This window comes from Triplophysa rosa, unplaced genomic scaffold (genome assembly GCF_024868665.1).
Source record: "Triplophysa rosa unplaced genomic scaffold, Trosa_1v2 scaffold174_ERROPOS168977, whole genome shotgun sequence".
Lineage (NCBI taxonomy): Eukaryota > Metazoa > Chordata > Actinopteri > Cypriniformes > Nemacheilidae > Triplophysa > Triplophysa rosa.
The window spans coordinates 83,196-155,284 of record NW_026634180.1 but is presented as its reverse complement, the minus strand read 5'-3'; the positions used below and the strand labels follow the sequence as shown (position 1 = coordinate 155,284).

Here is a 72,089-nt window from a genome sequence, read left to right as displayed (position 1 = left end):
AGGGGCGGTGCAGTGCACTGCAGCCCAATGCTCACGGCGTCCTGGGAAAGCATGGCTGACATCTCAACGTCAGCCTCTTCCTGGGCTCGACCCCCCCGAAGGAGGGCGCTCCAAGGAATCATCGGGGTTGGATGCCAGTAGGTCACCCTCCGATTCTGCGAGGGACATCTCATCGTCATCACGAATCGTTTCCGACTGCGTGGCTGAGGAACAAGACGGTGTGGGACCGCCTCTTGGGGAATGGTCAGACGAACGAGATGGGGTGCGAGCGGTCCACAAGCGCTTGGCTGACAGATTTACACTCACAATAATCCCCATATCACCCTTACACTCGCCGTATCAGACGGCATGGCCGTAGCCTCTGCTGTCATGGAACGGGAAGCAGACAAGGTGGTGGCTGGCTCCCGAAAGAACACAGCCACCCGTGACTGCAATGTCTGGATCACCATCCGCCCGCAGTGCGGGCAGGACGTATCCACGAAGGCTGCCTCAGCGTGCTGTAGACCCAAACACTTGAAGCAGACATCGTGTCCGTGCCCCTCCTCGATGAGAGTATCACACCCACGAGAACAGCGGGACATGCCAAGCTGGAGAAATGTAGAAGTCTCGAACACCTCTGGAACCGTCGAGACGCCCAGGGAAAGTCGCTACAGGAAAGGACAGTCCGCTGCACCACGTCGTAAGATTCCAGCAGTAATTCAGCGTAGTCTCAAAGTTGATCATACAAACGAAGGCTCCGAAGAACAAAAGGTGAATGAATGCAGCACGCCGTCTCCCTTTTATACCCGGATATCCGGGGGCGGAGTCTGGCATGCAAATTTCATTCGCCAATTTCATTGGCCTTTTCTAAACTAGTCAGAAGTTGATAGGTTCTCAAGACGAACCCCCATCTGTCGGTTCGACACAACATCGAAAGGGACCGACAGAAAAGGAACCAAAAGTATAACACAATTTAAAATTGATTAGAAAAAAAAGCTAATCTAAACAAATAAGTTTTAAGACGTGATTTAAAAGTAATCAGACAATCATATCTGATAGATTGTGGAAGCGAATTCCAAAGATTAGGAGCATCATAACTGAATGCCCTAGACCCCATAGTGGCTAAAGAACAGAAGGTACAACGAGGGAAACAGATGAAGAAGATGTGAAATTATGCTTCGGGGTGTAGATATAGAGCAAATCACGAAGATATGGTGGCGCAGAGTTATGTAGAGCTTTAAAAGTGAGAAGTAGAATCTTGTAGTCTACTCTGTATTTAACAGGAAGCCAGTGAAGATGGTGAAGAACAGGAGTGATATGATAGATAATGTCATGAAAACTCAAGAGTTGTCACAGCGGTGGTGGTCAGAACCAAAGTGCAGACAGAGATGAAGGGATAACACAAAAAGACTTTAATAAAACAAAAACCCTCGATGGGGGAAACAGCCACAAATAACAAAAGACTTTTGCAAATGACAAAGAAAAACTTCCCGCAATGGGGCAAACAGAACTAAGGCAAAACTAACACTCACTTTAGGGTCAGATATCAGGACAAGGCAAGACGAGGACGCGAACACGAGGCTACACAAATGCAGGCACATATGCACAAACAATCACCGAGCACAGGTCAATGAAACATGAGGATCTTTTATGGGGAAACAAACAAAGGATAATTAACACAGGACAGGTGAGGGTAATGAAACACGGCCGGGAAACAATACAGGAAACGAGAGGAGCGGGGCCAATGACAAGACATGAGAAGGCACATGGAATATCAAAAGATAAACACCCCATGGCTTCTCACACTAAACATAAGGGATATGTCACGATCCTGCCCCAAGACTAGAAAATCACGAACAAGAAGGCAGGACCATGACAAGAGTCAAAAGCATGGTAAATGGTTTTATTTTGACACAATATCACAGTGGAGAATCACAAATGAGGAAAAAGACGCCTAGCGGCTCAAAACAGGGCACACACTCTGCAGAGTAAGAACTGGACTATAGTTAGATATGAATAGGGCTAAAAGGCTTGAGCGCTCGGCCACTAGGACTGGGAGGAAAAGTGGCAGAATCCACAGAAATATGAAAAGCACCGTTGCGTGCCGCCCACTCGCCGCAGACAATCCATAGGAAGGGCCAGAGAGTTTTCTGGGCAAGATTCCGAAAGGGGTCACTACAGAAAGATAATCCACAACTGGTAGTCAAAATATCCACTGGGCAGAGCCCGAGAGTCCATGGGGTGAAAACTCCCACGCAAGAATTGATAGGTAATCCACAACTGATAGTCCAATAATCCACTGGCAGAGTCTGAGAGTCCACAGGGGAAATCTCCAATGCAAGAACAGAAGGGTAATCCACAACTGATAGTCCAATAATCCACTATACCATGTGAAAGAGTCACGAGGCTGGGTTCAGCAGAACCTCTCTACAGTCCTCCCGACTGCAAAGGAAATCCACAGGACGAACGTCCTCTTAACCAACCGGAGAAATGTACTTGGGAATCCGTAAGAACGACTGGGAAGATTCTCTTGGATAAAATCCAATAGATCGACAGGATCATACACTTGATCGACAAGAATATGTACTCGGATGAAATCAACTAGACCGACAGGAACATGTACTCAGATGAATCCACTAGACCAACAGGAGAGGTAAACAGGGGCGAGCAGTCCGTCGGGAGGTAGCGTCTACATGGTAGATGGGGAAATCTCTCCAGCTCCGTCAACCAGACCAGATGAGAGACCAGTACCACAGAAGCGAGGTAGACGCTGCAGACAGATAAGAGGTAGACACCATGTGGTAAACACAGCTCTGGAGCCTAGACGAAAAAGGGTGATTAACACAATGCCCAAGAACTAGATGATATGACTGGTAGGTCGTGAGAAATAACACTGATGATCAGACAAGGGACGGCGGAACCAGCGGATATAAGAAGGGAAAAGAATCAAGAGAAACCAGGAGAGGAAAGGGAAAAACCAAAGCCAACCCAGGTGAGAAGAGTGAAACAATAATGAGGTAATTAGCGTAAACACATGAGGGCGATCACGGAGACACCGAGCACGCGGTGAGCTGTCAAACCGCACCACGTGCTTGCTTGACAGGAAACAAAACAAACAAGTGCTTGGACCCGAGACCCAACAGGACCCCCCTCCAGTGGTGCCACTGGGCGTCCTAGAAGGGTGCTCACCTCATCGCTGGTGGAAGTCCGAGATCAAAGACAGATCCAGAATGTCCCGGGATGGTACCCAACATCTCTCCTCGGCACCATAGCCCTCCCAGTCCACAAGATACTGAAAACCTCTGCCACCGCGACGAACATCCAGTAATCTCCTCACCGTGTAGGTAGGAAAGCCATCCACTAGACGTGGGGGAGGGGGAATGGGGCGGATGCATGAACTAACATGAACTTACAATGAACAGTATACTTTTACAGTCATTATTATTATTTATTTGTATTTGTTAGCTAATAAATTTTTTTATGTTAGTTCATTTTACAGTAACTAATATAAATTAACTATCAATTTCATTTAATAATGTATTAGTACATTTTGAACATAATATTAGCTAATATTCGTAAGTGCTATATAAATATTGTTAATGTTAACAATTGTGGCAGGTGGAGGAACGACACGTACAACTAAACTTAGTTTCACACGCCCCGGAGGGGAATTTATTAAAGTTAGGCCCATGGCCGTATGGGGAAAATCGAAGATCCGTGTCTCCGTGTCCCAGGTCTGGGTGGTGAGGCGGAGTGAGGTGTCCCTTGTTCCCTTCGTGTCCCGTGTGTCCGATATATCCCAGGTGTCCCTTGTGCCCTGGGTGCTCTTCGTGCACTTCGTGGTCCTCGTGGCCAATGGCCGGTGGAAGCGTGATTCCGTGCTCGCTGCCGGTCATCACTAGTCTGAACCTGTGTGAGGAGAGGGGAGACAACCATTAGAGACTTCCTATGAGGGAGTCGTAGCTCACCGTGCTTTTGGATCGTGACGACCGTTTTTATTAGCTAACAAATACAAATAAATAATAATAATGACTGTAAAAGTATACTGTTCATTGTAAGTTCATGTTAGTTCATGCATCCGCCCCATTCCCCCTCCCCCACGTCTAGTGGATGGCTTTCCTACCTACACGGTGAGGAGATTACTGGATGTTCGTCGCGGTGGCAGAGGTTTTCAGTATCTTGTGGACTGAAGGGGTTAACAAACGGGATATTTATTTAAACAAAGAAACACAAAACAAAGACCCACGATGGGGTATAAACCATAAAAACAGGACAATAGGCGAAACAGGACATAGACTAATTAACACTAAACTAGAACAACACTAGACAAGAACTACACTAGACTTAAACTGGGGTAACTCACATAAGACGTGGTGTTTTCAAAGACAAAGCGCATGAACAGCAGACAAGAAAACAGTGAATACACAATGAACGTGCACAGGACAATGAACACGAGGGCATTTTATAGGGAAACACAAACGAGGGATAATGACACAGGGCAGGTGAGAAACATTAGACACAGCAGGGAAGCAATACTGGAAACGAGAGGGGTGGGGCCACTGACGAGACACGAGAAAACACATGGAGTGTCAAAAGATAAACACCCCATGGCTTTCTCACACAAAACATAAGGCTTTGCCACGACTCTGCCTCAAGACCAAGAAATCCATGACAAGATAAAGCAGAGTCGTGACAAACAATCTCATAGACCAATAATGCAACGCATGGAACAGAGAACATGAGGGCCTTAAATGGTGAGGCAATGAAGGGGTTGGGGTGATATAACAAAAATAGAATCAATGGGAGGGGGGAAGGGGAATCAGGGGCCCAGATTTGGGGAAACTAGGCGTGGGTGGGACCGGGGAAAGAGACTTAGAAGGGGCTGGGGTTCTCTTCTTGGAGCAGGGAGGTGTGGGAGGGGCAGGAAGATAATGGTCTGATGGGTGGGGTAGAATGATGAAAGAGTCCTTGGGGGACACCTGGTGCCATTCCGCAGGCAGGACCAGGCTGGATGTTAGCAGGACCGGACTTGATGCCGGCTGGACCGGACTGGATGCCTGCTGCCGTGGACCCGAACTGGGTGCCTGCGGCGGCGGACACGGACTGGATGCCTGCTGCGGCGTAAACGGATTGCATGCCTGCTGCGGTGGACACAGATTGCATGCCTGCTGCGGCGGACCCGGACTGGATGCCTGCTGCGGCAAACCCGGACTGAGGGGAATGAAACACTAACGGGAAACTAACAGGGAGATTACATGGGCAGGTGAGGGGCATGAAACACTAACAGGGAGATTACACGGGCAGGTGAGGGGCATGAACCACAAATGAAACAAAGGAGAAACAAAGCTAAGAGATGCTTGATCCCACCCACAGCTTCTTCAGGCTGCTGCCATCAGGGAGGAGACTGCAGAGTCTCCAGGCCAGGACCAGCAGATTTAAGGAGAGCTTCATCCACCAGGCAGTCAGGAAGCTAAACTTCCTCCCGACCCTGCCCCCCTCTCTTGCCCCATGCACCACTGAACTCTGACCTCATCCGAAGGTCCTTCCACTCCCCACCCCCCACAACATACACTGACCCGCACTAGTCACTTTATGCAGCCTTGGACTGCTCACTACCTCATTCAACATCGGTCTGCCCCTCTTCAACTTCCTCTTCTGACAGGTTAAACAAAGCCTGCTATCTTTGTCACTTTAAACAGACTAATAAGCTCTTTGCACTACCTTATCCTGCAGACCTACCATTTGCACTGTTATATATTTCACTGGTTTGCATTCTATCTGCCATTACTTATCTTCTTTTTCTTTTAAATATCCCTGCTTGTAATAGTTGTATTTGAAATATATGTATAATCTGTATTTATCTGTATTTTTATATATATATATATATTTATTCGGTATAGTGTTATTTGTATGCACCATGGGTCTGAGAGTAACACAAATTACAATCCTCTATATGTACAGTGAGGGAAATAATTATTTGATCCCCTGCTGATTTTGTAAGTTTGCCTGCTTACAAAGAAATGAAGGGTCTATAATTTTATGGTGGGTTTATTTTAACTGATAGAGACAGAATATTTAAAAAAAATCAGGGGGAAAATGTTATATAAAGGTTATAAATTGATTTGCATTTCAGTCAGTGAAATATGTATTTGATCCCCTACCAACAAGCAAGAATTCTGGCTCCACAGATTGGTTATGTGCCTATATGGACTGCAGATTAGTCCTTTCACTTTAAGAAAGTACTCCTAAAACAGCTTGTTATGTACATAAAAGATGCCTGCCAACAGAATCTGTATCTTCCATTTCAACCTCTCCACCAAAATGGTCCAGACCAAATAGGTTTTAAAGGATGTCAGGGACAAGATTGTAGACCTGCTAAGGTCTGCTAACAACCAGACTGCTAAGAAATAAATTATATATATATATTTTTCCAATAATACATTTATTATGGTAAAAAACGTCTCGGTTACGTTTTTAACCTCGGTTCCCTGATGGAGGGAACGAGACGTTGTGTCGAACCGACAGATGGGGTTCGTCTCTGAGAACCAATCGCTTCCGCTCTGCTCTTCGCATTATACATGCTACCTCTAGGAGATATAATAAAGCGACACGGAGTTAGCTTTCACTGTTATGCTGATGATACTCAACTTTATATTTCCTCGAAGCCTCATGAAACACAGCAGTTCCATCGAATAATGGAATGCATAGTCGATATAAAAAACTGGATGAGTAACAACTTTTTATTACTGAACTCGGACAAAACGGAAGTGTTACTTATTGGACCGAAAACTGCTATAAGTAACAACCAAGAATACTGTTTAACTATTGACGGATGTTCCATAAAACCCTCGTCGTCAGCAAAGAATCTTGGCGTTCTATTCGATAGTAATCTGTCATTTGAGAGCCACGTCGCCAACACCTGTAAAATTGCGTTTTTCCATCTTAAGAATATATCTAAACTACGTCATATGCTGTCAATGTCAGATGCAGAGAAGTTAATTCATGCATTCATGACATCAAGACTAGATACTGTAATGCACTGTTAGGTGGTTGCCCTGCAGGCTTATTACAAAAACTCCAATTGGTCCAAAACGCGGCAGCTCGAGTTCTTACACGTACAAAAAAGTATGAACATATTAGCCCGGTTCTGTCAACCTTGCACTGGTTACCTATAAAGCATCGCGTTAACTTTAAAATCTTGCTTATTACCTATAAAGCCTTACATGGTTTAGCTCCTCAGTACTTGAATGAACTCCTTTTGTATTACAGTCCTTCACGTGCATTACGCTCTCAAGGGTTTAGGCTGCATTAGTTAGATCAACCGGAACCAAAAACACAACTGATGTACTTGTTGCATCAAAGAGTACAGAACAGTACTCTACTCTCAGCCAGTCTTGTCTCATTGTTCCAAGGTTACCACAGCGAGCAGGATGCAGTTCATGGCCTGACCTGATGGTAGAGGGAGAATGGGAAGTGGGGACCTGACAAGAGCTGAGATGATAGAGCTGGATAAAGAAGGACGCGGTCTCTTGACATGTCTTCACCACAAAACTTCAAATGCTATTAGATTATTAATGATAATCTTAAACTATAATTTATTTTATTATTAAGTTTATTTATTTTATTTAGCCTTGTTGTGCAAGTTCTCTGGAGCTTGTGCAGAGGCAGCAGCTTTTGCCAGAGGGGAACTGGAATCCCCTGGTTGGGCCTGGGTTCTCCTGAGGTTTTTTTTCTCGATTAGAGTTTTGGGTTCCTCGCCACCGTTTGCATACTGTTTTTGCACTATCTGCCTGACCGGGGGGGCTGCTTTAGAATTTTAAAGTTTTACTTAATTAATATTGCATATAGGAATTTATAGTCTGTTATATTTGACCTGTGCTTCTCTCTCCTTTATCCTAAATGTGTGCTCTCACTGAGCGTGTGTGTGTGTGTGTGTGTGTGTGTGTGTGTTGTGTGTGTGTGCGTGCGCATCCGTGTGTGTGTGTGTGTCTCTATGTCTATGTGTGTTAGTACGTGTGCATATTGTGTGTGTGGAGTGTTTTGTATGTGGGTATGTCTGTCTTCTGTGTTTTCAACCTTTTCTTGTTTTGCAGGTACAACTTTAATTATTTTGCTTATAGCAATATGTCTCATGTACAGCTGCTTTGTAACAATGAAAATTGTAAAAGCGCTATATAAATAAAGTTGAGTTGAGAGTTGAGCTTCCGACTACTTAGAAAAGGCCAATGAAAATTGGCAAATGAAATTTGCATGCCGGACTCCGCCCCGGACATCCGGGTATAAAAGGGAGACGGCGTGCATCATTCATTCACCTTAGTTCTGAGGAGCCTGAGACCTCTCACGACTGCTGCAGAGGACAGCACGTGTTGTGGCAAGAGGACACAACGTCTCGTTCCCTCCATCAGGGAACCGAGGTTACAAACGTAACCGAGACGTTCCCTTTCTGTCGGTCTCTCGACGTTGTGTCGAACCGACAGATGGGGTTCCAATGGAAAACGCCATAACACTGTGCCCTGTCACAATCTCAACGAAGCGACGGTGACTGGCCTGGGCGTGTCAGCCGTGAACGCTACCGCGAAATTGTAACCTACCAGTGGGTAGGTAGGGGGTCCCAGAGCTTTCTTGAAAGGTGGGAAGGCCCCTACCTTCGGCCTCACAGGCGGCGGCCTTGTTTCTCTAACAGCGAGAAGCCGCCCGGAACCGTAAGGCACTGGGTAAGCGCTACTTCCTCAAGTGGGGGATGCGCTACAGAGACCACTTCCTACCGCAGGGAGGAGAATAGTGGAGATACCAACATGGTCTCACCGATGGGGAAGAACTCATGGGAAGAAAGTGCGGCTGAAGAGAAAACCGCGAGGTGGAGGTCCACCCGGGGAGGTCATGGGTTACCAAGGTGGGAACCAGCATGAGGATACATCAGACGGAACCGCCCTACTGGGGAGTTGCAACGTCTGGTAGCACTAGGTCCGGTTAGAGCTATGTGCGAATAACTCGGGATACCCGGCCTAAGGGGCAGGGCTGCTCTGCCCAGCCCGCCCCAGGGGGTGCTTGCTTAGTGATGGATGGAGTGCCTGTTCTTCGCCCAGTGGGGAAAGAATGGAGGCTAAATCGGTATACTGACCCACTCGAGAGAGGGGGAAAAGAACCGAACAGGCGTACACCCTACCAGTTGCCGGTCCTACATGTGGCCATGCAGGACGCGGGCTGACACCGGCTCTACGCGGAGGTTGTAAAACCTCGCGAAGGTGTTGGGTGTAGCCCAACCCGCAGCTCTGCAAATGTCTGCGAGAGAGGCCCCCCGTGCCAAGGCCCAAGAGGAGGCAACACCCCGGGTGGAGTGGGCCCTCACTCCTAGGGGGCACGGGCGATTTAGGGATTGGTAAGCTGCCTTGACAGCGTCCACAATCCAGTGGGCCAACCTCTGCTTGGAGACAGCTCTCCCCTGTTGCTGACCTCCGAAACAGACAAAGAGCTGATCCGAGCTCCTGAAACTCTGTGTGCGGTCTAAGTAGAGGGCAGCGCGCGTACTGGACACAACACGGACGGGGTTGGGTCTTCCTCCCCAGTGGGGAGCGCCTGTAAGTTCACCACCTGGTCCCGAAAAGGAGCGGTGGGAACCTTGGGCACGTAGCCGGGCCGAGGTCTCAGGATAACGTGAGAATCCCTGGGTCCGAATTCTAGGCAGTCAGGGGACACGGAGAAAGCCTGTAGATCCCCTACCCTCTTGATGGAGGCGAGCGCCAAAAGGAGAACCGCTTCATCGTAGATGAGGAAGAGAGGCATCCCCTAGGGGCTCGAAGGGGGGCCTGGTGAGACCTGTCAGAGGCTACATCCAGGTCCCAAGAGGGTATGGAGGCGGACGAGGGGATTCGCCTCCTTGCGCCCTTAGGAACTAATGACCAGGTCGTGTCTGCCCTAGAGACTTCCCAGCAACTGAGTTGTGATGAGCAGCAATGGCGGCTACATACACTTTCAGTGTGGAGGGGGAGAGGTTAGTCTCGAGTCTCTCTTGTAGGAAGGACAGCAGGACCCGATCGCACAACTCCGTGGGTCTTCTCCTCGAGAAGCACACCAGGTCGAGAAGAGGCGCCACTTGTAGGCGTACAGTTGCCTAGTGGCAGGTGCCCTAGCCTGAGAAATGGTAGCTACCACCGCCGGGGGCAGACCACTCAGGATCTCCTTGTCCCGTCCAGGGGCCAGACATGGAGGTTCCAGAGGTCTGGCTGGGATGCATAAGTGCCCTTCCCCTGGGAAAGCAGGTCCTTCTCAGGGAATCGGCCAGGGGGGAGCTGTCGTCAAGAGCATTAGCTCCGAGAACCAAGTCCGGTTGGGCCAGTGGGCGCAACGAGTAACACTTGCTGCTCCTCTTCCCTGACCTTGCACAGGGTCTGTGCAATGAGGCTCACTGGGGGGAAGGCGTACTTCCGCTTGTCCCGCGGCCAGCTGTGCGCTAGGGCATCCGTGCTGAGGGGTCCCTCGGTCAGAGAGTACCAAAGCGGGCAATGGGTGGTTTCGAGGGAGGCAAACAGGTCTACCTGGGCCTGCCTGAACTGCGCCCAAATGAGCTGGACTGCGCGGGGGTGGAGTCGCCACTCTCTGCGAGGCATAGACTGACGAGAGAGAGCGTCGGCTGTCTGGTTCAGGTCGCCTGGGATATACATGGCACGCAGGGAGCGGATCACCTGCTGACTCCACCGGAGGAGGCATCGGGCGAGTCGTGTTAACTGCAGTGAGCGAACGCCACCCTGACGATTGATATACGCTACTGCAGTAGTGCTGTCCGACCGGACCAGCACGTGCTTGCCCTGCACGAGAGGCTGCAGCATCTTCAGTGCAAGTAGCACAGCCCACAACTCTAGGCAATTGATATGCCAGCGCAGGCGGGGGCCCGTCCAAATCCCCGACACTGCGTGCCCGTTGCACACTGCACCCCAACCCTGCAGGGAGGCGTCCGTTGTCAACACGACATGCCTCGTAACCTGCCCTAGGGGTACCCCTGCCCGAAGGAAGGTCATGGAAGACTACAGGGTTAGAGTGCGTCGGTAGTGAGGCGTAATCACCATCTGCCTGCTGCCGGTGTGTCACGCTCCCCAAGGAACTCGACTCTGGAGCCAGTGTTGAAGCGGCCTCATGTGCATCAACCCGAGGGGTATCACCGCCGCCGAGGATGCCATGTGTCCCTAAAATTGTTTCAGGGGAACCGCTGACTGCGTGAAATGATCCAGGCAGTTCAACACCGACTGGGCGCGTACTGCGGACAGTCGCGCTGTCATGGTGACAGAGTTGAGTTCCATACCAAGATAAAGGAAGCTCTGCAAAGGGGAGAGCTTGCTCTTCTCTCGGTTAACCTGTAATCCCAATCGATCTAGGTGCCAGAGCACCAGGTCCCTGTGTGCACACAACAGATCTCGCGAGTGTGCCAAGATAAGCCAGTCGTTGAGATAGTTGAGTACCTGCACACCTCTCTCCCTGAGGGGAGAGAGGGCGGCCTCCACGATCTTCGTAAAGACTCGTGGAGACAGAGACACACCGAAGGGGAGGACTCTGTACTGATATGCCCGACCCTCGAAAGCGAACCGTAGGAACGGGTGATGACGAGGGAGAATCGAGACATGAAAGTAAGCGTCCTTCAGGTTGATTGCCATGAACCAATCCTGACATCTGACAGATGCCAGGATGCGCTTCTGCGTGAGCATCCAGAAAGGCAGCTTGTGCAGGTGTCTGTTCAGGGTACGCAGATCTAGGATGGGGCGCACCCCCCCCCCCTTCCTTTTTTGGGGACGATGAAGTAAGGGCTGTAAAACCCCTTGGACATCTCGGCTAAGGGGACGACTCGATCGCACCCTTCGCCAGAAGGGTGGCGACCTCGCCCCATAGTACGGGAGCATCCCGGCCTCTGACCGAGGTGGCGAGGATGCCCCGAAACTTGGGCGGGTTTCTGGCAAACTGGATTGTGTAGCTGAGACAGATCGTCCTTCTCAGCCACCGTGACAGTGTGGGAAGCTCGAGCCAAGCTCCCAGGGACCGTGACAGGGGAACGATCTGCTTCATCGACCCCCCGGGGGGTGGTTCGATGGCTGGCAGCGCGGGTCTCTCGCCGGGGGGCCCCCGGGAAGAAGACTGGCTCTGCTGGTTTGCCTGCCTGGCGATGCAGGTCCCCGCACCGTCGATTTGAGAGTGCTGAGGGCTGCAAAATACATTCGATGTTGCGCCTAGAAGGTGAGAGCGGCTGTGAAGAACACCCAGGGAGATAGGAAACTCTTTTTGTGAAAAAGTGGGTGCTAGGCCCCCGTGGGGATGGGGGATGTTGGAGCGGGGCAGGAACCGTCCCGGATCGACCATCCAGCGATGATATGGCTGGAAACGGGCCCGATGGTGTTAACCACCCTGGGGTCTTACCGTCAGGGTCGCTTCTTCCTTGTAGGTTGCTGACGGGGTGGTGGGCTCCCCTTCGATGCCCTTTTCCGGGGTGCCGCCTGGGTAGGGAGCGCTGGAACCGGAGCTGGCTTCGAAGGGGGCTGGGGCTGCTGGCGAGCAGAGGCCGCACGGGAAATCGAAGGCCTACGGGCGGCCGAGTCCTGGCGGGGTAGGATATGGCTGATCACCTCCGTCTGCTTCTTCACTGTCGAGAACTGCTGAGCGAAGTCCTCGACAGTGTCAACAAACAGCCCACCCTGCGCAATGGGCACGTCGAGAAAGCAGACTTTCTCGGCGTCGCTAATCTGCGCAAGGCTGAGCCAGAGATGCCTCTCCTGGACCACCATGGTGGACATCGCCCGACCCAGGGCCCGCGCGGTCACCTTGGTCGCCCTTAGAGCGAGGTCGGTGGCCCGGGTCGGTCTTACCCTTGTGGATCTCTTTCAACACCTTGGCCTGATGGACCTGCAGGATGGCCATGGCGTGGAGAGAGGAGGCAGCTTGGCCCGCGGCAGTGTAGGCCTTCGACACCAGCGATGCCGAGGTCCTGCATGCCTTGGACGGGAGTTTCGGTCGACCTCTCCAGGTGGACGCCGCCTGCAGGCACAGGAGCACCGCGACTGCACGTTCCACCTCGGGCACGTCGACGTAACCCCTAGCCGCCCCACCATCGAGGGAAGAGAGAGCGACGGAACCGGTTTGACGTGTACGCACCGAGAAAGGGGCGTTCCACGTCTTCGTCAGTTCCTCATGCACTTCCGGGAACCGGGGTTGGGCGCGGCTTGGAGTCGCGCTCAGAGCCCAAGAACCACGTGTCCAACCGTGAGCGCTGGGGGAGAGGCACCGGAGTGCACTCTAACCCAATGCACACGGCGGCCCGGGAAAGCATGGCCGACATCTCGACATCCGCTTCCTCCTGAGCTTGTCCCCCCTTGGGGGGAGCTGCAGAGAGTCGTCGGGATCGGATGCCAGCAATTCGCTCTCCGATGCTGCGATGGACATCTCATCATCATCACGCATCGTGTCCGAATGCGTGAAGGAGGACGCTGACGGTGTGGCACCGCCAGCTAGGGAACGATGAGGCAAGCGAGACGGGGTGCGAGCGGTTCGCGAGCACTTGGCTGATGGATTAGCGCTCGCAGAAACCCCCATATCACCCTCGCCGCTCGCCTTGGCGAATGGAATGGCCTTAGCCATCCTCGTTACAACCCGGGAAGCCTGCGAGCTGGTGGCTGGTTCTCGGGAGAAGACAGCCACCCGTGACCGCAACGTCTCTATGACCATCTGCCCGCAGTGCGGGCAAGATGAGTCCACGAAGGCTGCCTCAGCGTGTTGGACCCCCAAACACCTGACACAGACATCGTGCTTGTCCCCTTCCTCGATGAGGACACCGCACCCACGAGAACAGCGGGACATGCCGCGCTGGAGAAATTAGCTCTTTTAGAACTCAGACGGTGAGTCACCATCTGCAACTCGAACACCTCTGGAACCGCCGAGACACCCAGGGGAAGTCGCTGCAGGAAGGGACAGTCCGCTGCACCACGTCATAGAACCGGCAAGTAGAATTCTTTTGCTAAGTAGCAAGAGTCGATCTTCATCAGCGAAGGCTCCGAAGAACAAAAGGTGAATGAATGATGCACGCCGTCTCCCTTTTATACCCGGATGTCCGGGGCGGAGTCCGGCATGCAAATTTCATTTGCCAATTTTCATTGACCTTTTCTTAGTCGGAAGCGATTGGTTCTCAGAGACAAACCCCATCTGTCGGTTCGACACAACGTCGAGAGACCGACAGAAAGGGCCCACTGTGTTGTATTTTTCAAAAGATGCTTTATGTGTAAGGTAAAATGTGCAGATTATTACTCATAAAAAAATGAGAAAACCAAATGTAATATATTGTTCTTGATTTTCTAGTCTTGCCATTGACATGCCATGTGCTTTCTCGTGTCTCTCGTCATTTGCCCTGTCTAGTAAGTGTTCAGTTTAGTTTTTGTATCGTGTTGTTTATGTCAGTTTATTGAAAGTTAGTTTACGTCCTGTTATTATCCTGTTTGTACTTGTATACCCCATCGTGGGCTTTTGTTTGTGTTTCTTGTATTAAAATCATTATTATTTAACCCCTTATCTGCATGCGCTTGGGTTCTGTCCTCCGAGTCGTGACATATATAGTATGACCACTACATGGTTGTGAAAAACATTTGCTACTGAGAATTGTGTTTCTAAATATATTTACATGCTTTTATAAGTTATTGCATTTTGATGTATATTAAGACTTCATCTTACTACTTTTGGTTATGGTTTAAATTTGACTTTATTATTTTTTTTTCAATGTCGTTAAATCTATGGAGAACTAAACCTGCAAAAATTATAAATAAATAAATGTATAAATAAATAAATAAATATATAAACGAATAAATGTAATAATATGAAAATAAATAAAGGAATGAATGGTTTGATAAAACAAAATAATTCGTTTTAGCTATTATTGATCTTAGCTTTAACTTTTTTTTCATTTTTTAAATTGATTTATTATTTTTTATTATTATTATATTTTTATCATATTTATCTTTCCTTTTATTTTTTACATTTATTCATTTATACGTTTATTTATTTTTATATTTATTTATTATCGCATGTATTTATTTCCACTTTTATTTATTTATTCTTGAATTTATTCTTACTTTTCTGTTTCTTGTATGATAATTAGATGGGTTGGTCTTGCCTACTATTGGTTCAGCATAGATTGAAGCATTTGATCGATTACTCTTGACTTGTTTTGGACTAACGTCACGTCACTCACTGATCGTTTGCTTCGTGTATAACGTTAAGTATCTATGGCGGGCGCACAATTAGCTAGAGAGTTACAGCATTTAGCCAATGAAGTCGATAACCATGCATCAAATGACTATGTGTCATTCAGATTAGATGCACTTATTGATGATTTATTACAGATTGACGGCGAGATAAATGACAAAGTTCTCCCTCGGTTGTTAGCCTCTTTGCAGCACATTCAAAGTCTGTGCGAGTCAGAGGGTGCTATGGTGGTGTTACAGTTCAACTGGTGAAAATCATAAAGCACAAAATGTAATAAGGTTTAACTACACAGATGAGCTTGTAAACCGAAGTCGCAAGCTAACGCTTTGTCAAAGTGATAGTTATAAGCAGCCTTTCGGTTAGAAAAAGCGTAAAGATTTAATGTAACATGATGTAACATAATGTAAATGAATTGAGACATAGTGAACTTAAGTCACAAGTTAACACGGTAGTAATGAGCATCGTTCTTTCACTACAGGGGCCATCAAATGGAAACCATTCCTTCTAAAAAGACGTGGTTACTAAACGGTACTCGTAAACTACATTCCATAAGAGATAAATAACACAGAGGTCACAAGTTAAAACGGGCATATTCCCTTGATTCATCCAGCTGCATATTGTTGTGTGACATCTTGATATTATTGCAAAGATCCGCAGCAGCTAGCATTGCGAAATAGCTTAGTGTGATTGTTACCGTAGTGACACGCTGCCTCGCTTTATTGTATGGGTACGAATCCCGTGTCAAATCGCTTTATTTATTTTTTCACCTCGCTTCAGCCGTTACGGGCGATCATACCAATAATTTGCAATCTTAACAAGAATGTCAAAATCATGTAACAAGAAAGTCTGTGTTTATTAGACATCTTAATATCAAGTCGTCTTGTGCTTTCAGAATCGACGAATCTGCTGAGGTCGTTCATGCACCTCTTTGGCAGAGGACCTGTAACCGGAACTTGGTCACCACCTTAGCACCCCCTGACTCGCACAGATTTTGAAGAACTTTGTCATTTATCTCTCCGTCAATCTGTAATAAATCCTCAATAAGTGCATCTAATCTGAATGACACATAGTCATTTGATGCATGGTTATCGACTTCATTGGCTAAATGCTGTAACTCTCTAGCTAATTGTGCGCACGCCATAAACGTTATACACGAAGCAAACGATCAGTGAGTGACGTGACGTTAGTCCAAAACAAGTCAAGAGTAATCGATCAAACGCTTCAATCTACGCTGAACCAATAGTAGGCAAGACCAACCCATCTAATTATCATACAAGACACAGAAAAGTAAGAATAAATTCAAGAATAAATAAATAAAAGTGGAAATAAATACATGCGATAATAAATAAATATAAAAATAAATAAACGTATAAATAAATAAATGTAAAAATAAAAGGAAATGATAAATAAAATAATCTAAAAATAAATAATAATAATAATTAAAAATAATTAAAAATGGACACAAAAAATAATAAATCAATTTAAAAAATGAAAAGAAAAGTTAAAGCTAAGATCAATAATAGCTAAAACGAATTATTTTATTTTATCAAACCATTCATTCCTTTATTTATTTTCATATTATTACATTTATTCGTTTATATATTTATTTATTTATACATTTATTTATTTATAATTTTTGCAGGCTTAGTCCTCCATATAAATCTTCTGGCTCAACTAAACGGTAAACAGTCTCCAACTGAATAGGTGATCTCACTCTACCTTTATATGTGTATGTGTATGTGTTTCATACGTTTGGGTTTCTTGGACTGGGATTAGTTTAAGACAGTACTAGGCCTTAGTTAAATGAGGACATTTAAGTAGTTTTAACAAACATGCCTGACAAAAGAAATTACTTGTGTGCATTTAGAGACAGCACAAAGGCACTGATGTATTTAAAGACATGTCAGTGCAAGCTGTTTTCAGTTTGGACAGCTCTTACATTTATTTGAGTCTTGGACAAATCTAATCCCTGTCCAGGAAACCACCCCTTGATGATATAGTGTAACCCTTTCATTACTGTATCTCTTAACCAGACTGCCATAGGCTTACTGTAAATGCTTGTGCCTGCTGTACACCATTTTTCTGATACCACTGGCATTGCAGTTGTGCTGATGGCTTGGTCCACCTTTTCAATCCCAATTTTGAGGGCCTAAACATGTTCAAAAACTATAGAAAAATTTGTACACACATCAGTATTGTAGGGTCTGTTAAGTATTATATAATGTTTGTTAATGATTTATAAATGAAAGTAATTATAAAATGTTATGATTTTGCAGTCGATCATAATTAACAAAGCATTGTAAAACCAGGCAATGTTAAAGTCAATTACAAAATATGGCAGAATTATTTAAACACATGCATGCCAAGTGCAGCCCTTTTATACAACATTAAACTTTATTTTTCTCAAACAGAATCATCTGTGGTCTAACACAGTTCACCAATAGAAGTCATGTGGCTTTTGCAGCACTTGAAGCTGTCTGTTTCCAAACACGAGAGGTAAGTATCCTTCAATTTTGGTATTACTTTCTACACCATTAGAACATTAGAAAAACAACATTAGAAAAAAACATCCGTTAGTAATATAGGCTCCATTGTTGCAGTGTTGGGCCTTGTCTGGTGTAGAGTGTAATATTATTTGACTGCGTCCAAATACCCCCACTTTGCACTTGACCACTTGACTGCTTTCATGACGATTTTCATGTTTTGTTCTAGTGGGCATCAAGATCGCAAATGAGCATGTAGTATTTCTAACCCGATGGGACACACTCAGCAAGTGCAAACATATGTTGTGTCATATGCATTTTATCAAAGCAGTTGCACCCCAAAACAAAGAAAAACACGTTAGCCAAACATTGATTAAATAAAGATATAACCTTAAAAAGTATTTGTATAACTTACACTGGAAAGCTTTACACCAATATCTCGCGAGCCCCGTTCAAAAAGTATCATGATATATCCAGAATGTGATACATGATGGGATACACTTAGCCCTGAATACCGTTTGGCAGTGGTATACCAGATAGTGTGGGTTTAGTGTGCGTTAAGAGCACTGCACTTAGGCGTTTTTAAGACATTGGACAGACTTGCGCTCTTCCTGTCGTGTGCACACGCTCTCAAGTGGCCAAGTCCACAAGTGGGGGTATTTCGACGCAGCCTTTGTTTTTACAGTCTTGAGAAGGGGTGTCCTGCAGAGTTGAGCTCCAACTTGGCTCAACACACCTGTCTGGAAGTTTCTAGTCTGCCAAGTGAGTCCTTGATTAACTGGTTCACATGTGTTTGGTTAGGGTTGAAGCTAAACTCTGCAGGACAGTGGCTTTCCAGGACCGACTTTGTATACCACTGGGGTCAGTTGTTCAAAAAATTTAATCTGGATCATAATTATCTGGATTTGAAAATCTCATTTTTTGCTATACAGGATCAGGTAATCCATTTTACTTTTGTGCTGTTTTTTTTTCAAAGCAAAACTGGATTTGATCACCCTGGTTCAGATTCACACTTTTTCAGATTACAAAATCTGGAATACTAATTCTGTAAATAGGATCACATATCACAACGTTGGCTACTATATAAAAACAACATGTAGTATGGTCAAAGTGGCATCACTAAGTATATTTTACTTAAAAAAAACAATACAAAACAAACATCCAAATCCTTTTTCGATTAAATATCAACATTTAGGATGTTTATCTGATCCACAACAAATAAATACAAACAAATATACATTTACAAAAATATATCGGAATATATGTTTTAAATTATAAAGAGGGTGAATGTCAAATAGTTAACTAAATGTCCATAGCTCTTCGTTTGTAGAGAGGCCAGCTTTTTGAAGCTTTGATTTTAGGAGTAGAATCTCAAGTCTGATGTAATGATTAAGACAGGTGAGGCAGTGGATCCATATGCAGTAAAAGGTTTCATCAAAGTAAACAGGACAAAACATAACAGGGTAATCCAGACGAGTGTACAACTTAAAACAAGACTGACCAAACCTCTAACAACGACAGACACCAGACAAAGGAAACAAAAGGGAACTAAGGCATACAAACTAAAAGTCCACAATACAAAGGGCAAAACACAGGCTGGATCGTGACCTCTGACTTTAGTTTGCTGTAGTTGGGTAAGTATGGGTTGTTCCTTTGCCAGCTAAATCTTTTTTTCTCGTTTAACAAGTGATTTATGAGCGTCATCATCATTGTTTTTCAAAGAATGGTTCAGGCCTCTTTTCTGTGCAACATCTACTGGCCCTGCCAACGAGGTGCCACTTGCTTCCGCAATAACAGTGCTGAGATCCAGAATAAATGTTCCTTCTATATAAGAAGGAGGAACAGTCATTTTATTCTACAACCATAGACTCCTCATCCCCTACAACACCTTAAATTCTCCAAATTTATCAAGCACCACATCTGTGCAATCACCTCTCCTATAAGGCCTCTTGCCTGTTTTGGTGTTTTGCTTCAGCAAGGTCTTTTGTTGCCCTGGCCTTCAGATTTGTCCATCTAAATTTCACTTGCGCTGTAGTCCTCTTTTGATCCCCTTCCCAAGGCATTCACATTTTGGGTGATTTCATCCCAAATATAATTTTCTTTTGGTTACTCTACCCTTAGTAGAATCAAAACGTCCTACTACTAAGGCAAAATGCTGCCTGACCCCTCATTTATACTGCACGTGTGCGATTGTTACGGCCCAGACTTGGCCACTGGAGCTGATCGCAGCCACTCTAGTCAATGTTTTTGTTTATGCCAGTCGTGCAGCAGCACGTTAATGAAGCATCCCAGAAGCGGTTCTCCGCGCCACCTCTCTAAAGATACGCACCTAGTCTATCTTTGTCCAAGCAGCACAGTTTTATGTCAAAATAAAAGTTCTTATGCAGACTTCCGTTCGTATTGCACATCACATATCCCTGACATAAGACCATAAATGGACGACAAGAGGTTCATCGTCGAACAAAACGTCTTGGTTACGGATGTAACCTCGGTTCCCTGATGGAGGGAACGAGACGTTGTGTCGAACCGACAGAATGGGGTTTGTCTTGAGAACCTATCATCTTCTGAGTATTTAGAAAAGGCCAATAAAAATTGGCGAATGAAATTTGCATGACCTGACCGGGTATAAGAGGGAAGCCGGCGTGCTCATTCATTCACCTTTGGTCTGAGGAGCCTAAAGCATCCTCCCCCGACCGCTGGGGTGGGCGGCCAGTGTTGTGGCATGAGGGACACAACGTCTCGTTCCCTCCATCAGGGAACCGAGGTTACATCCGTAACCAAGACGTTCCCTTTCTGTCGGTCTCTCGACGTTGTGTCGAACCGACAGAATGGGGTTCCTATGGAAAACACCACAGCACTGAGCCGCGTCACAATCTCTGCGGAGCAACGTTGACTGGCCTGGGCGAGTCAGACGAACATGCTAACGCAAAATTATGACCCTCCAGTGGAGTGGAAGAGGGACCCAGAGCTTTACACAAAGTTGGGAAGCCCCTGTCACCAGCCGTCACGGGCGGAGGCCTAGTTCTCTAAATGGCGAGAAGCCGCCCGGCACCGTACGGGCCACTGGGTAAGCATTATTCCCCCCTGGGGGAAAAACACTGCAGAGGCCACTACCTACCGTATGGAGGAATAGTGGAGACACCACATGGTCTCACCATCAGGGGAGAACTCATGGGAGGAATGTGCGGACTGCAGGAGTTAACCGCAAGGTGGGAGTCCACCTGGGGAGGTCATGGGTTGCCAAGGTGGGAACCATTCATGAGGATACATCAGACGGAACAGCCCACGGAGGGGAGGTTACCACGTCTGGAGCACTAGGTCCGGTTAGAGCTATGTGGGAGATAACTCAACTGTTCCCCGGCCTAAGGGGGCAGGGCTGCTCTGCCCAGCCTGTCCCCTGGAAGGGTGCTTAGTGATGGATGGAATGCCTGTTCTTTACCCGAGGGGAAAGAAGTGAGGCGGGATCGCCACTGCTCCCCCTGGAGGGGGAAGGGCTTCCGCAGGCGTACGCCCTACCGGCTGCCGGTCCCACACCTTGCCAGGATGCGGGCTGACACAGGTTCCGCGCGTAGGTATTAGACCCTCACGGAGTTGTTGGGCATATCCCAACCCACAGCTCTGCAGATGTCTGCCAGAGAGGCGCCCTGAGCCAGTGCCCATGAGGGGTGTGCCTCACTCCCAACGGGCAGGGGCGAATAGAGATCGTTATGCCCTAACGAGGGCATCCACGATCCAGTGCGCCAGCCTCTGTTTGGAGACATCCCTCCCTTCTGCTGACCTCCGAAACAGACAAAGAGCTGCTCAGAGCTTCTGGGCTCTGCGTGCGGTCCAAGTAGAGGCGCCGTGTGCGTACTGGACACAACACGGATAGGTTGGGTCTTCCTCCCCGGTGGGGAGCGCCTGCAGGTTCACCACCTGGTCTCTCGGGAGAGTGGTGGGATCCTTGGGCACGTAGCCGGGGCGGGGTCTCAAGACAACATGAGAATCCCGGCCCCGAGTTCTAGGCAATCTGTGGACACGGAGGGTGCTTGCAGATCCCCTACCCTCTTGGAGGTGAGCGCCATGCGGAATGCTGTCTTTATCAGGACAGAGAAAGAGCGGCAACCCCGAGAGGCTCGAAGGGGGCGGGGCCTCTTGAGGCCCGCCACCTAGGTCGCAAGAGGGTACGGAGCGCGGAAGGTGGTCACCCTCTCGCGCCCCTTAGGAACCTAATGACCCGGCCGTGCTGTCCCAGAGGATACCCAGCACTTGGGTCATGATGAGCGGCCGAAGCGGCTACATACATTCCCAGTGTGGAGGGGGAGAGGTTACTCCCCAGTCTCTCTTGAGGACGGGACAGCTCGTGCCGAGAAGAGCACCAGGACGAGAAGAGGCGCCACCTACGGGCGTATCGCCGCCCAGTGGCCAAAGCCCTAGCCTGAGTGACGTCCCAACCAGACCGGGGGTGGGTCACTCAGGATCTTCTCGTCCCTTCCCCTGGGGAAGCAGTTCGCCAGGGGGAGTGGCCAGGGGGGAGTCGTTGTCAGAGCCTTAGCTCCGAGAACCAAGTCCTGGTTAGGCCAAGGGGCGTAACTAGTACCACTTGATGCTCCTCTTCCATGGCCTTGCACAGGACCTGTGCAATGAGGCTCACTGGGGGGAAGCGTACTTCCGCTTGTCTCGCGGCCAGCTGTGCGCAAGGGCATCGGTGCCAAGGGTTGCCTCGCACAGGGAGTACCAAAGCGGACAATGGGTGGAGTCCGGGGAGGCAACAGGACCCCCTGTGCCTGGCCGAACCTCTCCCAAATGAGCTGGCTGCGCGGGGATGGAGTCGCCACTCCCCGCGAGGCGTCGACTGACGAGAGAGCGCATCGGCTGTCTGGTTCAGGACGCCTGGGATGTGTGTGGCTCGCAGGGAACTGATCACCTGCTGACTCCAGAGGAGGAGGCACCGGGCGAGTCATGTTTTGCTGCCATGAGCGAATCCAATGATATACGTCACAGCAGCTGTGCTGTCCGACTGGACCAGCACGTGTCTGCCCTGCACGAGAGGTAGTAGCCTCCTCAATGCAAGTAGCACAACCAACAACTCTAGGCAGTTGAAATGCCAACACAGGCGGGGGCCCGTCCACCGCCCCGACACTGCTTGCCTGTTTGCACACGGCACCCCAACCCCAAGAAGGTCATGGAGACCAGGGGGTTAGGGTGTGTCGGCAGAAAGCGTGTGACCATACGCCTGCTGCCGGTGTGCCACGCTCTCCAAGGAACTTGACTCTGTAGCCAGTGTTGGAGCGGTCGTATGTGCATCGACCCGAGGGGGACCACCCCCACCGATGATGTCATGTATCCCAGGAGCCTCTGAAATTGTTTCAGGGGGACCGCTGACTGTCTGAAAGCTTCAGGCAGTTCAACACTGATCGGGTGCTCTCTGTAGTCAGTCGCACTGCCTCTGGGAGGCCGCGTGGGTGCGGGCTTCCTCGTCGCGGGTCTCGCGCCCCCCATGGGGGGTGAGCAGGGCCGCTCAAGAGGACAGAGTCGAGTTCCCTACCGAGAAAGAGGACGCACTGCACCGGGGAGAGCTTGCTCTTCTCAGTTGACCTGTAGCCCCACCGATCTAGGTGCCGGAGCACCAGGTCCCTGTGTGTACACAACAGATCTCGAGAGTGCGCCAAACTGAGCCAGTCGTCGAGATAGTTTAGTACCCGCACACCTCCTTCCACGACCTTCATAAAGACTCGTGGAGACAGGGACAGACCGAAGGGGAGGACCCTGTACTGATATGCCCGTCCCTCGAACACGAACCGTCGGAACGGCCGATGTCGATGGAGGATCGAGACATGAAGTACGCGTACTTCAGGTCGATTGCCATGAACCAGTCCTGACACCTGACGGACGTCAGGATGCGCTTCTGCGTGATCAACTACTGTGTAGGTGCCTGTTCAGAACACACAGACCCAAGATAGGGCGCAACCCCCCGCCTTTCTTGGGGACAATGAAGTGCAGGCTGTAAAACCCGCTGAACATCTCGGCTGGTGAGAAGGGCTCGATCACTCCCTTCACCAGAAGGGTGGCGGCCTCGGCCCGAAGTACGGTAACATCCTAACCTCTGACTGAGGTATATCGGATGCTGAACTTGGTGGGCGTGAGGCGACTGGATCGCGTAGCCAAGACGGATCGTCTTCCCTAGCCAGCCTGACAGTCTGGGAAGCCGGACAGGCTCCCAGAAATGAGACGGGGACTAAAGGTACGATCTTTTTCATCGTCCCCCCGGGGGGTCGTTCGATGGCTAGCAGTACGGATTCCTTGCCGGGGAGGTCCCCCGGGGAGGAGATCGGCTCTGCTGTTTTTCCTGCCTGGCGACTGCGCAGCTCAACGCACTGTCTGACTGAGAGTGCTGAGGGCTGGTGTTTATACTCGACATTGCGCTTCGCCATGACACAACGTCGAGTTTGCCATTCACCATCGTGCAGAGGGTGGGAGCGGCTGTGATAACCCAGAGAGAGAGGAAACTCTCCTTAGAGAGTAAGTGGGCGCTAGCCCCCCGGAGGGGGCCAGCAGATGGAGAGACGGGGCAGGATCCGTCTTATCCGACTTCCCAGCGATGTGGCTGGGGTCGGGCCCAATGGTAGCCTCGATCCCCCTAAGGTCTTCCCATGAGGGCCGCTTCACCGCGGCTGCTGATGGGGTGATGGTCTCCTCTTCACGGTCTCCTCCATGGGGGGGGGAGCGCCTGAGTGGGGGGAGCCAGAGCTGGAGGGCGTCGAAGAGGACCAGGGCTGCTGGGAAGCAGACAGTGCACGGGACTCGACGGCCGAGGCGGCCGAGTCGCGGCACGGAGGACTGCTTCTTTACTGTTGAGAACCCTCCGGGGGAGGCCGTGTGCGGGTCTCGCGCCCCCCGACAGGCGGGGGGTGAGCGGGGCCGCAGCGGCTCGACAGTCACATCAACCAGCCCCGCCTTGCGAGACGGGTGCGTCGAGAAAGCGGACCTTCTCGGCGTTACTCATCTGCACAAGGATCGGCCAGAGGAGTTTCTGATGGACCAAAAGTGTGGACATCGTCCGACCCAGTGCCCGCGTGGTCACCTTGGTCGCCCATAGAGCGAGGTCGGTGGCGGCGCGGAGTTCCTGCATAAGCGCTGGCTCGGTCTTACCCTCGTGGAGCTCTCTCAACGCCCTGGCCTGGCAGAAGCCATAGCGTGGAGAGAGGAGGCAGCATGGTCAGCCACAATGTAAGCTCTCGACACCAGAGATGCCGAGACACCACATGCTTTGGAAGGGAGTCTAGGTCGAGCCCCCCCCCAGGTGGTCGCCGCCTACGGGCACGAGTGCCTCGGGAGGGAGCCCGAGGAATCGTCGGAGTCGGATGGCAGTACCCCGATGCTGCAAGAGACATCTCATCATCACGCATCGTGTCCGAATACGTGATTGAGGAATAAGACGGCGGACCGTCTCCTGGGGAACGGTCAGACGAGCGAGACGAGGTGTGAACGGTCCGTGAGCCCGTGGCTCGAGGATTATCGCTCACAGTCATCCTCATATCACCCTCGCTGCTTGCCGTAGCGGACGGCAGGGCCGTAGTCCTGCCGCCACGGAACGGGGATCAAACGAGGTGGTGGCTGAGTCCCGTGGGAACACAGCCACCTGTGACGCAACGTCTGAATCGTCACCGCCCGCGGTGCGGGCAGGACGTATCCACAACGTCTGCCCCAGCGTACTGGAAGCAGGCATTGTGTCCATCCCCCTCCTCGATGAGTGTGTTGCACCCATGAGAACAGCGGGACAAGCCACGCTGGAGAAATTTTCTCTTTTAGAAAAGGAAATTTGCTCGAACACCTCCGGAACTGCCGAGACGCCCAGGGGAGAGTCACTGCAGGAAGGGACCGTCCGCTGTCCACGTCGTAGATTCCAGCAGAAAGAATGATCACCAAGATCGTAGAGAAGCTCATCAGATGCGTACGCTCTGAAGAACAAAAGGTGAATGAATGAGCACGCCGGCTTCCCTCTTATACCCGGTCATCCGGGGAGGAGCCCGGCATGCAAATTTCATTTGCCAATTTTCATTGGCCTTTTCTAAATACTCAGAAGATGATAGGTTCTCAAGACAAACCCCATTCTGTCGGTTCGACACAACATCGAGAGACCGACAGAAAGGGAACCATGGTTATTTTGTGGTAAAATATTGTTCAACTATAATAACCATGTTTTTTTTGTTTAAAGTGTAGTAAAACCATGCTTAATTTTCCTAAGGGAACAAAGCATGACTCACAGCAATGAACACAATAATATACAAGACAAGCATAACCATTTAGCCAACTTTCTAAAGGTATAACCCCAAAAAACATGAACAAACACAAAAAATAAGAAAAACATTGTTGGACAGGAAAATCATGTGGTCTTGAAAATTCAGCCGCTTTGCATTTGAGATGCCCCTGGTGTACATTGGCACCACATTGAGGATGGAGCAAAACCTTGCCAAAGCCGTAACATGCCGCCAATGCGTGCGGTGTAAACAAGGGGTAACATCCCCCCCCCAACAACAGTGCGTGAGTTTCAGCAACCATGAAATTACATCCTTCCGAATCCATGGTTTCACCTCTTTGGTGTAGTGAATGTAGAATTTATAGTCAGTGGTCTTGATTGATTTAAGTGAACACAAGCCACAGCACATCAGCTAGCTAATGAGGAAACCAATCACACAGTCATCTTATTCAGCTTTTCTCAGAGGACTTACAGAGAGGCACTAACAGATAGGTATTGTCCATCAAACCCACTAGTTTGGTAGGAGAGAATTGTGTCAAAGGGTTTATGTTGAGCAGGTATGCTTCAATTCTACTCATTGCAAAACAAGGTGTGTAATTGAGCGCTTAAATAGAGTTCTCAAAAGGCACTTTTGCATGTCTTAACTTCTTGCGAGTGGAACCAGAGGGACATGCAACATAACACTTACCTGTATTGTCCTACACAACAGTGCTACAAGGCACAATGTTCCTTGGAAGATAATGATCTACCTGACCATGCTGAAAACCCAGTCCAATGCCTTCTGGCATTCTCTCATAGCGAGCAACTTTCTTGACGTGCAATAAGGGATGCAATTGTTAAAATTACTTTTGACTGTTTGATCTGATGACTGCGTGATTGTAATTAATTTACAGTGATAATGTCACAGCCCTGTCTGCTTCCCAGTGTTCCCCATAGCCTGTTTTACCTCATGGACTTCATTTCCCAGCACGCTCAACGCTACCTCACCTGTCCCTCGTCTGCAATCACCCTCACCTGCAATCACCCTCACCTGCTAGCGATCTCCCCATCACAAGGACTCTTTATATTGACACTATGTTTGCCCCATCGTTGTCTGGTGTTGTTTATGTTACATGATGGAGAAGCAGTCCAAGTTTATTTCTTGTTTATATTGATTAATAAATATCTGTGTTTGCATTTTGTAATGCCTCTGGTCTGTGGCCACCCACGTGACAGAAGACCAGACCATCTATATTGATTATACAGTGCCCTCTCCAGAGGACCATCTCCGCTTCTATCTCTGCCAAGACGTCCGTGGAGAGTAAATTGGAGGAATTTTTAGACTCCATCACTGAGGTGAGCTGGGGCAATTCTATGCTCAGCATGTGCTTTTGGATGCCCCGACCCGTCTCCAGTGTCCCTCTCTGAGTCCTCTCTGAGGCTTCCCCTGGCTCCGCTTCCGAGGCTTCCCCTGGCTCCACCTCTGACGTTTCCCCTGGCTCTTCTTCCAAGGCTTCCCCTGGGTCCACCACAGAGGTTTTCTTTGGCCCCGTCTCCAAGAATTCACCTGGCTCTGCCTCAAAAGTTTTTCCTGAGTCCACTGCAATGGCCTTCATGGTGTCTTTAGCCTCCTTGCCACAGCAGACAACGCCATTGTGCCTGCCTCCAGCGTTGTGGCAGTACCCATCAATCAAGCCTCCACCATCGTGGCCACGATGAACGTCTTCTCCGCTCCCTCTCACAACATTCAAAAAATGACTTAAAACTAGTGCTGTCAATCGATTAAAAAAATTAATCGGATTAATCACACATTTTTTCTGTGATTAATCACGATTAATCGCACACAACAATTATATTTTAAAATATACTTTTACATTTTAATAATTTCACATTTAATCTTCAAATTGATGTAGAAACAACATATTTCTTTAACAGCATCATTTTATGAAAGCTAACATTTTGATATTAGTATTGTAACTGATGTCCTATTAAATTGATTATTTTAACATTAATTATAGCCATTCAACAGTATAATTGAGAGCTCATGTAGGAAATTGAAGGACACTTTACAGTCTTTAATGCTAAATTATAAATTAAATGCAGAAGAATTCTCATTAAAGCTATAAAATCACATTGATTTCCTCTTTTATTTTGTTCTTTGATTAACATTAGTGACAGGAGTCACAGCACACGTTTAAGAACGTGGCCCCTTTAAGAGCTGTCTTAGTACGCAGATCTGACCGTCACCGCACTCCCATTTTCACAACTCTTTGCATTCATTTAAGATTTTATTTTACACTTTGAAGTCTGTGCTTAAGAAAATGCTAGACAAAACGGGCTTTCTGACATAATCTTGTGTGGTTTTATCCATTCAAGCACGAAAGAGAACTTAACACGGATGCGCTGTCTGACAGAGATTCACCGACGCAGCCGTTACTGTACACACCAGACTGGACCTCTCGTTGCGTTTTGCCGCGTCCCACAGTTTAGAAGCTTCTATCTTCATTGAACGCGTCAAAGCAACTGTTTCAAATCGCGCTTAAGTGGTTTAAAAGCCTGTACACGAATAAAGCGTGATTGTCAGGTCCCGGGTTGATGACCTTTTCACTGTCTCACTTTCTCCTCATCACTACTCTGTTGCGCAGCTGAGCGGTTTGGCAATCAGCCGAGCGGCTCAGCAGCGCACACCTGTCTCTTATCTCTACTCGTCAACTCTCCCCTTTATATTCCTCTCTTTTCTTTCCTTAGTTGCTGTTGCGTTGTATGGTTTACCCCGCTCTTGCTACCTTCGAATATTCTAATCTTGTTTTCTTCTAGTCGTAGTTACCTTGAGTGTTTTTGTTTGGAGTTTTGTTCCCGGGACTGACCTGCTGTTCGGTCTGGATCCTCCTTTAGTCTTCTTCACCGGTTGGGATTACAGCTTGCCTTTTCCCTCTGGATCCTGTTTGCACCTCGATCGACCCTCGCCCGTCTGACTACTCTCTGGATTTCCCTTTGGACACTGTATGCCACTCGTCTGACCACACGCCTGTTTGACCCTGCCTCTGTCTCACCCTTGGGATTGTCGGAACTCTGTTCCGTTATTTTGTTTTTTGACTCTTGTCTTGCTGATTTATTAAATTCTTTTGATTTGAATCTGCCCTTGAGTCCAGTTCTTCCGAGCAGGACAGAACGCAACAGCCAGCTATGGACTCAGCGGATTCATCCCCACTACGTTCGGCACTGGAGAGGCAAGGGGTTTTGTTGGGCCATCACCAGGAGGGTTTAATTGCCACCCAGCAGACTGTCGAGGCATTAACCGCCCGGGTAGCCAATCTCACGAACCGGCTGGAGCACTTTCAGTTGTCTGAGTCCCGGGCCGCCAGCTCGGAGCGTGTGCACGAACCCCGCATAAACAATCCTCTTCCGTATGACGGTGAGCCCACTCTTTGCCGAGCTTTCATTATTCAATGCGAAGTTGTGTTCTCCCTTCAGCCATCCACATACGCTTCACAGAGAGCTAAAGTGGCATTCGTCATCTCACTGCTGACGGGTCGTGCCCGTGATTGGGGTGCGGCATGGTGGGCAGCACAGTCCAATTTTTCATTTAATTTTGAGGACTTCAAGGAGGAGATGGTAAAGGTGTTTGACCGCTCTGTGTTTGGGAAGGAGGCCTCTAGACTTTTAGCAGCACTCCGGCAGGGGCATCGCTCCGTAGCAGACTACGCGATCGAATTTCACACGCTCGCGGCGACCAGTCAATGGAATTCAGAGGCACTTTCAGCACGTTTTCTTGAGGGGTTGGCCAGTGACGTGAAGGATGAGATGTATGCTCGCGATCCTCCGGAACGGTTGGATGATCTGATAGCCTTGGCTATTCGGCTAGATGCAAGAATGGAATTACACCGCCGGGTTAAGGCCACAGCCAGACCTCTAGATCTGCATTCATCCCTCAAGCCGTCTCTCAAGGCCACCGTGGCTGTTTCCACCGATGTTTCTGAACCCATGCAGCTAGGCAGATTACGCCTTCCGGCTAAAGAGAAGCTTCGGCGCCTAAATGAGGGTTTGTGCCTCTACTGTGGCGGGCAAGATCACCAGGCTTCCGATTGTCCGTTAAAAGCCAACGCTCGTCGGTAGTCAGGGGAATCCTGGCGAGCGGTACTTCAGTCTCCCCCACCCGTTGTTCTCGCACTCTCCTTCCGGTGACCCTCAGTTTTAGTGGTTCTTCTTTCAATGAGTCGGCGCTGCTGGACTCTGGAGCGGAGGGCAATTTCGTGGACGAGACCTGGGCCCGCGTAAGAGGGCTTCCCACTCGGCAGCTTCATCCGCCAGTCACCGTCCGTGCCCTTGACGGCAGTATCTTGCAAACTGTGTCTGCTCTCACCACTCCCTTAAGCGTGGTCACGTCAGGTAATCACAAGGAGGAACTAGAATTTTTTGTTTTTAAGTCACCGGAAGCTCCCATAATCTTTGGTCATCCCTGGCTCTCTCGCCATAACCCGTCCATTAATTGGACTAATAGCTCGTTATTGGGATGGAGCCTATATTGTCATGCCCATTGTCTTGTCTCTGCTTGTTCCCCCCTCTCTTCCTTTTCTCTGTTGCAGGTGGAAAGGGTTGATCTATCCCGGGTTCCTGTGGAGTATCATGAGTTGAGAGCGGTCTTCAGCAAATCCCGGGCCTCTTCTCTTCCCCCACACCGACCCTATGACTGTGCCATAGACCTTCTCCCCGGCTCTTCTCCACCTCGCGGACGGCTTTTCTCCTTGGCTGCTCCTGAACGAGCAGCCATAGAGAAATATTTGAACGAGTCTCTCGCAGCCGGTATCATTCGTTCCTCCTCATCTCCGGCTGGGGCGGGATTCTTCTTTGTGAAGAAGAAGGATGGTTCGCTTCGCCCCTGCATTGACTACAGAGGCCTGAATGACATAACGGTTAAGAACCGGTACCCGTTACCCCTTATGTCCTCAGCCTTTGAACTCCTGCAGGGAGCGAAGTTCTTCACAAAGTTGGATCTTCGCAATGCCTATCACCTGGTCCGGATTAGAGAGGGGGACGAATGGAAAACAGCCTTTAACACCCCCACAGGGCATTTTGAGTATTTGGTTCTTCCCTTTGGGTTATCTAATGCTCCAGCTGTTTTCCAAGCACTTGTTAACGATGTTCTTCGTGACATGATCGACAGGTTCGCCTTTGTGTATCTGGATGATATTCTTATATTCTCTTCTTCCCTCCAGATGCATGTCCGTCATGTCAAGCAAGTGCTCCAACGGCTGCTTGAGAACCAGCTATACGTCAAGGTGGAGAAGTGTGAGTTTCATGCCCGGTCAGTTTCGTTCCTGGGCCACATCATCTCGGATGAGGGAGTTCGCATGGATCCTGCGAAGGTAAGGGCCGTCTCTGACTGGCCGGCACCTGCCTCCCGGAAAGGGGTCCAACAGTTCCTGGGTTTCGCCAATTTTTATCGGCGGTTCATCAGGAACTTTGGGCAGGTGGCGGCTCCCCTCTCGGCATTGACCTCCACTAGGAACAGTTTTGAGTGGTCATCGGCGGCTCAGGTTGCGTTTGACGAACTTAAGAACAGGTTTGTCACCGCACCTATTCTGGTCACCCCTGATCCCACTCGTCAGTTCGTGGTGGAGGTTGATGCTTCTGAGGTTGGGGTCGGAGCGGTCCTTTCCCAAGTTTTTTCGCACGATCTTAAAATACATCCTTGTGCGTATTTCTCTCACCGTTTGTCTCCCGCAGAACGAAACTACGATGTCGGCAACCGTGAGCTGTTGGCAGTGCGTTTGGCTCTGGGAGAGTGGCGTCACTGGCTGGAGGGGGCTACCGTTCCTTTCATTGTGTGGACCGACCACAGGAACTTGGAGTACATTCGGTCCGCCAAACGACTGAATGCCAGGCAGGCTCGTTGGGCACTTTTCTTTGGGCGCTTCGATTTCACCCTGTCTTACCGGCCAGGCTCCAAAAATGGCAAACCCGATGCGCTGTCTCGATGCCTTGCCCCGGCTAGTGGTCCTCCCTTTCCCCCCGACACTATCCTCCCTGAGGGTCGGGTGGTGGGGGCGATTACTTGGGGTATCGAGCAACGCGTCAGGAGAGCTCTGGTCGGAGTGGAGGCGTCCCGAGGGTGCCCATCGGGTCTGCTCTTTGTTCCTGAGTCGGCCCGCACGGCGGTCCTTCGGTGGGGCCATTCTTCCAGACTCACTTGCCATCCGGGTGTTAGGAGATCGCTGGCTGCCATCCGCCAGCGGTTTTGGTGGCCAGCCATGAGGGAGGACATCCACCAGTTCGTGGGGGCGTGTCCGGTCTGTGCGCAGAAAAAGTCTTCTAATGCACCGCCCGTTGGTTTGTTACAACCCCTGTCTGTTCCCTCCCGCCCTTGGTCCCATATTGCCCTGGACTTCGTGGTTGGTCTCCCTCAGTCCGGTGGCAATACGGTGATCTTGACCGTGGTGGACCGCTTCTCTAAAGCGGCCCATTTTATCGGCCTCCCCAAACTTCCCTCGGCCAAAGAGACGGCCCGGGTTTTGGTGGACCAGGTCTTCCGCATCCACGGTCTCCCCGAGGATGTGGTTTCGGACAGGGGTCCCCAATTTGCCTCCCAAATTTGGAGGGAGTTCTGTCGCCAGATTGGCGCTTCAGCCAGTCTGTCGTCCGGATTCCATCCACAAACCAACGGGCAGTCCGAACGCGCCAACCAGGATCTGGGTAGGATGCTCCGATGCATGGCTTCCCACAATCCTTCCACCTGGAGCCAGCAGCTGACCTGGGTTGAGTATGCTCACAACTCCTTGCCGGTATCTACGACCAGGCTGTCTCCATTCATGTGTTGTCTAGATTACCAACCCCCTGTGTTTCCTTCCCAGGCTGTCGAAGCTGCGGTTCCCTCGGTCCAAGCCTTCATCCAGCGCTGTCGGCGTACCTGGAAAAGGGCCAGGGAAGAGCTAGTCCGGTCCCGGGACCGTACCAAGCGCACCGCTGACCGTCACCGCCGGAAGGCGCCTAGATACGTATGTGGGCAACGAGTATGGCTTTCTACCAAGGACCTCCCTTTGCGGGTCCCGGCCCGCAAATTGGCACCCAGGTTCATTGGACCGTTTCCCATCGTCAAGGTTGTCAGCCCGGTGGCGGTCCAGCTTCGATTGCCTAATCCTTTCTGTCGTGTCCACCCTGTCTTTCATGTCTCTAGAGTCAAACCTGTTCTTTGTTCCCCCCACACCCCCTCTGTTTCCTCCCCTACTCTCCCTCCCCCTCCCTTGGTCATTGAAGGTGCCCCTGCTTTTAGGGTCAAGCGGATTTTGGAGTCTATACGCCGTGGCCGGGGATTCCAGTACTTAGTGCACTGGGCAGGCTATGGTCCTGAGGAGAGGAGCTGGGTTCCGGCCCGGGACATTCTGGACCGCTCTCTCATTGACACCTTCCACCGCAACCATCCCTCTTCCTCAAGCGCGCCGGGTGGCGCTTCTGGAGGCGGGGGTACTGTCAGGTCCCGGGTTTGATTTTCCTTTTCACTGTCTCACTTTCTCTTCATCACTACTCTGTGGCGCAGCTGACGCGGTTTGGCAATCAGCCGAGCGGCTCAGCAGCGCACACCTGTCTCTTATCTCTACTCGTCAACTCTTCCCTTTATATTCCTCTCTTTTCTTTCCTTAGTTGCTGTTGCGTTGTATGGTTTACCCCGCTCTTGCTACCTTCAGAATATGCTAACCTTGTTTTCTTCTAGTCTTAGTTATCTTGAGTGTCTTTGTTTGGAGTTTTTTCCCGGGACTGATCTGCTGTTCGGTGCTGGATCCTTCTTTAGTCTTCTTCGCCGGTTGGGATTACGAGCTTGCCTTTTCCCTCTGGATCCTGTTTGCACCTCGATCGACCCTCGCCCGTCTGACTACTCTCTGGATTTCCCTTTGGACACTATATGCCACTCGTCTGACCACATGCCTGTTTGACCCTGCCTCTGTCTCTTCCTTGGTATTGTCGGAACTCTGTTCCGTTATTTTGTTTTTTGACTCCCGTTCTGCTGTTTAATTAAAGTCTTTTGATTTGAATCTGCCCTTGAGTCCAGTTCTTCCGAGCGTGACAGTGATTACATAATGTAACGCTAGACAAAGGATGTCAAAACAAACGGATGCTGCGTTAATTGCTATAAATATTTTCTCACGCGTTCATTTGAAAAAATTAATCGCATGCGTTAACGCGTTAACGTTGACAGCCCTACTTAAAACCCATCTCTTCTGTGAATACTTCACAGACAAACGAGAGAAAAAAAACACTAACCTTCTCTCTTTCTCTCAACAGGTATTGGTCTAGCTTTTGCTGAAACTAGTAACTTTGTATTAGCACCTATTGTATTATTGCTCCTGTATGACATATCGCTTATTGCTCCCTGAACTCTCTGTAAGTCGCTTTGGACAAAAGCATCTGCTAAATGACAAAATGTAAATGTACTGCAATCACCCTCACCTGCTAGCGATCTCCCCATCGCCAGGACTCTTTATATTTACACTCAGTTTGCCCCCTCGTTGTCTGGTCTTATTTATGTTACATGGTTGAGAAATGTTCCAAGTTTATCTCTTGTTTATATTGATTGATACATCTGTGTTTGCATTTAGTCGTGTCTCGGTCTGTGGCCACACCCCTGCCAGATAAATGACAGTTTAAAAAAAAGTATATTTTCCCATTATAACGGTTTAATTAATCAAGAGCAAAATAAAAATATACATTTGTGTATATATCACATAAAATAAATTGTGGGTTTTTTTAATTGTAAAGTTTTAAATTCATTTTTATTCTTGAAATTAATCTGCTGGGATCAGAATAATCCTGGTTTTCTGGCTCAGACATATCCCAGTCTTACTAAAAATTTTGAACAACAAAAACTCATCCATTTTTTTCTTTTGAACATCCCCTTTTTAATATTTGAGTCAATCTGATTACTTTTGAACAACTGGCCCCTGGTTTTGAGTACAGAGGTGATTTTAACTGAACTAACATAGAGTATGTTGCAAATAAATCAGTGATTATCAGCAATATTTTAAAGATGCTATTGCATTGTTGTTTGTTTCAGATTCTGGATGCAATGAATCAGGATAGTGGGATTGCTCTCTCTCAGCTCCAGGTTGATGGAGGAATGACCTCTAATCGGTTACTGATGCAGCTGCAGGCAGACATACTGTGTATTCCAGTTGGTATGATTTCCTCCATTTACATTTACACATTTTGCAGACGCTTTCATCCAAAAGGACTTACATTGCATTATACTATATACGTTATTTGTTTCTGAGTATGTGCAATCCCTGGAATTCAACCCATGACTTTGGCATTGCTAGTGCCATGCTCTAATCACAGGGCTACAGGATTTTATTTCAATAAAACCAGAGCCTGAAAGAAAATAGCATCTCTTCTAGGTTTCTATTGCTATATGACATGTATTTGCAGTTAAGCCATCTATGCCTGAGACCACTGCTTTGGGCGCTGCCATGGTGGCAGGAGCAGCTGAGGGGGTCAGGATTTGGAGCTTAAACCCAAAAGATGTTACTGAGGTCATTTCAGAGAAATTTGAACCTCAAATCAACCTAGAAGGTAAAAGAATCTGAAGTACACCACACTAAAGCTCTTAAGACATAATGCCACCTTTTTTTTCAAATTACTCCCTGTAATGCTTAGTTTGAATTGATTTGATTGGAATTTTTAAATAGAAAGCATAATTTGGTATACACAGAAAATACCTATATTAAACAGAAATAAAGTATACCCAGTCCAGCTGGATGTCAACCAAAGCTATAAGAAATAGAATTCAAATTTTTAATTGCTTGAGGAACAAAAGACAATTTGGACCAGTTTTTCGTACATCGTGGAAAACAGTGCCGTCGACTGGATGGCAATAATTCAAAAGAAAAGTAGAGGATGTCTCTTGTCATCCAAAATATTGTTAGCTTTGTTCAACACTCTTTCTAATAACTTGTATCTTTGTAAATACTTTCTAAACCTGGTAATGAAATCCCTAGCAGTTTACTTGCCATTATTACCTCTTTCCTGAGAAATTTCATTACCATACCAGCATTTAAACAAAGTGTTATAGTGCTTTAAGTAAAAGAACCATAAAACATCAAAAGCCTTCTGTTGTGGACATTAAACGACAGTAATTTCTTTAAGAAGTACATTTTTTGTTGTATCTCCTTACTTAAATATTTAGTCTGCAAATCTTATTTAAGCATATTGTCCAAAACTATACCCAGTTATTTGTAAGTTGTAACCAATTTATAGACTCCCCATGGACTAATGTAGGGTGAGGTGTATTATGTACTCTAATATCGATAACCATCTCCTCTGTTTCTGAAGTATCGGGAGGAAATTTGATTCCTCACAACAGTTTAAAAATAAATCCAAGTTAAAAAGAACTTGAAACAAGAATTTGTGTATAAAATGAATAATAGAGGAGATAAATACATCCCAGCTAGAATTTTTTGTTCTAAAACTGTTCTGAGAATATTACCAAGCAATGTTGCATTACTGTTTTCAGCGGGTTGTTTTATTTTAGTTCCTAGAACGTTCTCTTGACCGATAGGAAAACATTCTAAAAAAAACATTCTAAACACATTTAGTGGTAACATTGTTGGAACATTATCCTTTAACATTCGTATAACGTTTTCAGCGGGTAGTTTTATTTTAGTTCCCAGAACGTTCTCTTGAATGATAGGAAACATGGGAAAGTTGTTGGTTCTAACAAGGGAGGCATGTTTGTTGCTGGATTGCTGGATTTTAGTTACTCCACATTTTATGCAAAGTAAAAAGGTTGTGTTTAAAAGAGAAATGGTCAAAATGTGCTTACTTGGTGGTTGTCAGTGTCTTTGTCTTTCTCCTGCTGCTGTAGTGCAGCCATGATTTCTTCTTTGAGACCACCTCCACACCTCCCAAAAGTGTTATAAAATGTGGTTCAACAAACACATACAGCATCTTTTTACTTTTGATTTGAACTTTTTTATTTTCCCTAGAACGTGCTAAATACATTGCACAAATACAGTAGATAAGTTCTATCTACACATAGAAAAAGTATTACACGTTGCACAAAAAAGTCGATGAAAACTGATGACATTTTAGTCTAGTTTTAGTCTACGAAAATTCTATTTTAGTCTCTTTTTAGTAATGCAATTCTATTTAACCCAGTCAATATAGTATAAGTACCTAGACGAAACCAACATTTTCTTTTAGCCAAACCCATTTCAAGCAAGGTTATCTTCCATTCCAGACACAGAAGACGCTCTGATTTGACTTTACGGCCATCGGTAGGGGGTGGGAATCTCTAGGCACGATGCGATTAGATTACGATTCAGAGGGCTGCTGTCATGGTTCTGCCCCACCTTGTCTTGCTTCTCTTGACCTAGTGGCAGAACCATGATAGAACCTCTTGTTTTATGTGGAGAGTGACGTTTTGTCCCTGTTGGTCTTCCACTCTCCGGTGTGGCGTCTCTGTTCCCGCCCTTTCGTCTCCTCGTTATTGTTTGTTAATTAGTTAATGTCCTGCACCTGTCCCCTCTTGATTTATCCCCTTTATAATGCCCTTGTGTCTTCTGTCTCGTGCTGGTTCATTGTACTGTGTCGTGTTTGTGTAATGTGGTGAGTTCCTGTCTTTGAGTTAGTTTAGTTTATTTTGTAGTTGTGATGTGTTTTAGTCTAGTCCTGTTAGTTTAGTTAGTCTTGTTCCTGTTTCCATGTTTGTTACTTTACCCCCACGTGGGTCTTTGTTTTGTTGCTTATTATTTATTAAAGTTTGTGTTAACCCCTTACCCGCTGTCTGCACTTGGGTCCTCTGTCCTTGTCTCCGTGTCTCTCACCACCCACCATTCATGACAGCTGCGATGCGATGATAAAACGATTCTCGATGCATCTTTTTCCTATACAAATTTTCTTTTTCTTGCTGTGTGACTATTAAAATCAAAGTATTTGTAATTACCCAGACCGATTTTACTTCCAATACCCTTTATTTATAAAACAAATGGAAGTGATTTCGCAAGTTAACTGGAAGGTTACATTTGCCAGCATTACAAAGAACCAACAGGAAAAGAGTGACCAGGAAAAGAGTGTGTTTGCCGATGCCGAAAGCTTCACTCAAACAGTAAACGCTCATACAATAAACTCTCAGAGCAACTCTGGAGATGAAGTTAATTTGTTCATATCCTCATACAGTGCAGACGCAGATAAATCCTCGACCATCACTCGTGTTGTATGTTAAACTGTGCACATAATTCACTCAGACATGCAGAACAGCCAGATGACATTTAAATAACAGGATTCCGCTCCACATCTAGGTTAAAGCATCAGACGAAATAATGTTATAATGTTATTAATCACGATTAATCACACATAATAATAATATTTTAAAATATACTTTTACATTTTAATAATTTCACATTTAATCTTCAAATTGATGTAGAAACAAAACATTTCTTTAACAGCGTCATTTTATGAAAGCTAACATTTTGATATTACTATTGTAACTGATGTCTCTGTTAAATTGATTATTTTAACATTAATTATAGCCATTCAACAATATAATTGAGAGCTATCATGAAATATACAGAAATTGAAGGAAGTTCTCAAACACTTTACAGTCTTTAATGCTAAATTATAAATTAAATGCAGAAGAATGCAGAAGAATTCTCATTAAAGCTACAAAATCACATTGATTTCTTCTTTTATTTTGTTCTTTGATTAACATTAGTGACAGGAGTCACAGCAGCACGTTTAAGAACGTGGCCCCTTTAAGAGCTGTCTCAGTAAGCAGATCTGACCGTCACCGCACTCCCATTTTCACAACTCTTTGCATTCATTTAAGATTTTATTTTACACTTTGAAGTCTGTGCTTAAGAAAATGCTAGACAAAACGGGCTTTCTGACATAATCTTGTATGGTTTTATCCATTCAAGCACGAAAGAGAACTTAACACGGATGCGCTGTCTGACCGACGCAGATTCACCGACGCAGCCTTCAGGCAATGACTGTTTACACCTGACTGGACCTCGCATTGCATTTTGCCGCGTCCCACAGTTTAGAAAGCTGTCTATCTTCATTGAACGCATCAAAGCAACTGTTTAAAATCGCATTTAAGTGGTTTAAAAGCCTGTACACCAGGGGTCTTCAACTACTTTTCTTTGAGAGACTCCAGATGTCACGGTCCCACCGTCTTGTTTATGAAATTCTTGTCGTGTGGTGGGATCGGGGCAGTTATGTGTGGAGAGAAACATATTGTTGTCCGTTTGACAATAATATACGTTCTCTCCAGTGTCTTGTCATTGGCACCATTCCTCTCGTTTCCTTGTCATCTTCCCCTGAGTGTTTAATTACCCTGCCCCGTGTCATTATCCCTTGTTTGTCTTACCTATATATACCCTCATGTTTCTTTGTCCTGTGTTCGGTCATTGTGTTTGGTGCATGTGCTATGTGCATTGTGTTTGGTGCATGTGCTATGTGCTGTCTTGTTCTCGTCCAGCGTTAGTTTTTCATCCCCGCTGCCTGCAACTGGGTTCTTTCACCACGGTCGTGACAGAATGACCGAACCAAAACGAACCCAGCAGGTGCTCCCAAGGACGGCAAGGCGTCGTCTCCCCGATCCGGCCTAGCCCACTTGCTACTGGGGTTCCGTCAGGGGAGTTTTGGGGACCAGGAGTTCGCCAGAGCATTCTCGGCGGTGGCTGAGGCGACAGGGTTCAATGACGCTGAGTTGAAGACGATCTTCAACTGCTGCCTCACCCGGCGCCTCACACCGCCGGAGAAGAGGCTGCTGGCTCCTCTCGGGTTCGCGGATATGGTCAGGTACGTGGCCAACTGGGATGATCCCGGGAGTGGGGTTCCATTTGGAACCCCACTCGAGCGTCCCGGGGGGTCTCGTCCTGGCTGCCGCTGCCCGGGGGGACTCAGTACCCTCTGGCTGGAGCTCCACGGTTCTCGGTTCCCCTGGCGGAGACCGTGGCGAATGGGGAGGGAAGGACTCGGGGACGACGTCTGGGGGTTCCCCCAACGCTGAACTTCCTCCGGTCCCCACGGGTCCGCCAAAGATGGCTGCAGACCCGGCGGTGCGGAGAAGGAGGAAGGAGCGTCACGGGGGAACGTGCTGTCCAGTGCAGCCGGCTACCACTCCGGTGCAGCCGGCGTCCAGTCCGGTGCAACCGGAGATCCGGCCGGCGTCCTAGCCGGCGGTCGAGCCGGCGTCCCGGCGGTCGAGCCGCGTCCGGTCCGGTGGTCAAGCCGGCGTCCAGTCCGGTGTCCAAGTCGATGTCCAGTCCGGTGTCCAAGTCGATGTCCAGTCCGGTGCAGCCGATGCCCAGTCCGGTGTCCAGTGTCGTGTCTAGTGTCGATTCCAGTCCGGTGGAGCCGGCGATCCAGCCGGCGTCCAGTCCTGTGTCCAGTCGTGTGTCCAGTCCTGTGTCCAGTCTTGTGTCCAGTCTTTTGTCTAGTCATGTGTCCAGGCCTGTGTCCAGTCTTGTGTCCAGCCCTGTGTCCAGTCCGGTGCAGCCGGTATCCAGTCCGGTGATCCAGCCGGCGTCCAGTCCAGTGATCCTGCCGGCGTCAAGCCATGTCCAGCCGGCCTTCCAGCCGGCGTCAAGCCATGTCCAGCCGGTGATCCTGCCGGCGTCAAGCCATGTCCAGCCGGCCTTCCAGCCGGCGTCAAGCCATGTCCAGCTGGGCCCTGGGAAACTGCCAGGGCCAAAGACTGTCCCCCCGTGGACTCCCCCTAAGTCCCCCAGGACTCCGCGCCCTCGAGCGCAGCCGGGGACTGGGACTTTTCCCCACCCCTATGGACTGCCCCCTATGGGCCCTTGTTTGGTCCCCCCCTCCCATGTTTGTTATTTTTGATGTCTCACCCAAGTCCTGTTGTTGTCTTGTCATGTTTACCCTTGATTTTGTTTTCTTTGTTTTGCCTTGTCCTGTCTGTCTCCCAGTCTGTCATGTCTTGTTTGTCAACCCCTTGGTGAACACCTGGGGGAGTTCATTAAGGGGGGGGCTCTGTCACGGTCCCACCGTCTTGTTTATGAAATTCTAGTTGTGTGGTGGGATCGGGGCAGAGTCCTTAGGTTATGTGTGGAGAGAAACATATTGTTGTCCGTTTGACAATAATATACGTTCTCTCCAGGGTCTTGTCATTGGCCCCATTCCTCTCGTTTCCTTGTCATCTTCCCCTGAGTGTTTAATTACCCACACCTGCCCCGTGTCATTATCCCTTGTTTGTCTTACCTACTGTATATATACCCTCATGTTTCTTTGTCCTGTGTTCGGTGATTGTGTTTGGTGCGTGTGCTATGTGCTGTCTTGTTCTCGTCCAGCGTTAGTTTTTCATCCCCGCTGCCTGCAACTGGGTTCTTTCACCACGGTCTTGACACCAGAAGTATAAATAAGATGCGGGTCAGTTTTTTTACCATATCCTCATTTCTTCTGTTATTTTGTATTTCTGTTATTTATTTCGTTTTGTTCCTTTATACTGTTTTTGTTGCTGTTACTTATAGGCCATATAGCATGCACACAAATATTCCATCCAGTATTTGTGCCTTTTCATGATATTAAATTAAAAAGGAAATTTTCTTTTTAACTGTATTTTATATTCCTTAATGCATTACTTTACCCAAAAATTGCTACTAATTTACTCACCCACAGTTCTCCAGTACATCCAAGATGTGGGTGGCATTGTTTTTTCAAGAAGATATTTGGTTGAATTAATTAAAGTTAAAACAATAAAAGTAAAAAACGCAAATACATTCAACACAAAAGTAATCCCTGCCCCTTGTGACGTTAAATAAGCGTCTTATAAATCAGTCAATTGATCTGTGCAAGAAACTGAACGCTATTATCACATCTTCGGGTGAATTCCAATCGCATTCATGTGCCCCACGCACTTATAGGGCAGAGCCTTTATATAGTGCGAGTTCTGGGGGGAGATGAACAGCTGTTTTTCGTAAATATAGCCATTATTCATAATGAATGCAGTAATCAAAACACCACCGTTTTCCCCTTATCTGAGACAACCGTTCACGTGGTGTACCCTTCCTACAGTTAGCCTACATTCAAGGGCAGAAAACGCGTTTTAGAACACGACCTATCGCGTGCGCAAACCGATTGCCTGTGGCTGTGCAATGCATTGCTGATTATAACGTTATAAATAACATTAAGTTTCTTGGACTGACCGATCACATCGCTTTATGAGACGTAAATTCATTATGAGCCGAGGGAATTATGTAGCAGCGTTTTGGGCTTTTAAAGATGTGGCGTCTCAGGAGGACGTGCATTTAAAGCACACCATTCTTAAAGTCTCCACTTATTTGAAATGTTAAGGCGGGCCAGGTAAAGATGATTGACGGGCCGCATTTGGCCCGCGGGCCGCCAGTTGACTAGCCCTGCTGTACACAAATAAGAGCGTGATTACTTAATGTAACGCTAGACAAAGAATGTCAAAACAAACGGATGCTGCGTTAATTGCGTTAAATATTTTTCACGCGTTAATTTGAAAAAAATAATCGCATGCGTTAACACGTTAACGTTGACAGCCCTAGTTATAACATTTCGTCTCGTCTCGTTTTGGTCAACGAAAATGAAGAGACATTTTAGCATAGTTTTTATTTTGTAAACCACATTTAGTCTCGTTTTTATTCGTCAACAATATTGCATTATACATTTAATTATAGTCATTGTCACAAACCATAATTTTTGTTGACGAAAGCAACACTACATCCGGTGAAAATAATTTGCCTAAACATCTCGAAAACAAGCAGGTGCTACAAAAACGAGCCATTGTATAAGAACCTGACAAACGGATAGTGACTCGTAAGCAGTGTTGGGGGTAACACGTTACAAGTAACGTGCATTACCTAATCAGATTACTTTTTAAGTAACGAATAATGTAGCGCAGTTACTTTATACATTTGCATATCAATACTCCAGTTACTTTGTTTTCAAGTAACTCATTCAAGTAACTCATTCAGTAAAGTTTTCCAGTCTAATCATTTATTTATATGAACATTTTTTAAACCGCAGAAGTACAATTCTGAATTAAAAGTAGTGTAGTGTAGTGTATTTCAGGGAAACTATGAGTTTAACCACAGTAACATACAAATAATTAATGGTGATTAACCATTACATATTTTATATACTTTACCTGATGCAGCAGAATTAATAATAGCGACAAACTAAATGTACTCGTCCAGCGAGTGATCAGCAGATCGTATATCAACTCTAAGAAATATTACTTTCCTGGCCTTGGAAAAACAATATTCTTACTGTAGTACAGTACCACTTCAGAAATCTAAACGAAATCAAGCAGTTTAAGTGACTTTGATATGTGATAAATAAAAACAGAAACGATTCGAGCGTGGTTACAAATGCGGTTTTATTTACTACACTGAATGGGAATAAAACCAACTAACAAACAAAGACCAAACACTAACAGACAAACATAAAACTTAAAAGCAGTAAAGAATGAAATAAATAGACAAAGCAAAGAGTGGCAGTATTAAATCAGCTATTCGCATCTGCATAAACCATCAAGGACAATCTCCATAAGCGCAGCTATTTAGAAATAGATCAGATACTTGCATTGGCTTCCTTGGTTGTGTAGGCACCAGTTTTAGTGCGTGTGAAAAAGGTTTCAGAGTCCTGATGGCTTCAAAGCAAGCGGGTGAGTCCGTGGGATTCTTTCTTAGAATCAGATTGGCTGACGAATGTAGAACGGACTTAGCCGAAGCACACTGCCGAAAGAAGCTGTCTCAAAGGAGAGAGACAGGTCTCGAGAGGGTGAACAAACACGAGCGAGTGCGAACACACACACAAAAGAGCGTTGTTTCCTTCGTGCCCAGATGTTATAACACCGGGGGCGTCACGCCCCTCCAAGGTGGGCAATCCAATGTGATGACATAGTTTTGAGCGCAAAAACATGTTTCTTTGTCCGGCACACTAACTCATTTGCATTTATGGTCGCCTAGGAGTTTGGAGCAGAAATAGACTTAGAATAAAATAAAATGAGTATGGTATAAAATACATTACTGTGATATTCACCACATTCTAAGAAATTAAAAGGGAAACACTTGAAACATGAAAGGATTATAATTACATTGACCTGTAGTTTGTACAAGAATGTAAATATACACAGAATACCACTAAGCACACATGCCTTTGAAGTTATAGGTGAAGGAGAATAACGTGGAAACAAGCATACACAGTGGGGTGGTTGTATATAAATTTTAAACCAGTCTTTTGTGGCTAAGGAAAGAGACAGAGACATTCTTTTGGAAGAATTTGAGGCTCTCAGTCCCTGGGGGCCACATGGCTTTTCTCACTTTGGTGAACAGTCCTGTCCTCCCCCAAGAACCTCCTTTGAAGTCCAGGGGAGAGTATACGAATCTGTCCTGGTCAGTGATGAAGGTGTTGAGAATAGGACAGTTGGCCAGACTTGTTGGTGCCTGGTCGAAGCACTGCTGAGAGGTTACTGTGTTGTACGATTTTATGATCCCAGCTGGTAAACTTTGATCAGACTAGACCCTACAGTAGACATGATTACTCATGCTTGCGCAGAAACAGTCACTAGTCAGACATAAGCAGTGTTGCCATGTCTGCAGTGCTGCAGTGTTCCGGCTTGGTTTTTGTTACGCAAATCTGGGAACCCTTGACACAGCGATGGGAGGCCAGAGCTCAGATGCAGAGCTATAGTGTGGCTGCACTCGCCACCATGGACAAAATGCCAGTCATGCTCAATATATAACTTTCAGATCATGAAATTAGCATGAGTCACGAGTCGCAACAGCAATCAATTGTCCGGCAAATTGCCGATCATGTTTGTAAGATAACTTTCAGATCGCGAATTTAGCGCAAGTCATGGCACGCAACAGCAATCAATGGTCTCATGCCTCGTGAATGTAAACATAAGCTGTGTTCGACTGTTTGTGGCGCTGCACGCACAGACAGATCTGCAGATTTAAATGGGCATGGTCATTGTTAGAAGAAGGGTTGGGGAGTGGGCGGAGCATGGGAGAAAGAGAGGAAACAACTGTCATCTGTTAGTCTCCTCAACAAATACCGGCATATATACAACATAATATGTTAAATGTCATTTTCCCCTCAAAATAATATCATATAATATTAGTAATGTATTATCTTGTGATCCATCTTTAATTTATTTATGATATTAGAACAATTAAATTAATACACAAAACAATACAGGAAACATTGGCATTGTCCATCTTGTCTTTCATTTGGATAGTTTCTGGACAAAAAGTGAAATGAGTTAAACACTCATGTCTTACTATTCACTAAGCTAACAATGAAAAAAATTGCAAACTGTTTTAGCAATGTTTCAATTATATGTAATTTGTCAGTATATTTCATTCTAATTAAATATAATAAAACAATACATTCATATTTACAGTACCATTTACAAAAATCTTTCCATGCAAACTGTAAATAAAAACCAGATGCAATGACTTTTCAAATCCAAACTGTTCAAATTTGACTCTTTTAAAGACTGTGATTGGTTGGTTGACCAAGAAGGAAAAAAGAGTGCTTTTAAGTATAGGGTCATTAGTTCGAAATTGCACGTCTTTTTTCCTATTTACCGTACGCACAGGCAAACACACACACACACGCATATACAGTATATACAGTATGTATATTCTTTATTTTTATTTTTTTATTTACCATGCTGTTATTATCAACTTATTTGATATAAAATGAACAGTGACACAATAAGTTTCTGTAAGTGCAGCTTTAATTGTTTATGTGATCACTATAGAAGGTTGTGACAGAACCAAATCATCTCTGCTGCATAGCTGCATTTCTCCAGTTGCTAAATATGTTAATGTAGTGATTTCTAATATTTCTGGCGCTTTCTGCGCTGTCTTGGAGATGTTAGCGTGTCTCTAATAGGACCGGTCACAAACATCTAATGTGTTGTGTCTTATTAACTCACTGTCATTCAATTCAATGTCATTTTATTTTATAGCGCTTTTACAATTTGCATTGCATCAAAGCAACTATACAAGAAAACCAAAACCAAGATAATCAAAAGTTGAACACACACACACGCACAAAAAAACAATAAAAATAAAAAATCTGATCAACCTTGAAAGTAATATGGAAATTGTCATGCATAGCAACACATTTCTTCTCACTTTCCGTGTTTCGTCCATTTTCTCTGCTGCTAAAGAAACTCTTAAATCTCTTAAAATTCCTCCTCGCTACTCCTAATTTTTTTTCTTTTAAGGGTTAAGACGCTTTATGAATTCATTTTTTCTTTATTAGGATCTTTTCTATAATTTTAAGGGGAAACGCCCACATTTCTAAGAATTTTCTTAGAATTTTATCACTAGGAGCAATTCTTTGCGCAAAGATTTTTCATGAATACGGGCCCAGATTCTTAATGCAGTATGATGCTATCTTAAAAATTAATGACAGCTTTTGTGATAGCTGTTGAAGAGTTTTGATCTTGAAGAGTTCTTGTTTGATCTGAGCTAATAAATTGTCTAGTGGTCTTCTGAGAAATCCTCCAAATCCTCCACAATCTTTGTTTTTCAGCATCTTCTACATATTTGATCTTTTAAATGTATAGTGTTGACTTCTTGAGCAACATGGAATGTTTGTATCTTTTGTAATCGTTGTGTATGAGTCTCTCAATTCTCATTAGCATAAAAAGATGAATCTCAACATCAAACAGTCACTGATGAACAAGGATCAATAATGCAGAAGATGCTGAAAATGCAAAGATTGTAGGGATGCACCAAAATTAAAATTCTTGGCCGAAAACGAATAAAAATACATTTTCTTTGGCAAATTGATCTGGCACCTGAATCCAGACAATTGACCACATTTGTCACACACATAGGATGCTATCACTTTAAGAAGGTTCCATTTGGATTGTCTAGTTCCCCCGAAGCCTACCAGAAAGCCATGGATTCTATGTTATGTGGAATGCCAGGAGTGGTGTGCTACATCGATGACGTGGTAGTATTTGCAGAATACCACGGCATGTTCCAGTTCCTGCCAATATCCAGCAACTTCGCACAGCCTTGAAGAGGAGTGGACCAACATTCCACAGGCCACAATTAACAACCTGATCAAGTCTATGCGAAGGAGATGTGTTGCACTGCGTAAGGCAAATGGTGGTCACACCAGATACTGACTGGTTTTCAGACCCCCCAATACAGAAAAACTGCACATTTTAGAGTAGCCTTTTATTGTGGCCAGCCTAAGGCACACCTGTGTAATAAACATGCTGTCTAATCAGCATCTTTATATGCCACACATGTGAAGTGGATGGATTATCTCGGCAAAGGAGAAGTGCTCACTAACACAGATTTAGACAGATGTGTGAACAATATTTGAGAGAAATAGGCCTTTTGTGTACATAGAAAAAGTCTTAAATCATGAAAAACAAAAACAAAAATTGGGGGCAAAAACAAAAGTGTTGCGTTTATAATTTTGGTCAGTGTACATTGTGCATTGCACTTTTTCATCGTTAAAATGGAAGAGTCTTGCTGAAGACATGAACAGTAACTATTTTTTTATTTGATTGGTCATGTTGGGGCAGAATCGATCACCCAATGTAGAAAGAATTCACGAAGACCTGGGAGCCAGGTTTCAAGAGTTTCAATCTTTATTTGCTCGAGCAAGCAAAGAGAGACATACAGAGTTAATCTGATGTTGTCCAAAGAATACATATCTGACTCCATCTTTTATACAGTAACTTCAAGTTGTTTTACACTTTGTTAACCAATCATGCTTCGCCTGACATCACCTTCTACAAATCAGGTTTCACATGATATCATCTTTTTGTTAGTCCGTCCTCTTTCTGAGTTGCTACCATTATATCTTATATAGGTCTTAACCTGCTAAGGTTCATAAAAACAAGTTTAATACATCTCCTTTTTTAGCGGCAGATGTATACAATGTTATATACCATATTTGTCTTTTTCTACCAATGAGCTCATGGTTAAGTCCATTCTGTGCAACCCAAAAAGGCAATATTGTCCTTAGTAACGATGCTAAACACACCAGTGTTTGTGACAATTGTTTCCAGTTGTATGTTTTACTTGCATGATGTCATGGTCCTGCCTTCTTGTTCAGGATTTTCTAGTCTTGTGGCAGGATCGTGACATATCCCTTATGTTCAGTGTGAGAAAGTCATGGGGTGTTTATCTTTTGCATTCCATGTGCTTTCTCGTGTCTCGTTTCCCGTATTGCTTACCTGCCGTGTCTTATGTTCCTCACCTGCCCCTCGTTATCTTCCTTTGTTTGTCTCCCTTTAAAATGCCCTCATGTTTCATTGTCCTGGGCTCGTTCGTTGTGCTTGTGTTCTATGTGACGTCCAGAGTTCCTTGTACTGTGAGTGCCTGTGCCTTGTTTGTTGATTTTGGATTACTATACCCTGCTTTGACGTTGTGTCACATATAGTTTAGTTTTTCTTGCCCCATCGAGGGAAGTGTTTTGTTCTAGTTTTGTATTTCAGTTTGTTCTCGTGTTGACACCCCCTCGTGGGTTTTTGTTTGTTTTATTAAAGTCTTTTGTGTTACCCCTTCATTTCTGCCTGCAACTGGGTTCTCCCTCCATGACCGTGACACATGATGCTGTGCATATGCTCGATGTGTTATGTATGTGCTCAATGGTGCTGATTGTCTATTACTAACTTAAATGTATTATCATGAAGTCTATTACTAACTTAAATGTATTATTTTTATATAAGAAATCAAGAAATCTTAATACTGTAATAGAAAAGCCGCCATATAGTCCTGCCTTTGAGGCTGAAAAGCCTCACACTCCAATCAGGTGTTATCCTTAAGTTTAAGTTAGTTATTGACTATCATAAAATGTAATATCAAACAACAGATAAAAAGTGCTCAACAGTGCTTTAAGAATTTCAAATTGCGTGTGCATTCAGTGAATCATATAATAATACGTAGGTTATTAGCAAGCGGTATATCTAAAAAAAAAAATTCCACAATTCGGTAAATACTTCATAACATGAGTATTTCTGTTTTTAAACCCTTTAAGATTATGTAATTCTTGACCCTAGTCAATATTAGCATATGTTCGATCATTATACGTACATGCTATGTTGTGACACAGCATATACTACCATTTGGCTGAGGACAGTGGCTTTAGCTGCCTGTTGAAATTACTTCAATATACATGGCCAAATGCATAGTGTCAATAAAAGAAATGCAACACTGCAAGCCGCAATTAACATCAAATTTTTCATGTTGGTAAACACACCCTTGGTCCAGTCCCAGTTAAAAGTGTCTGAGTTAATCTCAGATTTGGTCAAAGTCTCAACCATCAATGATATGTTTTTCATTCCTTCATCGATGAGATGTCCATCCGCATCGTTCTCTGGAATATAGGTGCAACAGGTTTCTCCAATGACAGCACAAACTCCTCCTTTCGCCACTGTCAATTTTTCAACACAGTCAATCTTAGTCCGCGTAGCTCCTCCTTGATGCCTGTCATGACAATGTTCTTGGTATTCATAAATGACGTAAATTCAAATCTGGTGATCTCAACTTCATTCATCAAAGAACTTACTCCCAACATAGGACTAAAAGCAGCTGAAACTTTTTCTGCCACTGTCCAGATGTGATGATTCTTTGGCACGGGGCTATTAGATAGGAAATCAAACAGTCCTCTTCGTGTCCTCTGTTGTTGTGTCATCATTTTATGTGGTATGATGATGGCTCCACCGTGTAACTGTACCAAGGAACACAGTCCTGTCCACTCTGTAATGATAAGTACACTCTGTAACCACACAACCAGTAATGTTCTTGTAAGACTCCAGCTTCTTGTCCATCTGGTATATGTAATGAGGAGCAAACCGCTCAGCACTGATTCCTAATCCATTCAGCACTAGATAAGAACTCTAGTGCCATGACTGTTTGTGTCAAATTAGGTCTTTTCCATTTGTTGATGTCCACTTTTAAAGGCTATATTAACACTGTCATCCTCATACAAGTCAGACACATCTGTCGGGTAGTCTGATTAGTTGTAACTTCATTATGAACAATATAGAACTTCTCCCTTGGAATCTTTCCCACACGATGCAGTCCCTTTGTTCCTTCATAGCACACCAACTTGTCTGTAATGTTTCGAACTGTAGCCACTTGACCAAACACTCGGTTGATAATCTTGACTTTTTCCAGTGTTTCATTTGCATTCCGTCTGAAATAGAAAGTGTCAGATGCTGTGAAGGACGCTGCTGCTACGGCTACTAGAGCTAATTTCTCCACTGTGTCTGGGTCCTGATGAGGCCACCAGTCTCCTGCCGCTGTGCTATGAGGAAACTGTGCACAGCCATAACAGTTCCTTGGGTTGTTGATTCTCACTGTGTGGTTAGTTAACCTCCACCACAGATTGGCTGCATAATGGTGTGGAGAGCCCTCCTCATTGTCCATCCAGTCTTTTTTGTCGAAGTTGTTTCCATGGAATGATGATCCTCTTCTTGAAAGTAAATAATCGCTTAGGTTATCAAAGTTCTCGACGTCCCTTTTTGCCTCACCATACTCTGAATTAGTTTGATTGAAGGTATCATTGATCCTGCTTTCGTTTATTGCATTTCAATACAGAATAAATGGCAGAGATAAATCAGAAATATCACCACACATGCTGTGAGAAAACGTGTCATTGTCCATTCTTGCTGTAGTTGATGTTTCATGATCACACAATGTCTTAATTTAGAACGTAGTAGGTCGTAGTATATCTCCAGGTGGTACAATCAAACTTGGTACGTTGTAGCGTTAGATGTCCTGTACTGATGCACTGTACCAATCACTGAGTTTATTCCCAGGATGGTTATAGAGAATTGATGTTGTTCAGCTACTGTAGTAAATGGTGCTAGTATACTATTTTCCTGATGAAAAATGTTCTGCAGTGTTCGATGTTGACTTTGTCCAAGGAGCCTACGAGCTTGCTCTGATGAATATGGATCAAATGGAAATCGTCTGAATTTTGGAGTCTTTACATCTCGTCCACTGTAATCATAATCTGTTAATGGCACTGCTTGCTTCCACATAGAATGTGATAATTGGGATAAAAGTCTGCGTTAAAGTCCAAAGATACGAATCGATGTCCGTATATGATAATGTCTAATGGCGAATCTGGTTCTTTTGAAGAAAGTAATTCTTCTGAGCTGCTTTCTTGATGTAGTGATCGCTGGTGAAGTTGTGATGACTTGTCAAGACAGAGTTCTTTGTATTGTGATGTGGTAAAAGTCGATCTTGAAGTTCAAAAAATCTCTCAGACAAAGAAGGTTCAGGTGTCAAGGAGTTAACTTTATTTGATCAGGCCAAACAAAGTGAGATGTCCCAAGTCATCTGAAAACCAACTGTTTTCCAGCCTACAGTTATAGTGAAACTTAGGAAAGGAGGTGCTTTCCTAAACCAATCAGGTAAATTCCCTTTATCTTTTATTTTTTATTATACTTGTCTGCCACTATTATTTTCTAGGCAACAAGGTTTGTATCTAATGGTGGAATGTCGGCCTTCACTTGGTTTTTAAAAATAAGTTTTCCTGTTGGTACCAGTTTTCAGGCCACAAAGTGAACAACATGTTCAACCTTCTGAACTTTATCTAGGTCAGGCCTTAAACAGATCTCAAAGACATCACTGAATTGTATATTGCTGAAATCTGTTCTATACTTGGTTAAAATGATTAAAAATATACTTATAGTTCAAACAACACTCAATCAATGCTTAAGTATACTGATTATGTCATTAAATCATTAAATCATCTTCATATATTCAGCTGTAACACTCAATCATTGGTCTGATTATTAACACATCTATGGTAATATCATTCCTATGAATACTTCTTATAAGTGGGGTGTACAACAGAGACAAAACTATGGTAATATCATTCCTATGAATACTTCTTATAAGTGGGGTGTACAACAGAGCCCAATCTATGGTAATATCATTCCTATGAATACTTCTTATAAGTGGGGTGTACAACAGAGCCCAAAAGTACAATATATGCACATAATGATCAGAATTATGCACAATATATCCCCCCCTTTGGGGCTCCATAAGAGTCCCACACATGATTAAGTCTACAAATTTAAGAGGAATATCTACTACAAAGAAAATATATCTGCATGAGCAAAATGAATCAATATCAATGATTATACTTATTGTAGGTATGTATGCAAGCTATAAAAGATAAAAATCCAACTGACCCATCTTGGTCATCTCGTAACACGGATAACACCTGCTTTTAACCAATTACTTTAGTAACTTTTTTACTCAACTGCAAAGAGTTGATCAATTGCAAAGAGTTGATCATCACTGACTGAATAGACCATCATCTGATGATGAGGACCAGATGGAATGACTCTCTTACATGCATGCATTATGCAAGGCCAAAAACACAGCAATATCAGAATTGGCGATAGAATACAGGCAGCAAACATCAATATGTTATGCAGATTAGGGAATATGCTGTTAAACCAGTTCCAAATGGAAGAGTCTATGTTCACTTCATTCTTTGCAATCATTGTAGACAACAATGTAATATTCTCTATTCCTTGTTCGATAAGATGTCCATCCGCGTCATTGTCTGGTATGTAGGTACAACAAGTCTCTCCTACCATAACACAAACGCCTCCTTGCGCTGCAGTGAGTTGATCCAAAACCATCCGGTTCTGGAGAGCAGTAAGTCTTATTCCTCGCAGTTCCTCTCTGATTCCCTCCATCATGATTTTCGTTGTTTTGATAAATGAAGACAGCTCATATCTGGTGATTTCCACTTCTTCCATCAGTGATTCCATTCCCAGTGTTGGAAGGAAAGCAGCCACAAGCTTCTCAGCAATAGTCCATATGTGATGATTCTATGGCACTGGGCTTTCTCTCATGAAGTTGATTAGGTCTCTTCTTGTTCGTCGTTGATTCTCCATTGATTGATGTGGTAAGATAATGGCACCACCATGCAGTTGGACTAAAGCACAAAGTCCTGTCCACCCCTCTGGTAAGGATAAATACACACGATAGCCACAGGGCCAATAGTGTCCCTCAACGACACCTGTACCTTGTTGATCTGGAACATGCACAGTTGAACATAATGGACAGAATTATTTCTAGAGTTAATTGTCTCATGTAAGTTCTTAATTCAACTTGCAACTGCTCCAAAGGCGGTCCATCATAAGGGCCCCTTAAATATGGCACTGGCATTGGCCTGCCCATGAGCATTTCATGTGGGGTCAAATTTGTAGTACTGTTGGTTTGCATGCGATAGTTCATTAGTGCCAGCGGTAAAGCATCTTCCCAGTTCAATTTGGTATCTGCACAGATCTTATTTATCTTTGCTTTTAGAGTCCCATTAGCCTTCTCAACCATTCCTTGCGATTGGGGATGGTAAACGCAGCCTAGTCGCTGCTTTATGCGCAGTTGTTGCAAGACAGTTGTGGCAAGGTGGGCGTGGTTCAGCGAAGTCTGCAGCAGGAGAGAGAGTGAGGAGAAGAGCGGTGAGTGAGTGGCGCTCGCACAAATAATGAACACCTGTGCCTTGTTCCAGTAACTGGCGTGGAGAGGCTTAAAAGCAGCAAGGCAGAGACAATCGGGGAGAGAGACCGGAGCTGACGGCTGGAGACGAGTGGCCTCGAGCGAGTGAGCGGAGGATTGTGAGCGGGAAGCTCTGACCTTAAGAAAGACTGTTCTTGCACTAAAGTGGAAGTGTTTGATTTAGGCGCGTACAGCGCTTGTGTTTTGTTAATAAAGTACGTAGTCGTCAGCTCTACCCTGATTCCAGCCTCTTCCTTCCTGTTCCTTTGAAGTCTTGTTACACTGGTGCCGAAACCCGGGATGGAAGGAAGTAGGGGTGCCGCGGCCGGGGGGTCTGGTCCGTCCAGTTCGCCGTTTGCGGAGGTGATTTCTTCACTCGCGGTCCTCCATCAGGAACAACATAGAGCGTTGCTGCAGCTCAGGGAGGACCAGGATGTACGTTTCCAGGCGGTCCTCCTGGCTCAGCAAGAGGACCGTGAGTCGTTCCGGAGCTGGGTACATCGGGAGGTTCGGACGGGGCCTCGCGCCGACCTGGTCCTCCAGAAAATGGGCCCACAGGATGATCCCGAGGACTTCCTTGGTCTCTTTGAGCGGGTAGCGGTCGCGAGGGGTTGGCCAGAGGATCAGTGGGCCCTACATCTCATCCCGCTCCTTTCTGGAGAGACCCAGGTGGCAGCGCAGCAGTTACCTCCGGAGAATCTCCTGGTGTACGCTGAGCTGAAGAAGGACATCTTGCAGCGGGTCGGCCGGAGCCCTGAGGAGTATCGCCAGCGGTTCCGATCGCTGGGGTTGGCGGAAACCGGCCGACCCTACCTGCTAGCTCAGCAGCTCCGGGACTCCTGCCGCAAATGGCTGATGGCCGGGGATAGCGACGTCGCGGGCATCGTGGATAAGGTGGTACTGGAGCAGTTCACGACCTGTCTGCCCAGGAGAACAGCGGCCTGGGTCCAGTGCCACCGTCCGACGTCGCTGGACTCGGCCATCCAGCTGGCGGAAGACCACCTGGTTGCGTGCCCTGGAATCGGGGAAATTTTACCAGCGGTCTCTCTCCCCACACCCGCAACCCGGCACATACCAGCACCACGGACCCGCCCACCAATCCCGCTGAGGGGAGGGCCCTGGGGACGCGGAAGCTACGCGACCGGACCGACTGATGGAGGGGGAACCTTGGCCGGCAGCCACCGGTGGGCAGCCACCCCTACACCATGCCCTACAACCCGCCTGCCTCTTCCTCCCCACGCCAGTTAGCGAGCCCACACCCTGCCATTGGGGTGGCGGGAAGGCCTGGGCCGGCTTGTTGGCGCTGCGGGGACCCGGACCATTTCATAGATCGTTGCCCGGTGATGGAGGTGGGAACTATGATCCGGATCCCCGACGAGCCGCGAGCTGCCCCTGGTCCAGCTGGCCTGTACCAAATACCCGTGAGTATTGGGGGGGGGTAAATACCAGGCTTTGGTGGATTCAGGTTGTAACCAGACCTCCATCCACCAAAGCCTGGTTCGTCTCGGGGCAAGGGGTAAAAGCCGCGAGGTTAAGGTGCAGTGTGTTCACGGGGATGTGGTGAAATACCCTTTGTTGAACCTGCCCATTAAATTCAGGGGAAAAAGCATAGTGTGGAGGTGGCGGTTAATCCTCACCTCCGGCATCCGCTGATTTTGGGGACGAATTGGCCACTTTTTCCTAAATTACAGAGGTTATTGTGTGCGGATGCCTCTTGGCGAACGAAGCACGGAAGGGGAGGCGGTGTGCATGTGGGCAGTGTGGTGCCGGGTCCGTCGGAGCCTGACTCCGGGGAGGCGCGCGAGATTGAGAGGGTTGTACTCTCAGATCGCGATGACTTTCCCCTCGAGCAGGCTCAGGATGCGACGCTGAAAAGGGCATTTGAGCAGGTTGCATCCATCGACGGACAGCCGGTCCAGCCCACACGTGCACTCTCCTACCCGTATTTTGCTATAAGAAGGAATCGGTTATATCGGGTGACCCAAGACACCCAGACAAAAGAAGATATAACCCAGTTGTTGATTCCGAAAAGCCGTCGGGAAATGCTTTTCCAGGCGGCTCATAGTAACCCAATGGCAGGGCACTTAGGGCAGGGTAATACACTGAGTCGCCTCATGGCCCGATTTTTTTGGCCGGGCATTCACGACAACGTGCGCAGGTGGTGCGCGTCTTGCCGGGAATGTCAGTTGGTAAACCCACCGGTCACCCCAAAAGCGCCGTTGCGCCCGCTTCCGTTGATGCAGGTCCCCTTCGAGAGAATTGGAATGGACCTCATCGGGCCATTAGAGCGATCTGCACGGGGATACCACTTTGCATTGGTCCTGGTGGACTATGCAACGCGGTATCCCGAAGCAGTGCCACTCCGCAGCATCTCCGCGAAAAGTGTTGCGGACGCACTGTTTCGGATTATCTCCCGGGCGGGGATCCCCCGCGAGATCCTCACCGACCAAGGCACGGCGTTCATGTCACGTACGTTACGCGAACTGTACGAATTACTGTGCATTAAATCGATTCGCACCAGCGTCTTCCACCCACAGACCGACGGACTGGTGGAACGGTTTAATCGCACGTTGAAAACCATGATTCGTAAGTTCGTCCACGAGGACGCCAGGAATTGGGATAAATGGTTAGAGCCTCTCTTATTCGCAGTACGAGAGGTCCCCCAAACCTCCACGGGGTTTTCCCCCTTCGAGCTCCTGTATGGACGCCAGCCCCGTGGGGTGCTGGAAGTCCTGAAGGAGAACTGGGAGGACGGGCCTTCCTCAAGTAAAAATGAAATTCAGTATGTCCTGGACCTGAGAGCAAAACTCCGAACACTGGGGCGGCTATCGATGGAGAATTTGCTACAGGCTCAGGACAAACAAAGCCGGCTGTATAATCGGGGTTCTAACCTGAGGAAATTCACACCGGGAGAGAAGGTACTTGTGTTGCTCCCGACATCTAGCTCCAAATTACTTGTGAAGTGGCAAGGACCCTTTGAGGTCACACGGCAAGTCGGGGACCTCGACTATGAGGTTATTCGGACGGATAGGGGAGGCGCACGTCAGATTTACCACCTCAACCTCCTTAAAAAATGGAGCGAGGAGGAGGCAGTGATGCTGGCGACGGTGGTATCCGCAGAGGAGGATCTCGGTCCAGAAGTGAATGTTAAGCCGCATTCCATTGCTCTGGCCCCAGGGGGGGACCACCTCTCACCCTCACAGCTCACTGACCTGGCCCGCCTACAGGCGGAGTTTACCGATGTGTTTTCTCCCCTTCCAGGCCGAACGAATCTCATACGGCACCATGTCGAAACAGAACCGGGGGTAGTGGTGCGTAGTAGAGCCTACCGTTTACCCGAACACAGAAAAAAGGTTGTTCAGGCAGAATTAGAGGCCATGCTAGATTTGGGGGTAATAGAAGAGTCCAACAGTGACTGGGCGAGCCCGATAGTTTTGGTTCCCAAAACGGACGGCTCGGTCAGGTTCTGCGTGGACTACCGCAAGGTGAATTCAGTGTCGAAATTCGACGCTTACCCAATGCCCCGGGTCGACGAATTGTTGGACCGGCTCGGCTCGGCTCATTTTTATTCGACACTGGACTTAACAAAAGGGTACTGGCAGATCCCCCTAACACCAGTATCCAAAGAAAAGACAGCCTTCACCACGCCGTTCGGATTACACCAATTTGTAACCCTTCCGTTCGGATTGTTTGGAGCCCCGGCTACCTTCCAGCGCCTCATGGACCGTGTCCTCCGACCCCATGCGACGTATGCCGCTGCTTACCTAGACGATATCATTATCCATAGTAACGATTGGCAGCGGCATATGGAGCATTTGAGAGCGGTTCTGAGGGCGCTGAGGGAGGCTGGACTCACAGCTAATCCGAAGAAGTGTGCGATTGGGCGGGTGGAGGTAAAGTATCTGGGCTTCCACTTAGGTCATGGGCAGGTGCGTCCCCAAATTGATAAGACCGCAGCGATTGCGGCCTGCCCGAGGCCTAAGACCAAAAAGGAGGTGAGGCAGTTCCTGGGGTTGGCGGGATATTATAGACGGTTTGTGCCTAAATATTCGGAGCTCACCAACCCGCTGACTGACCTCACTAAAAAGGAAGTACCCGATGCGGTCCAGTGGACGGAGCAGTGCCAGCAGGCTTTTACCAAGTTGAAGGCTGCCCTGTGTGGCGGGCCGCTCTTGCATTCCCCTAACTTTTCTCTCCCTTTTATCCTGCAGACCGACGCGTCGGACAGAGGGCTGGGCGCAGTACTGTCCCAGCTGGTAGAGGGTGAGGAACGGCCGGTGCTGTACCTGAGCCGCAAGCTCTCCAAGAGGGAAGCTAGGTACAGCACCATAGAGAAGGAGTGTTTGGCTATCCGGTGGGCAGTCCTCACCCTCAGATACTACCTGCTGGGGCGGGAGTTCACCCTCTGTTCGGACCACGCTCCCCTCCAATGGCTCCACCGCATGAAAGACACCAATGCCCGGATCACCCGTTGGTATCTTGCTTTACAGCCTTTTAAATTCAAGGTGGTCCACAGGCCGGGTGCACAGATGGCTGTGGCTGACTTCCTCTCCCGGCAAGGGGGGGGGGGAGGACTGCAGGCCGGATGGCTCCCCGGCCTGAGTCGGGCGGTGGGGGTATGTGGCAAGGTGGGCGTGGTTCAGCGAAGTCTGCAGCGGGAGAGAGAGTGAGGAGACGAGCGGTGAGTGAGTGGCGCTCGCACAAATAATTAACACCTGTGCCTTGTTCCAGTAACTGGCGTGGAGAGGCTTAAAAGCAGCAAGGCAGAGACATTCGAGGAGGGAGACCGGAACTAACGGCTGGAGACGAGAGAGTTGGAGAAAGTGAGCAGAGGATTGTGAGCGGGAAGCTCTGACCAGAAAGGACTGTTCTTACCCTCAAGAGAGGGTGTGTTGATTTGAGCGCGTACAGCGCCTGTTTTATTTTGGTTAAATAATAAAGTACGTAGTCGTCAGCTCTACCCTGATTCCAGCCTCTTCCTTCCTTGCCTTCTATTGAACGTTGTTACAAACTGATTAACACATCCTGGGCTCTTTGAGTGGATAGGTTCAGTGTCAAGGCCATTGTGGGTACAGCTCACGCTGAACTCAAGTTTATAACTTTGTTTCTGTGCGGATCTCCAGCTCTGTCTCTCGCCATCGTAAAAGAACAACACGACCATGCCTCTCACGCGCTGAACTTCGATCATTCTCTGCTGGAGTTTGTGTGTAGATTGATGAAGAGTAATTTGGGCTTTTGTCTGTATGCTTGTTCACATAAATGCAGTGTCCGAGTTTACATCTGCCATGTCATGTAGTTATGGCGCGCGGCGCAATAAAGTAACTGTTTTAATGGCGGTAGGTCTTTCTTGCCGTCAAGAAAGAAACTCCGCCTTACATCTACTTCGTATGACATGCGGGAGAAGGGGTGTATCCTAAACCTGAGCCGAAAGCTGATTGGTTGCCCCCACGTGTGTACTGTCCAATGGCATTTTTTGACTCGATTGACAAATGGATAAAGAAAAGCATTTGGCAAAACGAAAAAGAAAAGCAATTGGCAAATAGAGAGAGAAAAGCATTTGACAAATGCTTTTTTAAAAAGCGATTTAAAATGTGCATTTAAAATGTGCACAATAAAACTTTTTTTTTACGTTTTAAAGCATGAATTAAATAAACAGTTTTAAATGTATATATTTATTTATACATTTAAAATTATTTTTTTTATTTAACGTTTTATTGTTCAATTAGACTACATTTTAAAACACAAATTAAATAAACCATTTTAAATAAGTCTATTAATTTCTCAATTTGAAAAGTTATTTATTTGTTAACATTTTTATGTTTTAATTATTTAATTGATCAATTGATTCTTCGTTTTATTGCTTATCGGCACTCTCGGTCCTCCATATGAAAGCACTAGCGTTAGCTAATGCTAAAGAATAAACGTAACACTGGATACATTAATTTGGTTTTATTTGTACAAATTGTAATATAAATAAGAATAACGTAAATATATAGGCTACTTATGACATTTCTGTACTGTACGTAATATGCATTATATGTGCTTGTGCAGTCATCCATATCTTAGTTCTTAGTGTGTACTTTTTTGTGTGTAAAAATGTCTTTGTATGCAGCTGTGACATGACGATAAAGATATTCTATTTTCAAAATGTGATCCATTAATGTAAGCTTGTATATAATAACTGATACACAGAAATTGTCAGGTAAAATGCAAATACAAAAACTATTAAATACGTCAAAAAAATGCTTTTGATTTAAATAAGGTTTCATATTGGAATATTGTAAAGTAAAATATTTAAAATGATAAAAATGAATGGACTATATGAAATTCTCACAATACACCGTAAAAATGCTCACTACTATTTCAAAAGATGTCCCTGTTCTTCTCATGTTATCCCGGCTCTTAACCATTTCTCATATTTCTTGTGGTTAACAGTACGACTTTGTCTGTGATCCTTGGAAAACATCACAAAATTTAAACAATAAATTGAAGCTTTAGGTCACAGCTATCCTTTGGTGTGTCCTGCTCCTAAACTCGTGTCTTCTCTGACTTCATCATAATTCTGAAACATGTCGTCCTCTCCCTGATATCCTGTCATCTGATTCTGACTGGGAGCTGAGAAAATACATATAGCCAAGTATTAATGATTTGATTAATGATATTCGTAACATAACAATGGGAGGTAAGTGAGAACGTTATCATTTATAAAAAAATCAATGTCATCAACTTAAGGTGAATTGTGTAACAAATTAAAAACCGATTCAGTATTTAAACAATATTTATACCCTTTAAAAGCCAAGCGATGTCTGTTTCTTTACAGGAAACCTGCATATTAGAGCCATATGACAGATGTGTCTTACGGGGAACTGTGTTATTGATATCTGGTCAGAATCACAAATTTGTTGTTTAAAGGTAAAGATATTTAAGGGCTGAAAATCATTGATAAACTCTGTGTAAAGATGATGTCATTCAGCGTTATCCAGCCTTAACGTTACGTGCTACGTGCTAATAGCAATAGCGTCCAAGCTGTCCATGTATTTTTAAACGGATAGTTTAAAGTAGCCTACTTTACTTGACAGGGGAGCAGCTGACAGTATCACAATGCTGACGAACATCATTTATTGTAATCCGGCGAACTTTGTGTAAGCAACGAGTACAAATATTCATCTTCTCCTCTGTCACGTTCACAGCTCTAGGTAGCGATGAATGGCTTCCAGTGGGGCAGCGCGGATGTGTTTTCGCCTCCTGAGTGTAAACGCGGAAGCGGCCGTGCATTGAGTGCATCTGCACACACCTAAAAACTAAATTCAAGTTAATTTTTCTCACCCCATTGGCAGATTTTTTTGTTTGTTTTTACAGTAGACTTACTTCATTCTTACATTTTTCTACTTAAAAAGAGACTAAATAGCGTAGGTCACTTTTCTTGTCAAGAAAGTGCATCTTGATTTAAGAATGTTTAGATATTTGTACTACAAAACAAGACAAAAACACGTAGTAAGAATGTCATTTTTTACAGTGTGGTTATAATATTTACAGGAGGGACAGGAATAGATATGGTGGAGGGGTTGCCATATACATTCAAAGTCATATTCCAGTAAAGATAAGACATGATTTAATACCTGCAGATGTTGAGGCTTTGTGGCTAAAAGTACAGCTACACTGTAAAAATTATTACCCGTTACAACTTAAAAACTTGAGCTCAAAAGCTGCATTAAAATTTTAAGTCATGTCAAAAGTCATTTTAACTTATTTTACATTTTGTGTAGTGAGAATTGCTCTCTGTAAGTTGACATGACTAAACATTATTTGTTGTTTCAATTTAGTAAAGTTCAAACCCAGCTAACTAAAGTCACCATCATGCTGTTCAGTGTTTCCTAGAGTTGGGCTCTTGACCCTTGACTTTCACATGTTAGATTTTTTGCATGCTGTAACTGTATGTTATTAATGTACATTTTTTACAGCAATGCAAATAAGAATCAAATCAAATGTTGTTGGTTGGTGTTTGTTGAAATCACCATCATGCTGTAGTTTGATTCACTGATCTCAACTGGGTTTGAGTGCACTTTATCCTGCAAGAATGTTATAAGATTAAGGATTTTGATTGCATTTTGATGTCTAGAAAGACTTGTGAAAACAGGACGCTAAAAAGCTACAGCAGAAGAACATAGACAAACACAGACATCAAGAATCAGTCTATGAATCTCAACAATGGTGACAATCAACAGACTAAATACAGATAAAGAGATCAACTGCAATGCATACTGGGAAACATGTATGAGTTTTGTACAATGATATTACACAACATGCATTGCAGTGTGAAGTTTTCAATTGTTGGTTTCACCATTATTGAGATTCATAGACTGATTCTTGATGTCTGTGTCTAAATTTAGCAGTAGTTTTTTTAACATCATCCTTTTTTCGCAAATCTGTCTAGACATCAAAACGCAAATAAACTCCCTGATCTACCATTTGATTGGATTCTTATTTGCATTGCCATAACAAATGTGCTTTTATATCACAGAGTTACAGTATGCCAAACAACTAAAATATTAAAGTCTAGGGTCAAGAGCCCAATGCAAGGAAACACTGAACAGCATGATGGTGACTTTAGTTAGCTGGGTTTGAATTTTGCTAAATTGAAACAACAAATAATGTTTAGTCATGTCAACTTACAGAGAGAATTTCTCACTACACAAAATGTAAAATAATAAGTTAAAATAACTTGTAAAACTAATTTCACTTGACTTAACATTTTAAGGCAGCTTTTGAACTCAAGTTTTTAAGTTAAAAGTGTAGTTAATTTTCTTAGAACTTTTATTGATACAGGTGATTCATTTTTAACTAAACCATATGAAATTGCAATTATTTTAATGATTTTTTATACATAAAAATGTTGATAAATTAAGAGAAAAATGATAATCTGTTAATATTTCATCATATGAAAGTTTGATTTAAAAATATGTGATAAGCCATCCCTGTGTTTTAAATTAAAAAAGGTAAGTGTAAAACAAGTGGAATAAAAATTGTTAACTAAAAATATAGATAACCCAGTGGGGATGGATAATTTGGACGGTTGCCTTGTTAAATTAGTAGCCAGCTGTTTGGCAGAACCTGTTTGCCACATCTTTAATGCCAGTATTGAAAATGGGAATTTTCCATTAGCTTGGAAAGAAGCAAAGGTTATTCCTCTACAGAAAAGTGCAACACTGGGTTTTAATGGTGCAAATAGTCGACCCATACGTCGACTTCTAAAACTTTTAAACCACTGTACAGTATGAGAAGTAAATTTATAACATATAGTGTTTCGTAAACTCAAACCACAGTTAAAATAGTGAATAGTGTGCATATGGAACAGGTAGAGGAATCAATACTTCTTGGAATAATATTAGATAGCAGGTTGAAGTGGTCAAAACAGATATAATAACAGTTATGGGTAAAGGCCTGTCAGTTATTAAAGCCTCAGTGAAATCAAAACAAGTTTTTTCCTTTTATTAAAAATGAGTGAGTCTTAAGGACATCAATAAACTGATATGCTCATATGCGTGAACAAAATTCCCATTTAGAAGATATAAGCGTTCAAAACTGACAGTCTGGCACGTGAGCTCAAACAAATCTAGAAATTCCATCAAATCCACTTTAGAATCCGAAGAGTCCTGCCCCCTTCACTATAAGAGCTGCGGAAGCGGCGCCTCAAATCAGCCACTAGTTCACACATTTATTATGTCCTACATGGTGAATGACGCATAGTGCACTAGATGGGAGATTGGAGATGATCCAACAGTGTAACCATTAACATTAAAGTCTTTATTTTCGCACGTGAGTGTGCTCCGGTTCAGAGACACGATGGCACAGAGCTGATCATATGCGCTGATCATACGCGCAAAACTGCTGGAAAGACTAAACTGATCTGACCCGTTTCAAGTCTACACAGAACATTGAATGTAAAGGCTATATGGAGGAGATCAGACATCGCAGCCTTGATGAGTAAAGGAGAAGACAAATGCCATTGTCACTCACCAACGTAAATAACAAGCTTCAAATGACACATCACTGATCTTCTGATGCTTTTCAGTAGACTTTAATACCACTGTGGCTATCACGGGGTTAAATGAAGCTTTGCCAGAATGACTGTGCCATAAACGAAACGCTATTGGTTATTTTCTAAAAGGGGGAGGGCCACTCAATATATCTTAGGCTCTCTGCACATCAAATAATGCTGTGTTGCAAGGCGTTGCAGTGGGGCTTTAAGAGATGTACAAATTTATTATCGCAACAGTGCATTGCTCAAATTGTGCCCAACAATGGTTCTTACTCATTCCGATTGTTGTCCAGTAGTGTGGTCGAGTGCATCAAGTAAAGATTTGGATACAATAAGTCCAGAACAGAGCTGCAAGACTCACCTTTAAATTGTGATCAAAGGGCTAATATAATAGGAATGCATAAAACTTTAGGTTGGCTATTGATGAAGGATAGGATGATGTCCCTGTTTGTTTTGTTAGAAAAATTGTCCTGCATTGTCAACTTTTACATAGTAGATCTAGTCATAATTTTAAGACCAGGCATGCATCAAAAGGATGTTTTTTATGTCCTGTTCCAAAAGCCAACGCAAGGCAACAAACTGTTATGTATAGAGGAATGAAAATATGTAATAATTTACCATCAGATATTACATCGTTTCTTTAAAGTAATCTTTCTTTTTAAAAAATATTTTTCTTTAAAAAAACATTTTTTCAAGGAATATTTAATGGCACAATGTATAGCATATTGTTGATTTTGACATTTTGTATCTTTTATTGACCTGATGTTTTTTGCTCTTTTTACCTAATGTGGTTTTTTATTTTATACTTGTTGGGACCCCAGGAAGAGTAGCCACTACCTAGATAGTGGCTAATGGGGATTAAAAACATGTATAAAGCATACAATCCGCACTATGTGTTGTCAAGCGCCCACAGTTTTGTTAGTGGTTTTCTAATTATCTGATATGCAGAATATTAAGCCTTTCTCAAACCCCATGACTTCACACTCATGGTCAGAGCGTCCACATCATTCTACTGCTGTGGCAGATCAAACCAACGACGTCACTGATGTAAACACATAAACAAGCCACAACCCTGCTAGCACTGGTGTTTCATCTCTGCTGATCCATGAACAGCATCCTGGTTTCATTGGGTCAAGAGTGCCTCTGTCTCTGTCTGCAATGTCTGTTTTATCTAGTCTAAAAGCAAACATGGATGACACAAAACATGAACCTAAATTTTATTCAAACCACACAGAGGGACTGTAACATTTTTCATATCTGGCAAACATTTAGCTTTCCATGTATGAGTAAAGGGTCTACCCCAGCTAAATAAATAAATAAGCCTGGCCAAACCATTAAGACTGGTCTTATTTGGATGGTTTAAAGGGTTTGGGGCATTTGTCAGAATGGAATACCAACCAATCAATTAGAAAAAGCACCTAAAAAAACCTGACCAGGTTGGGAGAGCAGTTTAAGCCAGCTTGGTTTATATTAAATTACAATATTGTTTAGGAGACTGTGAACATTCCGCCACAGGTCTCTTTAACCTAGTTTTCTCCAAACTGCAATACAAGTGTGTCATCAGCCTGTAAGTATGATTATTTGTTTAACGGTACATGTATTGGTCCTGATGTCAGGTTTCATCACATGCAGTCGGAAAAAGAATAAAGATGTGTTCGCCTGCTGTGCTGCGCAAACCAATCCGGCCACGACATCAAAGTACCACGAGTGTGATGCAAAGGCATCCTGACCTATATAAACCAAACCCCTGACTGAGCGCACATTTCCTTAAATGGCCAAGGTATAAAGGTAGGGGGCGTGGCGAAAGGTTTTTCATTCAAATGTGCTCTTGCTGATAACTGCATTGACCAATCAGCGTTAGCCACAACTGATCTCATTTCGTTTCGTTAACTTTAGTAAGACGTGGTGTATCGTAAACTTGTGAATTTGTGATTATGACCCCTTCACAACTAAGCATTTAACACACAAACCACAAAACAGTGACATTTTTGTGGTTTATGACACTCATCTTTATTCTTTGTCTGACTGCATGCACTTGTAACTGTGACATTCGTACTGTGGCAGCTTGGGACTAATACATGTACCGTTACACAAATAGTCATACGTACAGGCTTATGACACACATTATGACAGTGTCCCACAGACCCATGGGCCAGTCCTGGTCCTTCATTCCAGCCACTCTCCTCCACCTCTTAATGTCCCATTTTAGTATGTGCCTGCCCCATCCCCACCAGTGCAGCTGCCCACTTCCTCAAGAAGAGCTTCCTCTCTCCCTTGGCGCTTCTCTTAACAATCCGACGGTGTGTCGAGCAGCGACACCCACCTGCAGGCTTCTGCACTCTCTACCTGACAGTGTGTTGTGCAGCGACACCCGCCACAGCCATCTCCACTCTCAACCCGACAGTGCATCGTACAGCGACACCACTCGCTGTGCTCTCAGTCCAACAGTGTGTCCTGCAGCGACAACATCAGGCAAAGTCAACAGAGCTATTTGCCTTCCCGGGGCTCTGCCTATGGCTATCTAAGAAACATTGCCAAACTGCGGAATATTCTGTGTATTTTTGATGCAGAAAAACTAGTTCATGCATTTATGACTTCAAGACTTGATTATTGTAATGCACTACTTAATGGTTGTCCTGCATCATCATTGAACAAAATACAGTTAGTTCAAAATTCAGCTGCTGGAGTTCTTAGAAGGTCTAGAAAATTTGACCACATAACACCAATTGTATCATCCCTACACTGGCTACCCATTAAAGCGACAATGAGCAACTTCTGCTCACTATTGCCCCACGTGGTTGATAAGCGGAATTGTCTGTTTACAGTGTTGTAAAAACTGTTGCAAAGATTTACCGCTGGCAGCTCAATACGCGTGAGTTTGTTTACAAAGCCGACGGACCCGGCGGACCTAGATATGTTATGAAAACAGCGCATAACATGTATATGTATATAATGACAACATTAGCCTACTCAACGACTGAACTGTTCAACATTTACGCGGTTTACTGGTCTGAACTAAAGAATCTGCTACTTTTTACCACAACACGTTTATTGTGGTTTTTTAGTCTTCATTTACAAGCACTACACACATTCATGACGAGACACGACAACATGCTAGCTATCAACACCGGCAACCATATATTATCTCTCAGCTAGTGTGAACCGGTGGTGCACCAATGACACAGACTAATAACAAATACGTTCAAAAGTACAGGACAGTAACAAAAAATGTACAAATAACACTTACAAATCCAGGAGCAGGACCACTAGGTCTCCATCTGTTTTGCAACCCGTTGCCTCTTGCTGCTCACGCCACCGAGTGAAAGCCCGTCCGATATTGATTCGTGACCGGCCTCATATCCGATCACTCTCTCACTTTCTTTTCCGACAAAACCCTCTTTGGTTTTGTGGCTGGCTCTGCCATGGTGATGTTTTGGTTAGTTTCGTCTTACTGTTAGGTCTGCTGTTTGCTAACTTCTCCCAGGCTACGAGTAAAACGTGACGTATGCCGTAAAGCAGGGGATAGGCAGGGCTTGTACCGGCCCGAACACCAAAGTTAGAAGTGCAATTTCAGCCGATAGGAGGCTGCTTAGGTAGCAACGGCAGAAAAATTCGTCCAGTTAAAAGTTGACCTACCTCTAAAATAATTTTAGAGACATTATTTTAAGGTCAAAAAGTTGCTTGTTGTCGCTTTAAGTACTGTATAGACTATAAAGTACTTCTAATCACTTATAAAGCATTAAACGGTTTAGCTCCCGCTTATCTAACACAGCGTCTATCACACTACAACCCATCAAGCTCTCTACCATCACAAAACTCCGTACTTCTGATAATACCTAGAATAACTAAATCCACCAAAGGGGGTAGAGCTTTCTGATATGTAGCACCCAAACTCTGGAATAGCCTTCCTGATACTATTTGAGGGTCAGACACACTCTCCAAATTCAAATCTAAATTAAAGACACATCTTTTCAGCAAAGCATGATGCATGCCAGTTTTATCTCTTTTTTAGAAGTAAATGAACAGCAGCTACGCTAATTATTCTCTCTCTGCCCTCCTCCCCTACCTCGGGAAACCTGCCAGTTTGGATAAAGGGCGCGACCGCAGCCCCGCTGGGGGTTTATGTATGAGTCCACCAACATGTTGGCCTTGATGGTCCATGAGAAAATGTCTTCAGTCTTTGGTTTTCAGCCACCACTGTATCGGTCTCGTGAAGTAGACCCACAGGTATTACAGTTGACTATGTAATTCAGCACGCGGATGCCCTGAAGTCATAGAGGAACCAGAGCTTAGTGAAAGTTCGGGGTGATAGTACTAGACCGAAGGGGAGAACCCGATATTGACATGCTGTACCCCCAAAAGCAAACCTCAGGAATCTCCTGTGTTACAGGAAGATGGAAATATGAAAATATGCATCCTTCAGATCTATTGTGACAAACCAGTCATCAGATAGGGCTGAGCGGATTGATCCTGAAGTATCGATACTTCCGATACTGAGGTTGTATCGAAAAATATCGATACTACTGTGTTTTTACAACTGATTTTATTTATTTACTCCTGTAGCTACTAATTGTAAGAAAAACGATTTCCAAAACACCTAGTTTTGCACACGTTGCCCCTCCCTGCTCTGCTGTGTTTTGTTGTCCTGCCATCACGTGACTCAGCGGCACCAAGCGCAAACAAGCAAGCAGACACGGCTGACTCAAGCGAGTGACAGCTATCATGGCGGAAAAGACGAGGAGCATCGTGTGGCGTTATTTAAAAAAAACACTGCGAACTGCGACGTATGCAATAAAGTAATTCGCTACTGTGGCAACACCACTAATTTATTTAAACACACCAAAACACACGAGAAAGAGTACACTGAGCTGCAAATGATAAACAAAGAGAGAAAGACCCATACTTCAGACAGCCCCTTATCTCAAACCTTAAAAATTAAAATGGCTGAATATTTCTTTTGTGTTAACTGTGAAAAGGACACTATAGGCTTCCTATAATTTGAGAAAGGGGGAAACCTATGACGGCATTATAATGGCAAAAAGAAACGAGCGCACTGCTGATGCTGGCTGCGCACGGCAAATAACTTCCACGAGAGCACAACGGATCTACACGCGAGGAAACGGGATCCTGTGAGCTGGTTTGTAACCTTCGTGCGCGCATATACAAGGTGTGTTCGACTTGACACGGTGCTGCGCAGATCGATCGAAATCTGACTTGAAGCAGTGCATGCTGGTTAGAAATTTTGTCCGACTTGAACCGGCGCCGATGCCACGTGACTTTCACGTGGGGCATTAAAGTAGCGCGAGAGCGTTTCGAGAACAGCTGGCATCATGCTCAGCCGGCGCAGCATCTCAGGAGCGGCTGCACTAGGCTGTGATGACGACATAGCTTTTCATGATTGGCTAGACAACGATCACGTGCGTTTCGGGTTTATTATAACACCTTCTGTTCAACTAATACTTATTAATAATGCATGTTTTTAAAACAGCTAAAACCCTGTTCGTACAAATATAATAAACATGTTATTTTGTGTTGTTTAATAAAATAAAATGAATAGACTCCGTTGGTAATTGAATAATATATGCTTATGTTTACCATGATTTTTAGGCACACAGTGTGAAGCAGCACAGAAGAGTTTATGGTTGCTACTTTTTAATTTAAACGTTTGTTTATTGGACAAATCCAGTATTCTAATCCACTTCAATCGCACTTTGAAAAGGAAACACGGTGCGAACGTCACTACGTCAAGCAGCAGGTGTCCGACTTCTTTTTCAACTCCTCCCTCTACTGCAAGCGGCTAATCTCGCCGATCAGTCTGCGCAGCGCCGCATGAGCTCGAACACACCTACAAACTCACGCTCTCACCTGCTGCTTTTGCTCGCGAGAACATTTTTATTTGGCAGTCGCGGGGCGGGACTTGCTGTTTGGTTGCAACCTCAAACGTCATTGGTTACTTCCCCCTTTCCGGAAGTCACTTGTGATTGGACGTCTGTGATCATCATCAATCTAGACCTGGGGCCTGTTTCAATAAGGAGGTACAACCAACTCTAGGTTAAACCTTGAACTCAGAGTTGGTTTACTTAGAAATTAGAAACTTTGAGTTTTTGGTTTCAGAACAGCTGATTTGAGTTAGTTAAATTTACTCTGGGTAGGCTTACCCTGGGTTAAGCGCATGCACCATGACTATAAAAAGCCATCATCAATAGAGCTCCGATATTATGATTCACCATGGCAACAGCACCAAAAAAAGCAACATGGCGGCAAAAAGCACTTGAGAGTGAGGCACACTTTCCGCTCGATTTACTGATGTCCTGAAAATGACTTAAGTTTAAATTAATAAATTGATACCAATAAACAAATAAATTAATCATTACATGAATGAAACAACAGAAATAATTTAAAAAATCGTATGTTCTCACTCGCCATGAGTGCTCTAGTTACGCGAGTGAGACGTTATGGTGTATAGGACACCTGTAGGGCGTCAGACTCTCGTGGAAAGTTATACTGATTGCCGGTTCGAATCATGCTCTGAACAGATTTCACTTGGAATGGCTGCATGTCAAATTTACTTGTTTATTACCTTTATCGCTTCATTTCTGCATGTATGTCTGTATTTATTCATTTCTTTATTCATGCACTTTATTTATACACTTTATTAAGTCATTTCTCATCGTCCGTAGAAAATTATGCTCTGATGTAAGACACGTACGGTGGCTTATGTTATTGATGTAAGGATGAATGAGATATATATTTGATATATCTAATTCACTGTAAAGAAAACCGGTACAGTTTTAATAAAAATGCACAGGGAAATGACAAAATTCCACTCGGGTCCTAAATTGCTCTCCTGAAATCAAAGTTCATTCCAATGAATTAATGCAGCCTCTTCATGAATCCTCTATAAAAGCACATATGACATACAGTATAAGTCACTGAGAATGGTCTCTGTGTAATTAAAATGTGTGCCATGAATGACTGTATTAATGAATGAATGGATGAGTTACACCACTTGCATTCTAAAAGGGGGAGGAGATCGAAATAAACTCTGGTCTTACCAAAGAAAACCTGCTCCCGACCAGGTTAGGTTCACAGAGTAAGTTACTATGGTTACTGACTCTGAGTATAAGTTACCTCTCCTTTAGAAACGGGCTTGAGATAACCCGCTTTCTCGGGTTTGACATACCTCACATTCTGAAATGGAAAACCCAGAGTTTCCCTCATTTCAGGGTTAATATACTCAGAGTTTTCACTAAACCTTCTTTCTGAAACGGGCCCGTTCTTCATACATCGCTTACTACATCCAAGATCAAATTAAATATACGAGATGACCTAATCCCGCAAATCATGATCTGGATAATATGGTATGGAGCGATTTTAGTCTCATTAATTATTCATGCGTAAAACAAGATACACACATGCGTAAACAGTTTCACATGAACAAAACCTAATTTACGTGCACAAAGTATACATATACATTTACAAAAAGCAATTCACGTGCGTAAAACAAAACTATTTTCTCATAAAGTACGTTTCGCAAACGTACGACTGTGCGCAAATATTTCGAAAGTTTAAAATGTACACGTTTATCGTGTTATGTGAATGTGCAAATCGTCACTCACGTGTGAATCGGCTTGGATGTGTGTATATTTTTTGAGACTCTCCTGGCAGCGCAACCCCTCCCACGTGGGTTGTCGTACTCTTTAGCCAATCAGATTCAACCTTACCATTCAACGAATCATAAACGCGGAGAGAACAGGACTCAAGGAAAACGGCTCTGCGCACCTTTTGCGCAGCTACAAATCTATGCGCCCATACAAAACAATGTTTCCAAGAACTAGTTATTTATTGTCCTTGTTCATTTAAAACATACATTGTATGGACATACAAACATGAACATATCTCGTCAGATATGTTCCCCAGACGGGGGAACACAGTTTCACAGTTTGTTACCCAGACGGATTTTAGCAGTTCAGTGGAAGTGACTGCTGGTTGTGTAGTTTTTAAGTGGTCATGTTCACTCACTATTTCATACTTTTCTCCTACAAAATAAATGAATAAAAACAGATTTATTGCGTGGCAGTACTATGTTTTAATACAGCATCACAGCTCAGAGAGTAGATTAGCGAAACTGTACAAACGAGCCTTTAGTGCTAACATTAGAGCTCCTTGAGTTCTGTGCTCTCCATGATTATGATTGGTTGAATGGTAAGGTTGAATCTGATTGGCTAAAGAGTACGACAACCCACGTGGGAGGGGTTGCGCTGCCAGGAGAGTCTCAAAAAACACACACACACATCCAAGCCGATTCACACGTGAGTGACGATTTGCACATTCACATAACACGATAAACATGTACATTTTAAACTTTTGAAATATTTGTGCACAGTCGTATGTTTGCGAAACGTACTTTATGAGAAAATAGTTTTGTTTTACGCACGTGAATTGCTTTTTGTAAATGTATATTTATACTTTGTGCACGTAAATTAGGTTTTGTTCATGTGAAACTGTTTACGCATGTGTGTATCTTGTTTTACGCGTGAATAATTAATGAGACTAAAATCGCTCCATAATATGGTTCTTCGAACGCACTTGTTGTGTACGATTAGTATATCTGGATTAAATTGTCTGGGATCATTGCACGCTCACGC

General features: G+C 45.3%; 1 long non-coding RNA gene across 1 annotated transcript; it reads left to right on the top strand.

Moving 5' to 3' along the window:
• The first annotated feature begins 17,617 nt into the window (after positions 1-17,617).
• On the top strand, positions 17,618-35,456 carry LOC130549786 (uncharacterized). Its single transcript, XR_008962272.1, has 3 exons — positions 17,618-17,703; positions 34,955-35,075; positions 35,326-35,456. It is a non-coding gene; the product is annotated as an uncharacterized LOC130549786 (long non-coding RNA).
• The last annotated feature ends 36,633 nt before the right edge of the window (positions 35,457-72,089 follow it).